Source organism: Lissotriton vulgaris, chromosome 5 (assembly GCF_964263255.1).
Source record: "Lissotriton vulgaris chromosome 5, aLisVul1.2, whole genome shotgun sequence".
Taxonomy (NCBI): domain Eukaryota; kingdom Metazoa; phylum Chordata; class Amphibia; order Caudata; family Salamandridae; genus Lissotriton; species Lissotriton vulgaris.
This window is the reverse complement of record NC_141693.1, coordinates 794,645,302-794,717,390: the sequence shown is the minus strand read 5'-3', so window position 1 is coordinate 794,717,390 and position 72,089 is coordinate 794,645,302.

Below are 72,089 nucleotides of genomic sequence, written 5' to 3'. Positions count from 1 at the left end.
GAAAACTAGACACCCTGGGGAGTCCAGCAAGGTTTGGCTTGCGTGGGTCCCCCAACATTTCTCTATAGAAAATTCCCTGAAAACCTCAAATTTAGCTGAAAAAAATCACCTTTTTCTCAAATTTCTGTGTGGGAAAGTTCTGGAATCTGTGTGGATCCACAAATTTCCTCCCACCCCACGTTCCCCTAGGTCTCCCGATAAAAATGGTACCTCACTCACCTGGGTGGATCAAGGACCCACAACAGGTAAGGGGCCGAAACCTATTGAGGCGATATCAAAATTACCTATAAGAAACCAACCTAGTTTTGCAAGGGGGGTCCCATGAGTCTTTGGCCCGGGGCTCGGCGGCCATCTATGGAAACCTACTAAACCCACACATTTCTGGAAACTAGACACCCGGGGAAGTCCAACAAAGTATGGCTTGCATGGGCCCGCAACATTCTCCTACCCGGAATCCCCTGCAAATCTCAAATTTTGCTGAATAAATCACTTTTTGCTCAAATTTCTGTGTGGAAAAGTTCTGTAATCTGTGTGGATCCACAAATATACTCCCACCGAGCGTTCCATCAGGTCTCCCGATAAAAATGGTACCTCACTCGCGTGGGTGGGTCAAGGACCGGTGACAGGCAAGGGCCCAAAACCTATTGAGGCGACATCAAAATTACCTATCACAAACCAACCTGGTTTTGCAAGGGGGGTCCCATGAGTTTTTTGCCCTTGGCTCGGTGGCCATCTAGGGAACCTACCAAATCCACACATTTCTGTACAGTAGACACACGGGGGAAACCAGTGAGGTATGGCTTCCATGGGTCCCCCAACATTCTCCTACCCAGAAACCGCTGCAAGCCTCACATTTTGCTGAAAAATCACTTTTTTTCTCAAATTTCTGTGTGAGAAAGTTCTGGAATCAGTGTAGATCCACAAATTTCCTCCCACCGGGCTTTTCCTCAGGTCTCCGGATAAAAATGGCACCTCACCTGTTTGGTTAGGCAGAGTGGCTGCAACAGGAAATGTCCCAAATCTTATTGTGGAGACTTCAAAATTACCTATAACAAAACTACCTGGTTTTGGGGGTGGGGGGGTCACCTGAGATATTGGCCCCCGGCTCAGCAGTCAGCTTGGGAGAGTACCAAACCTAAACAATTCTGAAAACTAGATACCCGGGGGAGTCCAATGACATATGGCTTGTGTGGATCCCCCAACGTTTTCCTACCCAGAATGCCATGCAGACATCCACTTTAGCTTAAAAACCCCACATTTTCTACATATTTGCGTTTGGAATCACCGTGCCGGCGCAAATGTCCTACCCCACAGCGTTTCCCTGAGTCTACCGAGTAAAATGGTACCTAGGCTAGGCACTTTGCAAAAAAAGGCAATTTTTCACTGTGAAATTGTGGTGTGTCCACGTTGCGTATGCGCTGTTTCCTGTTGTGGGCACTAGGCTTACCAACACAAGTGCGGTACCATTTTTCCAGAACTTTCCACCACGCAAATCTGGGGAAAATTTGTTTTTTTGACAATTTTTAAGGTTTGCAAGGGATTCTGGGTAACAGAACCTGGTGAGAGCCAATCAAGTCACCCCATCCCATGATGTATTTCCATGGGTGTCTAGTTTTCAAAAATGTGTAGGTTTTCTAGGTTTTCCTAGGTGCTGGCAGATCTAGGGTCAAAAAGAACAGCTAGGCGCTTTCCAATAAAATGTTCATTTTTCACAGTGAAAATGTGGTGTGTCCACGTTGCATTTTGCGCAGTTCCTGTCACGGGCACTAGGCCTACCCACACAAGTGAGGTACAATTTTTCTCAGAAGACTTTGGGGAACGGGAGTTGGGTGGAAATTTGTGGATCCACGCAGATTTTTGAACTTTCCACCACAGAAATTTGAGGAAAACGTGTTATGTTGACAATATTTTAGGTTTATAAGGAATTCTGGGAACAGAACCTGGTGAAATCCATTCAAGTCACCCATCCTGGACTCCCATGGGTGTCTAGGTTTGAAGAATATATAGGTTCACTAGGTTTTCCTTGGTGCCGGTAGAGCTGGGGTTCCAAACCTACAGCTAGGAACTTTGCAAAAAAAGGGTCATTTTTCACTGTAAAATTGTGGTGTGTCCATGTTGCGTTTTGCACCGTTTCCTGTCGCGGGAACTAAGCCTACCCCCACAAGTGAGTTACCATTTTTCTCTGAAGACTTTAGTGAACGCTGGGTGGGTGAAAATTTGTGGATGCACACAGGTTCCAGAACTTTCCATCACAGAAATGTGAGGAAAATATGTTTTTTTGGACCATTTTTTAGGTTTGCAAGGGATTCTGGGTACCAGAATCTGGTGGAAACCAGAAGGTCACTACATCATGGATTCCCCTGGATGTCTAATTTTAAAAAATGTATGGGTTTGCTAGGTTTCCTTAGGTGCAGGCAGAGCTAGAATTAAAAAACTACAGCTTGGCACTTTGCAAATAAAGGGTAATTTTTTACTATGAAATTGTGCTGTGTCCACATTGTGTTCTGCGCCGTTTCCTGTCATGGGCACTAGGCCTACCCACACAAGTAAAGTACCATTTATCTCACAAGACTTTGGGGAACGCCGGTATGGTGGTATTTTGTGGATCCACGTAGATTCCAGAACTTTCCACCACAGAAATGTGAGGAAAATTTGTTTTTTTTGGCAATTGTTTAGGTTTGCAAGGGATTCTGCGTAACAGAACCTGGTGGGAGCCAGTCAAGTCACCCCATGATGGATTTCCCTCGGTGTCTAGTTTTAAAAAATGTATAGGTTTGCTAGGTTTCCCTAGGTGCTGGCAGATCTAGGGTTCAAAAACTGCAGCTAGGCACTTTGCAAAAAAAGGGTCATTTTTCACAGTGAAAATGTGGTGTGTCTACGTTGCGTTTTGCACAGTTTCCTGTCACAGGCACTAGGCCTACCCACACAAGTGAGGTACCATTTTTTTCGGAAGACTTTGGGAAACGCGAGGTGGGTGGAAATTTGTGGATCCACGCAGATTCCTAAACTTTCCACCACTGAAATTTGAGGAAAATTTGTTTTTTTAGACAATTGTTTAGGTTTGAAAGGGATTCTGCGTAACAGAACCTGGTGTGATCCATTCAAGTCATCCATCCTTGATTCCCATGGGCAGTTAGTTTTGAGAAATATATAGGTTTGCTAGGTTTCCCTAGGTGCTGGCAGATCTAGGGTTCAAAAACTACAGCTAGGCACTTTGCAAAAACAGGGTCATTTTTCACAGTGAAAATGTGGTGTGTCCACGTTGCGTTTTGCGCAGTTTGCTGTCACAGGCACTAGGCCTAACCACACAAGTGAGGTACAATTTTCCTCAGAAGACTTTTGGAAACTTGAGGTGGGTGGAAATTTGTACATCCATGCAGATTCCTGAACTTTCCACCACTGAAATTTGAGGAAAATGTGTCATGTTGACAATTTTTTAGGTTTGTAAGGAATTCTGTCAACAGAACCTGGTGTGATCCATTCAAGTCATCCATCCTTGATTCCCATGGGTGGTTTATTTTTTAAAAATATACAGGTTTTCTAGGTTTCCCTAGGTGCCGGCAGAGCTAGGGTTCAAAAACTACAGCTAAGCACTTTGCAAAAAATATTTCATTTTTCACTGTGAAATTATGGTGTGTCCATGTTGCATTTTGCATCGTTTCCTGTCACAGGAACTAAGCCTACCCCCACAAGTTAGTTACCATTTTTTCTCTGAAGACTTTGGTGAACCCTGGGTCAGTGAAAATTTGTGGATCCACACAGTTTCCAGAACTTGCCACCACAGAAATGTGAGGAAAATGTGCTTTTTGGAAAACATTTTAGGTTTACAAGGATTCTGGGTAACAGAACCTGTCAAGAGCCAGTCACGTCACACCATCCTAGATTCCCCTGGGTGTCTAGTGTTAAAAAATATATAGGTTTGCTAGGTTTCCCTAGGTGCGGGCAGAGCTAGTGTTAAAAAACTACAGCTAGGCACTTTGCAAAAAACGGTCATTTTTCACTGTGAAATTGTGGTGTGTTCACGTTGCATTTTGCGCCATTTCCTGTCACAGGCACTAGGCCTATCCACAGAAGTGAGTTACAGTTTTTCCTGTATGACTTTGAGGAACGCGGGGTGGAGGAATTTTGTGGATCCACGCAGATTCCAGAACTTGCCACCACAGAAATTCAAGGGAAATGTGCTTTTTTTTGTCAATTTTTTAGGTTTGCAAGATATTCTGGGTAACAGAACCTGGTGAGAGCCAGTCAAGTCACCCTATCCTGGATTTTCCTGGGTGTCTAGTTTTCAAAAATGTATAGGTTTGCTAGGTTTCCCTAGGTGCTGCAAGATCTAGGGTTCAAAAACTGCAGCTAGGCACATTTCAAACAAAGGGTCATTTTTCACTGTGAAAATGTGGTGGGTTCACGTTGTGTATTGAGCCATTTTCTGTTGTGGGCACTAGTTATACCCACACAAGTGAGGTACAATTTTTTATCGTGAGGCTTAAGGTAACATTTATTTCTGGAGCAACTGTTATTACCTATTGACTTTCAATGCATTTCTGCCTTCCAAATGAAAGACAATATGTAAAAAATGTCATTTTGAAAAATGACCTATAATTCTCATGCTAGTATGGGTGTTCCCAATTTCGGAAATGTGCAAATATCTGCTATTTCTAAACTCTATATTTTGTTCCCGTTTCAGAAATACATAGGTGTCTTTCATACCGATTTTTCCATGTATACATTTTCCCAGAATAATTACTATGTACCCTGTACATAATAAAAAACCATTGCAAGTTGCTGCTCAGTTTTTGCTCTGGGTTTGTCGGGTTCTTGGTGAACCTACAAGTCCTATATATCTCCACAACCAGAAAGGACTATTGGATAAAACGGCATATTGATTTAAAACATTTGTCATATTTAGAAGAAGTTACAGGTGAAAATGTTGACACAAATGGCTGTTTTTTTCAACTAATTTGAAATTGTTCCTATATTTAACTGTTAGTTAAAATAAAGAAACCCTAAAGGATCTACACAAATGACCCCTTGCTAAATTCAGAATTTTGTCTTTTTTTCTAAAATGTATAGATTTCCAGGATCCATTATTACTTTCATACCAATTTCTTACACTAACTGGAAGGAGGTTGAAAGCACAAAAAATAGCAAAAAAAAGGATATATCCCAGAAAAATGCCAAAACTGTGTAAACATTTTTGGTTTTCTGAATAAAGTCTGACATTCCCTAAAAGCTGGAAAAAATTTGATTTGCAGAGTAAAAACCAAACACTTTCATTTGCCACACTTTTTCCAATTTTTCCCCCCCTAAAAACAATATTTAGCTGTATTTTGGCTAATTTCTGGGTCTTCTAAAGGAAATCCACAAACCCTGGGTACATTTAGACTCCCCGTCATGTCGGAAGAAAAGGATGCAAATTTGGCGTGGATACCTTATGTGCTCAAAAATGTACAGAGGCCTAAGCGCAAACTACCCCAAATAGCCCAAAAAAGGCTTAGCACAGGGGGCGGAAAAGGCCTAGGAGCGAAGGGGTTAAACTCATGTACGTGTGAGGCCTATTGCATTGCAAATGCTTGTTATTATGTGTCAATGGTGCAATACCTTTAATACTTATTCTTACCGCCACCATGTCCGTACCTCCTGGGCTCTGCCTCTTATTCTGCCATTCTCACCTCTGCAATGCCACACATTTCAGCCTCCTACTCTTGCATATGCAGTGCCTGCATGCTTTGGTTCCTTTGCCTTCTCCTGCCGGGGTTACTTACCCTCCCCCTTTCGCATCAGATAAGGTCTCTAAAGTAGAAATGCACCCCTGGGATGAGCCTGGTCCCTCCAATCCCCCTCCACTTGGCCCCATCTAGGTCTTCACATACAGCAGGGGCATTTCAGGCTCTGCTCTCTGACAACAGTGTTACTGAATGGCCATGAAATACAAACATTGGCAAAGTATGAAGTCAGGTTTATTCAAATGAAAACTATAAAATGTGGGCTGAGATTTTGTTTTTTCACAGCACAAGGAAGTGCCTAAGGACATATAAATAGCATAATACATCATTATATATGCATTATGTTTGTAGATTATGATTGGCGTCTGAAATTTTTCGGTAGGATCGTGTGGGAGCTTCTGTTTCTGAAATCGCCGTGGTGTTCTGGCTGAAGACAGAACATACAAAGGTGACTTTTAAATAATGAAAATGTACAATACTGACTGCTCAAAGGTCACAGAATTCATACTGTTTCAGTCTTCAGAAGCACATTCAGTTGGTTGAGCGCCTGTGGCGCAGAAGTGAGTGTAACCTGCTGAATAACATGCCTCAGCTCCAATAAGGCCAGGAGCGTCAGAGATCAATATGTAGCTTACATGTGATCTGTACGAATCCCAGTTGGATTGCTCAGCAGGATAATGCACCTGCTTCAAAGAAGTGTAGGTGAGATGCATTGCACGTTTTCAAATCACATCAAGAAAAGTAAAAGGGGTAATGTGTACTTGGAGCATTTTTGTAAAGCTGGCATTTTCAATTTCCCTGCAAGACAGCTCAACAAGTTAATGTTAATGCTGTAGCGTATTTCTGTTGGTTGGATGTGCTTAGTCCTGGGGTCATTCTTCACGCATACCAGTTTAAGGATTGGGCACATTTTAGAGTTGTTTCTAGGGCTTTTTTCAAACTTTGAAGTGCTATATTTGGGTCCACTTTTTTCAACAGTTTGGAGAAAATATGTGGTATGAAACCCATAGTTTTTAAAATTTTATATAGCGTGAACTGGACCCGAAGGTTTTAGAGCGCTTTACATTATCATCAGTTGCATTACACAAGGACATATTCATTTTTGTTAGGCACAAAGAGATCTGGGGGCATATTTACAAGCCCCTTGCGCCTCTTTTATGCCGCCGTTGCGTCACTTTTGTGACGCAGCGGCGGAGCAAAAGATGCGCCATGGTGTGGGGTATTTACAAGTGATGCATCTGGGAGATGCGTCACGTTGTAAAGCCCGGCGCCATAAGGAGGCGTTCCGGCGCAGGGGGGGGCGTTCCTGTGCAGGAACGCCCCTAAAAGTGGCTGAGTGAAATCTACAAGATTTCACTCAGTCACTTTTAGGCCAATGCTGCACCAAAACCCTGCGCCTGCTTGAAGCAGGCGTAAGGCTTCACGCAGCATTGGACAGATAGGGCACCCCCGAGCCTTGCTGGAACTGCGTTGCACTTGCGACGCAACTCCAGCAATGTGCCGCCTTTACGGCACAGATGCGTCAAGCATCTCTGCCGTTTTTGCCCCATGGTGCGCCGCATTGTAAATCCGGCGCACCATGGGTGGCGGAGCTGCGGCGCACAATGACTGGCGTATCCCTGGGGATGCGCCAGTTATTGTAAATCTGCCCCTGTGATTTGTCCAGAATTACAGTATGTTGAGCATCATTGCCTAGACTCAAACCCAGTTCCCCAGATTTGAGGTCCACTGCCATAGCCATTAGACCACATCCTCTCATAGTCTGAATCATTTCTTTCCAAAAAGTTTAATGCGGAGGGAGCCCTTTGTGCTTGCTTGCATTTTATACTTGGGTATAACATTTCTAACTGACCACTTTGAAAATCCACCATCCAACACTTTATGAAGTAGAAAAGGGCCCTTGTTTATTAATGGTTATTCATTACAACAATCTTTTCTCCTCTCCTAATTTTATGCTTTTTGGTGATTGAGGCCCTTTGCGATTTTAAGCCACTTGCCCACTTTAAATTTAAATTAATATTAGGAGGTGATTTCAATGCAAACATTGGCTCCGGTTTCACCCAGCAAAATCCCTTCTCAACAAAAAATGATTGAATCTTTCTAAAATTGAATTTCAAGCCAAGTCAAGTCAAAGATACTTTATTGGACAAATCATTGCCATAAAAGTGAACATATAGGAGGAAACGTTTCATCGACAAAAATACATTACTTTACAAATGACAATTAAAATTTGAGGTGTTATCAACCAAAAAATAAAGTTAAAATTATTGGATAGAGCAGAGGGTTTCATATAGAGTGCATGGTGCCAAATTCATATTACTATATACAATAAGGAGACAAGTTAAAATTCCTGGCTGGAGCAGATGATAACATATAAAATATCGAATACTAACTGATAGAGTACAAAATTTGATGATCACTTTATCATAAACAATTGGACAAATATTAATATTTACGAAGTTAATTTTTGTACTCGCAGTATAGTAGACACTGCAATTTAAAATTACTAAATAGAACAGGGGGTATCCAGTGACGTGCAAAAGCTGTAGTATAAAGTGCAACATGCTAAATTTACAGTTTAAATACCAGTAAACATTCAAATATTCATGTTAACATAAAAAGAATGATCTGATAGTAATTGTTAAAATGACAGCTTTTTTACACATCTGAAGGCTCCTGATAAAAAACTTGCAACCCTAAAACAGACCATAGGCAAAGACAGCATTTGGAGATATAGCAAAGCTGCCTTAACTTGGAAAAATGAGAGTCTTTGAGGAGGGGGAAGTATACATCTTTTACGCAGCTAAACATAAAAATCACAGAAAAAGATAAAATGTAAGGTATCTTGTTCTGAAAAATCTTCACAAGGACAAGGTTTGTGAGTACCCTGTTTCGCAAAACCTTGTGAGACAGCTAAAAACCAAGGGATCAAATGTAATTGAAATCTTGTTAACAGAAAACTATGAAAAACATTATTTACAATAAGTAAATACGGTTGAACTTGATTGTACAAAGGTAATGTGATATATCTTCTAACCGTTGGTTTTATTAGCTCCTTTTCCTCCCTATGGCCCTGTTGCTTCTCCAAAAACTGTGATTTAATGGCTCTATTTTTAGATTTGCTCATTAGTTTCGGCCTGTTATAGAAATTAGGGCAACCTAGACATTTAGTCAGGTCCATTATATACTTCAACCATGGGATATTCAAGGCTCTATCCAAAGCTATACAATCCATGATTACCAATTGGTTTAATTTTGACAATTATTAAGGTTTGCAAGGGATTCTGGGTAACAGACCAGGTGAGAGCCAGTCAAGTCACCCCATCCCATGATAAATTTCTCTGGCTGTCTAGATTTCAAAAATGTGTAGGTTTTCTAGGTTTCCCTAGGTGCTGGCAGATCTAGGGTTCAAAAACAACAGCTCGGCACCTTGCATTTGTGGATCCACACAGATTCCTGGATTTCCATAGGTGTCTAGTTTTCAAAAATGTATAGGTTTGCTAGGTTTTCCTAGAAGCCTGCAGAGCTAGGGTTAAAGAACTACAGCTAGGCACTTTGCAAAAAAAGGGCAATTTTTCTCATTGAAATTGTGGTGTGTCCATGTTGCATTTTGAGCCGTTTCATGTTGCGGGCACTAGACCTACCCACACAAGTGAGGTGCCATTTTTCTCAGAAGATGTTGGGAAACGCGGGGTGGGTGGAATTTTGTAGATCCATGCAGATTCCAGAACTTTACACCACAGAAATGTGAGAAAAATGTGTTTTTTTAGACAATTGTTTAGGTTTGCAAGGGATTCTGCGTAACAGAACCTGGTGGAGAGCCAGTCAAGTCACCCCATCCCATGATGAATTTCCCTGGCTGTCTAGTTTTCAAAAATGTGTAGGTTTTCTAGGTTTCCCTAGGTGCGGGCAGATCTAGGGTTCAAAAACAACAGTTAGGCACTTTGCAATAAAATGGTCATTTTTCACAGTGAAAATGTGGTGTGTCCACGTTGCATTTTGCGCAGTTTCTTGTCACGGGCATTAGGCCTACCCACACAAGTGAGGTGCAATTATTCTCGGAAGACTTTGGGGAACGCGAGTTGGGTGGAAATTTGTGGATCCACGCAGATTCCTGAACTTTGCACCACAGAAATTTGAGGAAAAAATGTTATGTTGACAATATTTTAGGTTTGTAAAGAATTCTGGGAACAGAACCTAGTGAAATCCATTCAAGTCACCCATCCTGGATTCCCATTGGTGTCTAGTTTTGAAAAATGTATAGGTTTACTAGGTTTCCCTAGGTGCCGGCAGAGCTAGGGTTCCAAACTTACAGCTATGCACTTTGCAAAAAAAAGGGTAATTTTTCACTGTGAAATTGTGGTGTGTCCATGTTGCATTTTCATTTCGAGGGAACTAAGCCTACCCCCACAAGTGAGTTACTATTTTTCTCTGAAGACTTTGGTGAATGCAGGGTGGGTGAACATTTGTGGATCCAAACAGTTTCCAGAACTTTCCACCACAGAAATGTAAGGAAAATATGTTTTTTTTGACAATTTTTTAGGTTTACAAGGGATTCTAGGTACCAGAACCTGGTGGAAACCAGAAAGTCACTGCATCATGGATTCCCCTGGATGTCTACTTTTAAAGATTTTATGGGTTTGGTAGGTTTCCCTAGGTGTTGGCAGAGCTAGAATTAAAAAAAACTACAGCTTGGCACTTCTATGCAAATAAAGGGTAATTTTTCACTGTGAAATTGTGCTGTGTCCACATTGCGTTCTGAGCCGTTTCCTGTCGCATGCACTAGGCCTACACACACAAGTTAGGTACCATTTTTCTCACAAGACATTGGGGAACGCTAGGAGGGTGGAATTTTGTGGATCGTTGCAGATTCCTGAACTTTCCACCACAGAAATGTGAGGAAAATGTGTTTTTTTAGACAATTGTTTAGGTTTGCAAGGAATTCTGCGTAACAGAACCTGGTGAGAGCCAGTCAAGTGACCCCATGACGGATTCCCCTGGGTGTGTAGTTTTCAAAAAAGTATAGGTTTGCTAGGTTTCAATAGGTGCTGGCAGATCTAGGGTTTAAAAACTACAGCTAGGCACTTTGCAAAAAAGGTCATTATTCACAGTGAAAATGTGGTGTGTCCACATTGCGTTTTGCACAGTTTCCTGTCACAGGCACTAGGCCTACCCACACAATTGAGGTACCATTTTTCTCGGAAGACTTTGGGAAACGCGAGGTGGGTGGAAATTTGTGGATCCACGCAGATTCCTGAATTTTCCACCACAGAAATTTGAGGAAAATGTGTTTTTTAGACATTTGTTTAGGTTTGCAAGGGATTCTGGGTAACAGAACCTGGTGTGATCCATTCAAGTCATCCATCCTTGATTCCTATGGGTGGTTAGTTTTGAAAAATATATAGGTTTGCTAGGTTTCCCTAGGTGCTGGCAGATCTAGGGTTCAAAAACTACAGCTAGGCACTTTGCAAAAAAAGGGTAATTTTTCACATTAAAAATGTGGTGTGTCCGAGTTGCGTTTTGCACAGTTTCCTGTCACAGGCACTAGGCCTACCCACACAAGTGAGGTACCATTTTTCTCAGAAGACTTTGGGAAACGCGAGGTGGGTGGAAGTTTGTAGATCCACACAGATTCCTGAACTTTCCACCACAGAAATTTGAGGAAAATGTGTTATGTTGACAATGTTTTAGGTTTGTAAGGAATTCTGGGAACAGAACCTGGTGTGATCCATTCAAGTCATCCATCCTTGATTCCCATGAGTGTTTATTATTTTTGAAAAATATATAGGTTTGCTAGGTTTCCCTAGGTGCCGGCAGAGCTAGGGTTCAAAAGCGACAGCTAGGCACTTTGCAAAAAAATTGTCATTTTTCACTGTGAAATTGTGGTGTGTCCATGTTGTGTTTTGTACCATTTCCTGTTGCGGGAACTAAGCCTACCACCACAAGTGAGTTACCATTTTTCTCTGATGACTTTGGTGAACGCTGGGTGAGTGGAAATTTGGGGATCCACAGTTTCCAGAACTTGCCACCACAGAAATGTGAGGAAAATGTGTTTTTTTACAGCTTTTTAGGTTTGCAAGGGATTCCGGGTAACAGAACCTGGTGAGAGCCAATCACGTCACACCATCCTAGATTTCCCTGGGTGTCTAGGTTTTAACAATGTATAGGTTTCCTAGGTTTCCCTAGGTGCTGGCAGATCTAGGGTTCAAAAACTACAGCGCAGTTTCCTGTCACAGGCACTAGGCCTACCCACAGATTCCTGAACTTTCCACCACAGAAGGTTGAGGAAAATGTGTTATGTTGACAATTTTTCAGGTTTGTAAGGAATTCGCGGAACAGAACCTGGTGTGATCCATTTAAGTCATCCATCCTTGATTCCGATGGGTGGTTAGTTTTGAAAAATATTTAGGTTTTGTAGGTTTCCCTAGGTGCCGGCAAAGCTAGGGTTCAAAAGCTACAGCTAGGCACTTTGCAAAAAAAATGTCATTTTTCACTGTGAAATTGTGTTGTGTCCATGCTGCATTTTGCGCCGTTTCCTGTCGCAGGAACTAAGCCTACCTATACAAGTGAGGTACCATTTTGCTCGGAAAAGTTTGGTGAACGCTGGGTGAGTGGAAATTTGTGTATCCACACAGTTTCCAGAACTTGCCACCACAGAAATATGAGGAAAATGTGTTTTTTTGGACAACTATTTAGGTTTGCAAGGGATTTTGGGTAACAGAACCTGGTGAGAATCAGTCACGTCACACCATCCTAGAGTCCCCTGGGTGTCTAGTGTTAAAAAATATATAGGTTTGCTAGGTTTCCCAAGGTGCGGGCAGAGCTAGGGTTAAAAAACTATAGCCAGGCACTTTGCAAAAAAAGGGTCATTTTTCACTGTGAAATTGTGGTGTGTTCATGTTGCACTTTGTGCCATTTCATGTTGCAGGCCCAAAGCCTATCCACAGAAGTGAGGTACAGTTTTTCCTGTATGACTTTGAGGAACGCGGGGTGGAGGAATTTAGTGGATCCATGCAGATTCCAGAACTTGCCACCACAGAAATTCGAGGAAATGTTGTTTTTTGGTCAATTATTTAGGTTTGCAAGAGATTCTGGGTAACAGAACCTGGTGAGAGCCAGTCAAGTCACCCTATCCTGGATTTCCCTGGGTGTCTAGTTTAAAAAAATATATAGGTTTATTAGGTTTCCCTAGGTGCCGGCAGATCTAGGGTTAAGAAACTACAGCTGCAGATCTAGGGTTAAGAAACTACAGCTAGGCACTTTTCAAACAAAGGGTAATTTTTCATTGTGAAAATGTGGGGGCTTCACGTTCTGTATTGAGCCATTTCCTGTTGTGGGCACTAGTCCTACCCACACAAGCGAGGTACAATTTTTATCAGGAGGCTTAGGGTAACACATATTTGTGGAGCAACTGTTATTACCTAATGACTTTCAATGCATTTCTCCCTTCCAAATGAAAGACAATGTGTAAAAAAAAAGTCAGTTTGAAAAATGACCTATAATTCTCATGCTAGTATGGGTGTTCCCAATTTTGGAAATATGCAAATATTTACTGTTTCTAAACTCTATATTTTGTTCCCATTTCATAAATACATAGGTGTCTTTCAAACCGATTTATCCATGTATACATTTTCCCAGAATAATTGCTATATGCCCGGTACATAATAAAAAACCATAGTAAGTTGCTTCTCAGTTTTTGGCTCTGGGTTCGTCGGGTTCTTGGTGAATCTACAAGTCCTATATATCTCCGCAACCTACCCCAAATAGCCCAAAAAAGGCTTAGCATAGGGGGTGGAAAGGCCTAGGAGCGAAGGGGTTAAACTCACGTACATGTGAGACCCATTGCGTTGCAAATGCTTGTTATTATGTGTCAATGGTGCAATACCTTTAATACTTATTCTTACCGCCACCATGTCTGTACTTTCATCTTTCAAGGCCTTACCCCTTTTTATACCTTCTGGGCTCTGCCTGTTATTCTGCCATTCTCACCTCTGCAACGCCACACATTTCAGCCTCCTACTCTTGCATATGCAGTGCCTGCAAGCTTTGGTTCCTTTGCCTCCTCCTGCCGGAGTTACTTACCCTCCCCCTTTCGCATCAGATAAGGACTCTAAAGTAGAAATGCACCCCTGGGATGAGCCTGGTCCCTCCAATCCCCCTCCACTTGGCCCCATCTAGGTCTTCACATACAGCAGGGGCATTTCAGGCTCTGCTCTCTGACAACAGTGTTACTGAATGGCCATGAAATACAAACATTGGCAAAGTATGAAGTCAGGGTTATTCAAATGAAAACTATAAAATGTGGGCTGAGATTCTGTTTTTTCACAGCACAGGGAAGTGCCTAAGGACATATAAATAGCATAACACATCATTATATATGCATTCTGTTTGTAGATTATGATTGGCGTCTGAACTTTTTCGATAGGATCGTGTGGGAGCTTCTGTTTCTGAAATCGCCGTGGTGTTCTGGCTGAAGACAGAACATACAAAGGTGACTTTTAAATAATGAAAAGGTACAATACTGACTGCTCAAAGGTCACAGAATTCATACTGTTTCAGTCTTCAGAAGCACATTCAGTTGGTTGAGCGCCTGTGGCGCAGAAGTGAGTGTAGCCTGCTGAATAACATGCCTCAGCTCCAATGAGGCCCGGAGCGTCAGAGATCAATATGTAGCTTACATGTGATCTGCACGAATCCCAGTAGGATTGCTCAGCAGGATAATGCACCTGCTTCAAAGAAGTGTAGGTGAGATGCATTGCACGTTTTCAAATCACATCAAGAAAAGTAAATGGGGTATTGTGTACTTGGCACATTTTTGTAAAGCTGGCATTTTGAATTTCCCTGCAAGATAGCTCAACTAGTTAATGTTAATGCTGTAGCGTATTTCTGTTGGTTGGATGTGCTTAGTCCTGGGGTCATTCTGCAAGCATACCAGTTTGAGGATTGGGCACATTTTAGAGTTGTTTCTAGGGCTTTTTTCACACTTTGAAGTGCTATATTTGGGTCCCCTTTTTTCAACAGTTTGGAGAAAATATGTGGTATGAAACCCATAGTTTTTTAAATTTTATATAGCGTGAACTGGACCCGAAGGTTTTAGAGCACTTTACATTATCACCAGTTGCGTTACACAAGGACATATTCATTTTTGTTAGGCACAAAGAGATCTGGGGGCATATTTACAAGCCCCTTGCGCCTCTTTTATGCCGCCGTTGCGTCACTTTTGTGACGCAGCGGCGGAGCAAAAGATGTGCCATGGTGTGGGGTATTTACAAGTGATGCATCTGGGAGATGCGTCACGTTGTAAAGCCCGGCGCCATAAGGAGGCGTTCCGGCGCTGTGGGGGGGCGTTCCTGTGCAGGAACGCCCCTAAAAGTGGCTGAGAGAAATCTACAAGATTTCACTCAGTCACTTTTAGGCCAATGCTGCACCAAAACCCTGCGCCTCCTTGAAGCAGGCGTAAGGCTTGACCCAGCATTGGACAGATAGGGCACCCCCGAGCCTTGCTGGAACTGCGTTGCACTTGCGACACAACTCCAGCAATGCGCCGCCTTTACGGCACAGATGTGTCAAGCATCTCTGCCGTTTTTGCCCCATGGTGCGCCGCATTGTAAATCCGGCGCACCATGGCTGGCGGAGCTGCGGCGCACAATAACTGGCGTATCCCTGGGGATGCGCCAGTTATTGTAAATCTGCCCCTGTGATTTGTCCAGAATAACAGTATGTTGAGCATCATTGCCAAGACTCAAACCCAGTTCCCCAGATTTGAGGTCCACTGCCTTAGCCATTAGACCACATCCTCTCATAGTCTGAATCATTTCTTTCCAAAAAGTTTAATGCGGAGGGAGCCCTTTGTGCTTGCTTGCATTTTATACTTGGGTATAACATTTCTAACTGACCACTTTGAAAATCCACCATCCAACACTTTATGAAGTAGAAAAGGGCCCCTGTTTATTAATGGTTATTCATTACAACAATCTTTTCTCCTCTCCTAATTTTATGCTTTTTGGTGATTGAGGCCCTTTGCGATTTTAAGCCACTTGCCCACTTTAAATTTAAATTAATATTAGGAGGTGATTTCAATGCAAACATTGGCTCCGGTTTCACCCAGCAAAATCCCTTCTCAACAAAAAATGATTGAATCTTTCTAAAATTTAATTTCAAGTCAAGTCAAGTCAAAGATACTTTATTGGACAAATCATTGCCATAAAAGTGAACATATAGGAGAAAACGTTTCATCGACAAAAATACATTACTTTACAAATGACAATTAAAATTTGAGGTGTTATCAACCAAAAAATAAAGTTAAAATTATTGGATAGAGCAGAGGGTTTCATATAGAGTGCATGGTGCCAAATTCATATTACTATATACAATAAGGAGACAAGTTAGAATTCCTGGCTGGAGCAGATGATAACATATAAAATATCGAATACTAACTGATAGAGTACAAAATTTGATGATCACTTTATCATAAACAATTGGACAAATATTAATATTTACGAAGTTAATTTTTGTACTCGCAGTATAGTAGACACTGCAATTTAAAATTACTAAATAGAACAGGGGGTATCCAGTGACGTGCAAAAGCTGTAGTATAAAGTGCAACATGCTAAATTTACAGTTTAAATAACAGTAAACATTCAAATATTCATGTTAACATAAAAAAGGATGATCTGATAGTAATTGTTAAAATGACAGCTTTTTTCCACATCTGAAGGCTCCTGATAAAAAACTTGCAACCCCAAAACAGACCATAGGCAAAGATAGCATTTGGAGATATAGCAAAGCTGCCTTAACATGGAAAAATGAGAGTCTTTGAGGAGGGGGAAGTATACATCTTTTACGCAGCTAAACATAAAAATCACAGAAAAAGATAAAATGTAAGGTATCTTGTTCTGAAAATTTTTCACAAGGACAAGGTTTGTGAGTACCCTGTTTCGCAAAACCTTGTGAGACAGCTAAAAACCAAGGGATCAAATGTAATTGAAATCTTGTTAACAGAAAACTATTAAAAACATTATTTACAATAAGTAAATACGGTTGAACTTGATTGTACAAAGGTAATGTGATATATCTTCTAACCGTTGGTTTTATTAGCTCCTTTTCCTCCCTATGGCCCTGTTGCTTCTCCAAAAACTGTGATTTAATGGCTCTATTTTTAGATTTGCTCATTAGTTTCGGCCTGTTATAGAAATTAGGGCAACCTAGACATTTAGTCAGGTCCATTATATACTTCAACCATGGGATATTCAAGGCTCTATCCAAAGCTATACAATCCATGATTACCAATTGGTTTAATTTTGACAATTATTAAGGTTTGCAAAGGATTCTGGGTAACAGACCTGGTGAGAGCCAGTCAAGTCACCCCATCCCATGATAAATTTCTCTGGCTGTCTAGATTTAAAAAATGTGTAGGTTTTCTAGGTTTCCCTAGGTGCTGGCATATCTAGGGTTCAAAAACAACAGCTCGGCACTTTGCATTTGTGGATCCACGCAGATTCCTGGATTTCCATAGGTGTCTAGTTTTCAAAAATGTATAGGTTTGCTAGGTTTTCCTAGAAGCCTGCAGAGCTAGGGTTAAAAAACTACAGCTAGGCACTTTGCAAAAAAAGGGTAATTTTTCTCATTGAAATTGTGGTGTGTCCATGTTGCATTTTGAGCCGTTTCATGTTGCGGGCACTAGACCTACCCACACAAGTGAGGTGCCATTTTTCTCAGAAGATGTTGGGAAACGTGGGGTGGGTGGAATTTTGTAGATCCATGCAGATTCCAGAACTTTACACCACAGAAATGTGAGAAAAATGTGTTTTTTTAGACAATTGTTTAGGTTTGCAAGGGATTCTGCGTAACAGAACCTGGTGGAGAGCCAGTCAAGTCACCCCATCCCATGATGAATTTCCCTGGCTGTCTAGTTTTCAAAAATGTGTAGGTTTTCTAGGTTTCCCTAGGTGCGGGCAGATCTAGGGTTCAAAAACAACAGTTAGGCACTTTGCAATAAAATGGTCATTTTTCACAGTGAAAATGTGGTGTGTCCACGTTGCATTTTGCGCAGTTTCTTGTCACGGGCATTAGGCCTACCCACACAAGTGAGGTGCAATTATTCTCGGAAGACTTTGGGGAACGCGAGTTGGGTGGAAATTTGTGGATCCACGCAGATTCCTGAACTTTGCACCACAGAAATTTGAGGAAAAAATGTTATGTTGACAATATTTTAGGTTTGTAAAGAATTCTGGGAACAGAACCTAGTGAAATCCATTCAAGTCACCCATCCTGGATTCCCATGGGTGTCTAGTTTTGAAAAATGTATAGGTTTACTAGGTTTCCCTAGGTGCCGGCAGAGCTAGGGTTCCAAACTTACAGGTATGCACTTTGCAAAAAAAAGGGTAATTTTTCACTGTGAAATTGTGGTGTGTCCATGTTGCGTTTTGCACCGTTTCATGTCGAGGGAACTAAGCCTACCCCCACAAGTGAGTTACTATTTTTCTCTGAAGATTTTGGTGAACGCAGGGTGGGTGAACATTTGTGGATCCAAACAGTTTCCAGAACTTTCCACCACAGAAATGTAAGGAAAATATGTTTTTTTTGACAATTTTTTAGGTTTGCAAGGGATTCTGGGTACCAGAACCTGGTGGAAACCAGAAAGTCACTGCATCATGGATTCCCCTGGATGTCTACTTTTAAAGATTTTATGGGTTTGGTAGGTTTCCCTAGGTGTTGGCAGAGCTAGAATTAAAAAAACTACAGCTTGGCACTTCTATGCAAATAAAGGGTAATTTTTCACTGTGAAATTGTGCTGTGTCCACATTGCGTTCTGAGCCGTTTCCTGTCGCATGCACTAGGCCTACACACACAAGTTAGGTACCATTTTTCTCACAAGACATTGGGGAACGCTAGGAGGGTGGAATTTTGTGGATCGTTGCAGATTCCTGAACTTTCCACCACAGAAATGTGAGGAAAATTTGTTTTTTTAGACAATTGTTTAGGTTTGCAAGGAATTCTGCGTAACAGAACCTGGTGAGAGCCAGTCAAGTGACCCCATGATGGATTCCCCTGGGTGTGTAGTTTTCAAAAAAGTATAGGTTTGCTAGGTTTCAATAGGTGCTGGCAGATCTAGGGTTTAAAAACTACAGCTAGGCACTTTGCAAAAAAGGTCATTATTCACAGTGAAAATGTGGTGTGTCCACGTTGCGTTTTGCACAGTTTCCTGTCACAGGCACTAGGCCTACCCACACAAGTGAGGTACCATTTTTCTCGGAAGACTTTGGGAAACGCGAGGTGGGTGGAAATTTGTGGATCCACGTAGATTCCTGAACTTTCCACCACAGAAATTTGAGGAAAATTTGTTTTTTAGACATTTGTTTAGGTTTGCAAGGGATTCTGGGTAACAGAACCTGGTGTGATCCATTCAAGTCATCCATCCTTGATTCCTATGGGTGGTTAGTTTTGAAAAATATATAGGTTTGCTAGGTTTCCCTAGGTGCTGGCAGATCTAAGGTTCAAAAACTACAGCTAGGCACTTTGCAAAAAAGGGTAATTTTTCACATTAAAAATGTGGTGTGTCCGAGTTGCGTTTTGCACAGTTTCCTGTCACAAGCACTAGGCCTACCCACACAAGTGAGGTACCATTTTTCTCAGAAGACTTTGGGAAACGCGAGGTCGGTGGAAGTTTGTAGATCCACGCAGATTCCTGAACTTTCCACCACAGAAATTTGAGGAAAATGTGTTATGTTGACAATGTTTTAGGTTTGCAAGGAATTCTGGGAACAGAACCTGGTGTGATCCATTCAAGTCATCCATCCTTGATTCCCATGGGTGTTTATTATTTTTGAAAAATATATAGGTTTGCTAGGTTTCCCTAGGTGCCAGCAGAGCTAGGGTTCAAAAGCGACAGCTAGGCACTTTGCAAAAAAATTGTCATTTTTCACTGTGAAATTGTGGTGTGTCCATGTTGTGTTTTGTACCATTTCCTAAACAATTACTAAAGAGTTAGAACATCTGGCCCAAAACAATTTAGCTTGTATTTCTCGAGAATCTCAAACCTTGATGAAAGCTTGGTCCTTTCTCCCGCTTACCATCTATGGGAGAACCAGCTTGATAAAAATGAGTATCCTCCCGAAATTTACTTTTATTTTTAATTCCATCCCGTTATCTTTTGACACTAAACAGCTTGTAAAATGTCAGCAAAATATCAATTCATTTGTTTGGGGGTATAAATCCAGCAGATTATCCTGGAAAAAACTGAGAAGGAGAAGAGAAAAAGGAGGGCTCGCACTGCCAGACCTAGAATATTACTCCTGGGCATTCCATCTGACCCACTCTAGGATGTTGCTTAAGATTCCTTGGGAAAATGCAAATGGGCTTATGTATAAGGCTATGCTAATAGGTTCGGACCTTCCTGTGAACGGATTCCTCTTCAAGTTCGGGCACCAGAAGTTCTTCAAAAAAATTAGATTAAAAACATTATCAGGCACTGCAAAAGAATGGTTTCGAATAAAATCTAAGATTGGGATAGGTTACCTATCCAAACATGCCCCGATTTGGGATTTACCGGGATTAACATCACAAGAAGCCAACACAGTTAAAAGAGTTTTGTTAGATGCGGATATCACACAGTGGGGCGATATACTGGTGGAAAGATCAATCATAAGCTGGGATATTTTCAATCTTAAGGTAACATCACCACTCTCTTGGTTAGTATATTTGCAATTAAGTAGCTGGCTTCGGGCTCAAACTAAGAAGAAAGCAATGATGGGCGAGGAGAGCTTGTTAGAAAACACCCTAGTTGAAAGACCTCCTGGGAAAAAGGAAGTAGCACTTTTTTACTGGCATATCATAGAGGATGGAGAGAGAGACCTCAACCTACCGGAAAAACTCTGGGGTGCGGAGGGGGAATCACATATGGAGGACACATGGGAGGAATCTTTTCTCCTTCTCTATAAAATTATCAAGCCTGCATGGTTGCGGCGCAACCACTTTTATACACTTTATAGAGCATATTATTCTCCTAAACGCTTGTCAAAATTTCAACCAGGGAAGTGCTGTTCCAAATGCTCTCTTCCAGCTGCCTCGGACCTCCACATGTTTTGGGAATGCCCGAACATTGCTACTTTCTGGAACGAAGTTAGAGCAACACTTGAATCTATTCTTGGCTTATCTATCCGGTGCTCATGGCTTTTGATCATTTTTGGAACCAACGATAACATCAAGGGACTAGAGAGAGAATTTCTGTTTTACGCCATTTTAATGGCAAGAAGGGAGATCTGCAAAAATTGGATAAGCATAAACCCCCCAACACATGCAGAGTGGCTGTCCTCATTATATGTAATATCAAAGCAGGACTTATCCAGAACATGTAGCCCCCGATTGTTGAGATTTTGGGATTTTTTGGTCAATTGGAAAAGGGACAGTTAGCCAACCCCGGGGTTTTTTTTTTTTTTTTTGGTTTCTTTTTTTTTTTTTTTCTTTCCCCGGGTCCGATGATTAGGCCTAAAATCTCCTTGTCAAAAGGGAGGCACAGTACAGATATTGGACAACTGGTCAAACTGGCCTGAAGGGAGAAGGTTCGTCCAAGCTCTGCGGGCGACATCGGGGCGGACTTTCGGTGTACTGGGAGTTCATTGTTGGGCTTCGCGGTGCTGAGTAGAGAGCTGCCCCGATGGCTATGCGGTTAGGAGCACAATTGGACCGATCCAAGGGCTAATGAGGACAAAAAAAAAAAAAAAAAAGCGACAGCTAGGCACTTTGCAAAAAAATTGTCATTTTTCACTGTGAAATTGTGGTGTGTCCATGTTGTGTTTTGTACCATTTCCTGTCGCGGGAACTAAGCCTACCACCACAAGTGAGTTACCATTTTTCTCTGATGACTTTGGTGAACGCTGGGTGAGTGGAAATTTGGGGATCCACAGTTTCCAGAACTTGCCACTACAGAAATGTGAGGAAAATGTGTTTTTTTTTACAGCTTTTTAGGTTTGCAAGGGATTCCGGGTAACAGAACCTGGTGAGAGCCAATCATGTCACACCATCCTAGATTTCCCTGGGTGTCTAGGTTTTAACAATGTATAGGTTTCCTAGGTTTCCCTAGGTGCTGGCAGATCTAGGGTTCAAAAACTACAGCAAGGCACTTTGCAAAAAAGGTCATTTTTCACAGTGAAAATGTGGTGTGTCCACGTTGCGTTTTGCGCAGTTTCCTGTCACGGGCGCTAGGCCTACCCACACAAGTGAGGTACCATTTTTCTCGGAAGACTTTGGGAAATGCGATGTGGGTGGAAATGTGTGGATCCACGCAGGTTCCTGCATTTTCCACCACAGAAATTTGAGGAAAATGTGTTTTTTTAGACAATTGTTTAGGTTTGCAAGGGAATATGCGTAACAGAACCTGGAGAGAGCAAGTCAAGTCAACTCATGATGGATTCCCCTGGGTGTCTAGTTTTCAAAAAAGTAAGGGTTTGCTAGGTTTCCCTTGGTGCTGGCAGATCTAGGGTTCAATATCTACACTTTGCAAAAAAAGGGTAATTTTTCACAGTGAAAATGTGGTGTGTTCACGTTGCGTTTTGCGCAGTGTCCTGTCACGGGCGCTAGGCCTACCCACACAAGTGAGGTACCATTTTTCTCTGAAGACTTTGGAAATGCGAGGTGGGTGGATATTTGTAGTTCCACGCAGATTCCTGAACTTTCCACCACAGAAGGTTGAGGAAAATGTGTTATGTTGACAATTTTTCAGGTTTGTAAGGAATTCGCGGAACAGAACCTGGTGTGATCCATTCAAGTCATCCATCCTTGATTCCGATGGGTGGTTAGTTTTGAAAAATATTTAGGTTTTCTAGGTTTCCCTAGGTGCCGGCAAAGCTAGGGTTCAAAAGCTACAGCTAGGCACTTTGCAAAAAAAATGTCATTTTTCACTGTGAAATTGTGTTGTGTCCATGCTGCATTTTGCGCCGTTTCCTGTCGCAGGAACTAAGCCTACCTATACAAGTGAGGTACCATTTTGCTCGGAAAACTTTGGTGAACGCTGGGTGAGTGGAAATGTGTGTATCCACACAGTTTCCAGAACTTGCCACCACAGAAATATGAGGAAAATGTGTTTTTTTGGACAACTATTTAGGTTTGCAAGGGATTTTGGGTAACAGAACCTGGTGAGAATCAGTCACGTCACACCATCCTAGAGTCCCCTGGGTGTCTAGTGTTAAAAAATATATAGGTTTGCTAGGTTTCCCAAGGTACGGGCAGAGCTAGGGTTAAAAAACTATAGCCAGGCACTTTGCAAAAAAAGGGTCATTTTTCACTGTGAAATTGTGGTGTGTTCATGTTGCACTTCGTGCCATTTCATGTTGCAGGCCCAAAGCCTATCCACAGAAGTGAGGTACAGTTTTTCCTGTATGACTTTGAGGAACGGGGTGGAGGAATTTAGTGGATCCATGCAGATTCCAGAACTTGCCACCACAGAAATTCGAGGAAATGTTGTTTTTGGGTCAATTATTTAGGTTTGCAAGAGATTCTGGGTAACAGAACCTGGTGAGAGCCAGTCAAGTCACCCTATCCTGGATTTCCCTGGGTGTCTAGTTTAAAAAAATGTATAGATTTATTAGGTTTCCCTAGGTGCCTTCAGATCTAGGGTTAAGAAACTACAGCGGCAGATCTAGGGTTAAGAAACTAAAGCTAGGCACTTTTAAAACACAGGGTAATTTTTCATTGTGAAAATGTGGGGGCTTCACGTTCTGTATTGAGCACTAGTCCTACCCACACAAGCGAGGTACAATTTTTATCAGGAGGCTTAGGGTAACATATATTTGTGGAGCAACTGTTATTACCTAATGACTTTCAATGCATTTCTCCCTTCCAAATGAAAGACAATGTGTAAAAAATAAGTCATTTTGAAAAATGACCTATAATTCTCATGCTAGTATGGGTGTTCCCAATTTTGGAAATATGCAAATATTTACTGTTTCTAAACTCTATATTTTGTTCCCATTTCATAAATACATAGGTGTCTTTCAAACCGATTTATCCATGTATACATTTTCCCAGAATAATTGCTATATGCCCGGTACATAATAAAAAACCATTGTAAGTTGCTTCTCAGTTTTTGGCTCTGGGTTCGTCGGGTTCTTGGTGAATCTACAAGTCCTATATATCTCCGCAACCAGAAAGGTCCAGTGGATAAAACGGCATATTGATTTCAAACATTTTTCATATTTAGAAGAAGTTACAGGTGAAAATGTTGACACAAATGGCTGTTGTTTTCAACTAATTTAAAATTGTTCCTTTATTTAACTGTTAGTTAAAATAAAGAAACCTTAAAGGATCTGCACAAATGACCCCTTGCTAAATGCAGAATTTTGTCTACCTTTCTAAAATTTATTGATTTCTAGGATTCATTATTGCTTTCATACTCATTTCTACCACTAACTAGAAGGAGGTTGAAAGCACAAAAAATAGCAAAAAAGGATATGTCACTGAAAAATGCCAAAAATGTGTAAACAATTTTGGTTTTCTGACAAAAGTCTGTCATTACCTAAAAGCTGGGAAAATTGTGATTTGCAGAGAAAAAAACAAACACTTTCATTTGCATCACTTTTTCCAATTTCTGGGTCTTCTCAAGGGAAATCCACAAATCCTGGATACCTTTAGACTCCCCATCATGTCGGAAGAAAAGGATGCAAATTTGGCATGGATACCTTATGTGCTCAAAAATTACAGAGGCCTAAGCGCAAACTGCCCCAAATAGCCCAAAAAGGCTTAGCACAGGGGCGGGAAAGGCCTAGGAGCGAAGGGGTTAAACTCACGTACATGTGAGACCTATTGCATTGCAAATGCTTGTTATTAGATGTCAATGGTGCAATACCTTTAATACTTATTCTTACCGCCACCATGTCTGTACCTCCTGGGCTCTGCCTCTTATTCTGCCATTCTCACCTCTGCAATGCCACGCATTTCAGCCTCCTATTCTTGCATATACAGTGCCTGCATGCTTTGGTTCCTTTGCCTTCTCCTGCCGGGGTTACTTACCCTCCCCCTTTCGCATCAGATTAGGTCTCTAAAGTAGAAATGCACCCCTGGGATGAGCCTGGTCCCTCCAATCCCCCTCCACTTGGCCCCATCTAGCTCTTCACATACAGCAGGGGCATTTCAGGCTCTGCTCCCTGACAACAGTGTTACTGAATGGCCATGAAATACAAACATTGGCAAAGTATGAAGTCAGGGTTATTCAAATGAAAACTATAAAGTGTGGGCTGAGATTTTGTTTTTTCACAGCACAAGGTAGTGCCTAAGGACATATAAATAGCATAATACATCATTATATATACATTCTATTTGTAGATTATGTTTGGCGTCTGAAATTTTTCGATAGGATCGTGTGGGAGCTTCTGTTTCTGAAATCACTGTGGTGTTCTGGCTGAAGACAGAACATACAAAGGTGACTTTTAAATATTGAAAATGTACAATACTGACTGCTCAAAGGTCACAGAATTCATACTGTTTCAGTCTTCAGAAGCACATTCAGTTGGTTGAGCGCCTGTCGCGCAGAAGTGAGTGTAACCTGCTGAATAACATGCCTCAGTTCCAATAAGGCCAGGAGCGTCAGAGATCAATATGTAACGTACATGTGATCTGTACGAATCCCAGTAGGATTGCTCAGCAGGATAATGCAACTGCTTCAAAGAAGTGTAGGTGAGATGCATTGCACGTTTTCAAATCACATCAAGAATTGTAAATGGGGTAATGTGTACTTGGCGCATTTTTGTAAAGCTGGCATTTTGAATTTCCCTGTAAGATAGCTCAACAAGTTAATGTTAATGCTGTAGCGTATTTCTGTTGGTTGGATGTGCTTACTCCTGGGGTCATTCTGCAAGCAGACCAGTTTGAGGATTGGGCACATTTTAGAGTTGTTTCTAGGGCTTTGTTCACTCTTTGAAGTGCTATATTTGGGTCCCCTTTTTTCAACAGTTTGGAGAAAATATGTAGTATGAAACCCATTGGTTTTTTAATTTTATATAGCGCGAACTGGACCCGAAGGTTTCAGAGCACTTTACATTAGCACCAGTTGCGTTACACAAGGACATATTCATTTTTGTTAGGCACAAAGAGATTAAGTGATAGGTCCAGAATAACAGTATGTTGAGCATCATTGCCAAGACTCAAACCCAGTTCCCCAGATGTGAGGTCCACTGCCTTAGCCATTAGACCACATCCTCTCATTGTCTGAATCATTTCTTTCCAAAAAGTTTCATGCGGAGGGAGCCCTTTGTGCTTGCTTGCATTTTATACTTGGGTATAACATTTCTAACTGACCACTTTGAAAATCCACCATCCAACACTTTATGAAGTAGAAAAGGGCCCCTGTTTATTAATGGTTATTCATTACAACAATCTTTTCTCCTCTCCTAATTTTATGCTTTTTGGTGATTGAGGCCCTTTGCGATTTTAAGCCACTTGCCCACTTTAAGTTTAAATTAATATTAGGAGGTGATTTCAATGCAAACATTGGCTCCGGTTTCATCCAGCAAAATCCCTTCTCAACAAAAAATGATTGCTTCTTTCTAAAATTGAATTTCAAGTCAAGTCAAGTCAAAGATACTTTATTGGACAAATCATTGCCATAAAAGTGAACATGTAGGAGGAAACGTTTCATCGACAAAAATACATTACTTTACAAATGACAATTAAAATTTGAGGTGTTATAAACCGAAAAATAAAGTTAAAATTATTGGATAGAGCAGAGGGTTTCATATAAATTGCATGGTGCCAAATTTATATTACTATATACAATAAGGAGACAAGTTAAAATTCCTGGCTTGAGCAGATGATAACATATAAAATGTTGAATACTAACTGATAGAGTACAAAATTCGATGATCACATTATCATAAACAATTGGACAAATATTAATATTTACGAAGTTAATTTTTGTACTCACAGTATAGTAGACACTGCAATTTAAAATTACTAAATAGAACAGGGGGTATCCAGTGACGTGCAAAAAGCTGTAGTATAAAGTGCAACATGCTAAAATTACAGTTTAAATAACAGTAAACATTCAAATATTCATGTTTACATAAAAAAGGATGATTTGATAGTAATTGTTAAAATGACAGCTTTTTTCCACATCTGAAGGCTCCTGATAAAAAACTTTCAACCCCAAAACAGACCATAAGCAAAGATAGCATTTAGAGATATAGCAAAGCTGCCTTAACTTGGAAAAAATGACAGTCTTTGAGGAGGGGGAAGTATAAATCTTTTACGCAGCTGAACATAAAAATCACTGAAAAAGATAAAATGTAAGGTATCTTGTTCTGAAAAATCGTCACAAGGACAAGGTTTGTGAGTACCTTGTTTCGCAAAACCTTGTGAGACAGCTAAAAACCAAGGGATCAAATGTAATTGAAATCTTGTTAACAAAAAACTATGAAAAACATTATTTACAATAAGTAAATATGGTTGAACTTGATTGTACAAAGGTAATGTGATATATCTTCTAACCGTTGGTTTTATTAGCTCCTTTTCCTCCCTATGGCCCTGTTGCTTCTCCAAAAACTGTGATTTAATGGCTCTAATTTTAGATTTGCTCATAAGTTTCGGCCTGTTATATAAATTAGGGCAACCTAGACATTTAGTCAGGTCCATTATATACCTCAACCATGTGATTTTCAAGGCTCTATCCAAAGCTATACAATCCATGATTACCAATTGGTTTAATTTTGTGCTGGGGCTAGCCAAACTCTGAGCCAACGTGGCAAAGGGGCTATCGCTATCTCATCCTCGATATACCCCACCCCAATCTCTTCATGTAAAATGAATGGTGGGGTGGTGGAAGGTACCGCGAATAGTTTACGTAAAAACTTATCTTCGGCTCTTTGAATCTCTTTACCTTCCTTATAGCCCCAAATATCACAACCATAGGACGCCATGGGGATACACTTTTATTTATACATTTTCAACAGGGTGGGTAAAGGTTTGCTTCCTAGTTTCTTTGCAAAATTAAGGGTAGCCCCCGTTGCTCTAGTCAAGGTATTCTTTTTTGTATAATTTGTGCTCCCCACAACCCATGGTCATCAAAGAGTACCCCCAAATATAGATATAATGGGACTTTTGTTAATTCAACCCAATTGCAATACAATTTGAACTTCGCGGGTTTTCGGTAGCCAATGGAAATTATATTAGGCCTGGGCGTAGCACGCGTAATCGCGAAGACGTTCTCGCACTACGCGAGCTTCGCGTAGCTTCGCAAGTATGCGTAGTTGCTTGTTGGACCCAATCGCGATGCATTTTTCTTGTTCAGGAGCGCGTTGTGCGTGTTCGGGACGCTGTCTGCGTGCTTGGGAGATCGCAGCTCGTGAACTTACCTATGCGGTCGGCTATGGGCGCAGCCATCGTTTTTTCAATTGTCCCGCCCGCTCGCGTTGCCTTACTTCCTGTTCCGGGTCGCGTATAACGTGTTTGCGTTGTGTATGTCATGTTTGGGAACGCTATCTACTTGTTCGCGATGACAAGTGCGTGATCGCGAGAAATATCGCGCAAACTTACTCACGTGGTCGCGACGTGCACGGCCATCTTGTTTTTCACTCTATGCTATGGTTCTGGGCCTAGTTTTTATCAACCTTTAATCTTTGCAATCTTTACTTATTTTCACTGTTTTTGTAATTTTTTTATTTATCATCTCTTTCTCTCTGTCCCTAAGTTTATATTTTGTGATTTATTTCCACTTTCACTGTGTTTTTGTTACATTTCTACTGTTTTATTTTACTTCTTTTTTCAAGCTTCTACTTCTTCCCCCTAACTTTATTTTTTCCTTCTTTTCTTTTCTGCCTCCACCCCAGAACCATGGCCAAGGGCAGCAGTTCTGGCTCCAAGGGCAAGGCGCCTGCGCCCAAGAGCCAGCTGCCTTGCAACAGAATGCGCCCGCAGGGTTGCAGGCCCGACAACTTTTTGGAGTGGCGGAGGTGGCTGCCCTGGTTTTCTTCATCCAGCGCCACCTCGCCTTGACCTTGGCAGCAGACAGCAAGCCAGGCTCCGGGTAACTTACCCAGGAGCATCACCGCCGGTGGGCGAAGGTGCACCGGACAGTGTTTTGCTGCTCGAGGATCCAGCGCACCCACAACCAGCTGGCCCACCGGTGGTCAGACATCCTGGACTGGTAGCAGGACCTGTTGGACCTGCTAGGTGTCAAAGTCGTGGGGCTTGGTGAGTAGCTAGTAATATATAGTAGTATAACTATTGTGTATAATTCTTGGAAGAATAACACGATTACTGGTGCGCTTAGTTACATTGCAGGTCAATTCTGTTTCAAAGTCTTCTGTGATTGTATGACACAGGTGCTGCTCGGCACTTTTCTTACTTGTTTGTAACTTTGCGCTAGCTTGGGCTGTTTAATGATGTTAGAGTTTACTTTAGAGAACCGAAGTTAATTAACGCTATTCCTAGAGTCTTGTCCTTCCATTGTCCTTCAGTGAAATAGTGGTGGATGGATAATAGGTTTACTTAGTATTAGTTCATATTTTTTTTACGGTCTGCGTGACGCCTCCTCTGTCACTGAATGCTTCATAACCCAGTCCTCCATAAAACCTTTTTGTAGTTTGTTTAGTGAGTGGTAGGCTTAGCAATAGTATTGTCAGTCAGTAGCAGAACAACATACGACGCAACCAGCCAACAATTTGGTATAAGCACAAATTTATGCATTTGTCCTCCATCTCATCTATGCATTTTTGCTGGCAAAAATAAAATGCAAATGCAGACTTATTGAACAATTGGCCCGTCTGGAATAGGTGGTGTAGGTCAGGTGGTACTGGTTTCGTATTCTGCAATCAGGATGATTATGGAACATTTGATTAGGGTTCAAATAAGTAGACGGCCCGTGAATCCTACAAGCCAGTAGTTGTTGAGATAGGTCAATTTTATTGCAATTGTTGTTTCCTAAAATGTTTGAGCGTTTTTTTTAATGATTTATTTGTTTCACAGCACTCAATGTTTCTCTCTTTCTTTCTTATTTCTTACATGGTCAGCACCCAAAAGCTTGAAGACGGGGTCCGAGTCAGCGGGACAACCACCAGAGGAGCGCTCCTCTACCGAGGATCCTGCTGCTGGGCCCAGTAAGGCCTACAGTGCTTATATTATTAACAATTATATTTCCCTAACTTTTAACGCATCTTATTTTTTCCAAACTATTAATTACGCTTCCTAATTCAATTTTTAACAAAAGCTTCTTTGATCTTCATTATCTGTTTTCCAAATTTTGGTTATCCCTGCCTTTCAGTTCCTTCAAACTGCCTCTGCTATGACTCTCTGTGCTACTACTATTAGACTGTCTGTAGCCAAGCTTGCCCTGTTGGCCACTCTTTAGTTAAGGTTTTCTTTCGAATAAAGCTGTGATAGAACAATAGCTTTAGCCACTGGGTCCACACATGTCCTTTGCCTTGTCCTCTTTAATCTCTAGGCTTTGACAATTCCCACCAACAAAATGCGCAACCAGATATTTGTCTAGTATTTTTTGTTAGGATAGTAGTACATACTACTACTGTTGTGGGTATTCTGCACAGCCATATACAGAACGATGCACAAGAAAATAGGATGTTGGTAATGGGAGGTTGGACCTTACTTACACCTCAGTCAGAACTCAGAACCCACAAATCCATGACCGACTAGCTATAGTGTCTCATTAGTCATTATGTCCTGAACCCCCACACGAAGATACCCAATGATTTTATTACACAACCCAGAACATAACACCCTTTCGCTCACTCACTCGTGTAAGTCCGCAACACCACACAAAATATACCACAGTGTCTATGTGAATGTTCAAAAGGTTTATTTATTTCAAATAATAACAAGCTTTGTAAGTTGTTCCATGGAATTGCATCCAGCTCCAACATGCAAAATTAAGAAGATTGAAACACTAAACATTTGTACAACTAGTACATGATAGAGATCTGTATGAATTCTGGGAGAACCCTCACCGTTGAACGTATACTGGTTACATGCATCTTTCGTAAGCCCTGCAAATCTCTGGTTCGCAGGAGGGACTATTCTCCCTATTATGAGAAAAATGCGGCACGTTAGACAGTATAATACAATTATGCAAGCTTTTTGCAGTCATGCCAAAAAGTGTAACATCATGGCTAAGCAATAGGGACTAACAGAACTCCACAAAAAAATGGCTTGTTTTTCAACTTCTTCACTTCTATGCAACACTCATGTGGGCTCAAAGGCGTCTTACTCGGCCACAAGCTGCGAGGTAACATGCGCAAAAGAGTAGACATGAATCTAAAATGGTTACATGGCTCAGGCTAACTTTCCAAAGACTAGAGTAGGAGTAGAGATGAGATGACTCTAGGGACCATATAATAATACTACTACTATTGTCTGTCTACTGACTCTACTGTAGTACGCAATTTGGACTAGTGATGATTTATGTTGTACTTTAACTGTTTTTTTAATATTCCTTCCTGGTGAAAATGAGTAAAATAGGGGGAGGTTTACAGGCATATAAAAAGGTGTACTTTTTTTATAGGTGCACTACCAGTACCAACCACCAGTGCCGGCGGGGCCAGCGGCGATTTCAATGCTGTCATTCAGGAGGGGGCAGGAGATGCGGCACCTGCAGGAGTACCAGCGGTGGTAAGTTATATTCATTACATATTGGCATTACTAGCTGGAAGGGGAACACTTCACTCACTGTACTGTGAGACTTATTAGGTAAGTATGAACTTGAAGTTGTACTGAACAATATACAACGGTTGAAGAAGACACCCTTTACGTAGCATTACCAATGCATTAGCAATAGCATTACCAGCGTGAGTTGAGTAAACAAAGGCCTCTTCTATTAGACTCCAACTCAACTGTGAAAGTTATGGAGAAGACTAAAAGTCAGATCAGATGACCTTGGTTGATGTGTTGAACAAAAAGGGAAAAAACTAGGGTGGAAGGTGGAAGTACGAAAGGGATGTAATAAGAATAGCAGCGGAGGATACTTTGGAAGCAGCATGCAGGTGGCTGATAGGAATCAGATGCATGGGTTGTTGAAGGATGGGTGGAAGGTGAAAGAAGATGCCTGCCTGGGTGGGCAACACAATATGGGTGGATAGTGGATAGCCAGAATCATCAGCAGTGTTTGTGTCAAACCCAAAGCCAAGGCAAGGAATGAAGGAGTGGACGCATGGGTGGTTGTTGGTGAAAGTGAAACCAGCTAAGGTTTGTTAAGCAATACATATAACAAAAGAATGATAGACATTTACTTTTAATGGATGGATGCCCCCTGGATGTATTCATCATAGGTGGAGAATGTCACTGGATGCAGACACGTCTTACTTTGAAGAGAATGTAAAAGAAACTGCACCAGAGTTTTAAAGCAGAGGGTCATCATATATTATATCAAAGTAGGATTTCATTTCAGAATACAGTTGATGACTCAGTAGTTTGCAAGCACATCATTTATTATATATATTATCAAGCGCCTTCCTCTGACTCCAAGGACCCCTTCCTACCTATGTTAATGTTTTTTTCGATTGTGTCAGCTCAGCCAGCCTGCAGAGGGTGGCCTATCTGTTGGTTACACAATCAATGAACGAAGTACCTTATGCATCAGCGGTCGGTGGTGGGAGTGCATTTTGGTGTTGATGTGGGGAGTGGGAGGGACAAGGTGGGGGTGGTAAACTATGGATTCTGAATGCAGTGCGCACAACAACATTTGTTTTATTTATTTATATGTTTACTTCCCAGTAATTGTCCGCAATCCATAGTTTGCTCCCCCCACCCTGCACCTCCCCACGTCACCGCCCGCCAGCACTCCCACCTCTGACCTCTACTGGACTGATATGTCATTCCATGTAAGTAATGATCATTGGATCAGAAGTATATTATATTATTATTAATCTGCCTTTTTGTAGTCGCAAGGGCACAGTGAAAGTGAAATTGAGCAATTGCCCTTCATGTAACAGAGAGAGTATGGCCAGTGCCACCTGTAATCGAAAAATATACGAGCTTCCGCACCTGCAGCTTAGTAAATAAAAGTAGCAGGCGTCTGCGTATTGACTCGTATGTTGGTCTTGGATGCAAGCTTAGCTGACTGATCTGGCTTGCCGGCTACAGCCTACAACAAGGTTAAGTAATTTATCTAAACTAGAGATTAAAAAAAGACTGGTGTTCTTCTGTGTACTGGAGTCCATCCATAGTACTAGGGCAAGTATAACGCCGGAAAAAACTCCAACAAATGTTAGATGCCAGGGAAGCAGAAGGATAGATACTTACCACAAATGGTATGTATTGCGCTTGCTAATGCTACTGTGCCACTATGTGTTGAATACATTTCGTGTTACTGTTTTGCTAAGAGTTTTGGTTACAACTCTGTTTCTTTCTTTATAGATCCTCCTTCCCAAAAACCAACACGGAAGGAGTTGTCAGCCAGGGTCCGGCAACGGAAACTGCAGGCTATCTGTGAGGAAGACCGCCGGCTGGTGGCTCAGGCAGAGGAGGAGGCAGCCCCGCCAGCAGGAGTATGGCATCACGGTCAGGCAGCCGCCCACAGCCGCCATTTTTTAACATCTGCTGCTCCCCCCACATGGATGCAAATGTAAGTGCTGTGCATTTCACCAGCAAAAACTTCAAACAGCTGGAGGACCAATTAGAGGAGCCCCTTTGTTAGAACTTTTGTTGGTGGGTGGGAATTGGGTGTTGGGGTTTCTTATTTTTTGGATATTGGTTGGGGTTAGGGAGAGGGTGGGTGAGGTGTGGGATAGTCTATTTTTGTTATGAAAATAAATGTTATTTATTTATACGTACAAATATAATGTTAATGTTTTGTGGGGGGGTTACTGTTTCACAAATTTATGAACGTCACAAGGTTTACTTGCAGATGCAGGGCAGCAGCCAGTGTTAGATTTACATAATATACCAATTTTGTAAAAAGCAAACAGATAGATGTGGTACCCCTCATTGAGTTATATTTGTCCTACTAGTACTACCAGTCGCTCCTCCTAGTCCATTATACCTCCCAGCAACTTATCTTACCTGTGATTGATGAGGATTAAGTTCGGCACAGCAATGGCTGCATGGTTTCCCAAGAGAATGGAGAAGATGCCATGGTTGTGGTGGTAGTTGTAGACACTGGCACTAGCATTTGCAAACAAAAAAAAGAGACAGTCACTTGACTGAGAGAGACTGTGGGAGTAGTAGAAAAGTACAGTACATAAGAAGACTACCAAACAAACAATATTGCAACTGCTAAATTAAAAGAAAACAATGGTGGCGGGGACAGCCTAGTACAAGAAGTTAAGAAGTTAAACTGTAGTTGTGTCTCAGGAGTGACTTAACACAATCCTAATTCGTAAACTTTAATGCTGTAAATCCAATCAATGCCGGCAATTCATTATGATGTATTCGATGGGTCCCTTTGGAAAATGAACTGGTTTGTACATAGACTGAGAATGGGTGGGCAAGCAGAAGTAGATCCTCGCCCTGCCTCGTTGACATATAATTAGTGTTGCTTTCACCACATCTGCCTCAACAAGCGTGTGATCAATTGTTGGTGTAGATTTAATGTAGTCACATCACACCTCAATATAAAATCACACAGCCCGGGGAAAGAGGGTTAGGGTTTGATGAATGGATGGGATGGTGGGTTTGAGAAAAGGTTTGACAAAGAAAAACAGTACGCATGGAGACAACAAAAGCAAAACAATATTTGAAGCCAACGATGATCGACTATCCAATAAATCTTTAATGGGAGAAAAACTAAATGCATGCATGATGAAGATAACTTGATGGTTAATGAGTAGTACTTAACTACTACTACTACACAATTAGACAGTACAGGGAAGTAGTATTATATGAAATTTGCCTTGACTGTATGCCCTCAGAGAAACCCTAATTACCTGCTGTACCAGGCTGAAAGCTAGCAAAGAAAATTAAAAAATAGTTGTAGGGAGTAATTAGCAAACAAAGTCACACAGTCGTAAAATTAATGAAGAGAAAAAAGGAATCAAATTATTAAAAAGACGAATATGATAATAAAGTTACTGTATTATCCAGGTCCAAATGTGTAGTTGTATCTCGTCATTCATCTTGGTCCTCCCTTCCTTGGACACTCGGCACATCATTCTTGGGTGTCACTGGCTGGTTGATGAGGATTGGTAAGGTAAGTGTGAGTTGTTGCTCCAAGTAAAATAGCACTGGGTAAAAGGCCGGCCTGTAAGTGTTGATGGAAAAACAAAAGAGGTATTGAAAGATAAATGAATTTTAAAAAAGCATCAATTGCGGTGTAGTGCAAAAAGACAAGACTTTTGAATGAGCAGACTTTCAGACTGAGGCGGCTTGGATACATTGTGTCTACTCTACTATTTACACAGCATTAATCTATAAGAACAACCGGACAGGAGCCAGGACAGAGCAGGCCCATGGCAACGGGCCATGACCCAAACTCCATTTACCATAATTTTTGACAGAGTCAGACAAAAGACATATACAGCAACCTAGCATTTTCTAAATCAAGTGAATAAATCAATGCACCACTGTCAGTCATCATACCACTATTCGACTCCACCACGGCACAGGCATGTAGCCTAGGTCTGCTGTGGTTCTTGTTGATTGGTTGTGTTTACCTTTTATGCCACTTCCTGAAATGCTGTTATTCCATGAATCATCTCAGATCCAACTGACTGACTTCGTGCAAAGATAGTATGGTCATCATCATCATCATGGTGTGGTACATGTACGTCTTGTCCACCAGACCAACACCAACTCAGTCTGTAGTGAGTGAATCCGATTAAGTAAGTCCAGACTGCACCTGCAGTAGTAGGAGTACAATTGTTTTTTATTAAACAACATGGAAACATTGACTATCACTTGAGTCACTTCTACTTTGTTATTGTATTAACTACTAGTATAGTTCGACTTCAGGCACATTTGCTCAGAGTCAGCAAGCATACAATGCAATGCATGGCATCATTCATTAATCATATACCTGTCTTGCTCATCTCTTTGGCTGTCAGATCAGAGATGCCAAGCCTTCTGAAAGTGATGACGAGTTTACTTTAGTTTTGGATGCCTGATCAAGTTCTGACAGTAAAGAGTTGTGTATGCCTGCAGACAGAGGTGGTAGCCTTAAGACAGTGATGAGTTTCCGATTGAAAACAATACAGAAGATGGCTATAGTCACATACGTTTAACTTGTTATGGAGGGACTGTTAGAGGCTACATTATTGTTCTATTCTCCATATCCATCCAATGTCTGGCAAGATGGAAATGTATTTAGGGTGAGTCAGGAAGATGGAGTAGGACTCTGAGGAGTAGAGTGGACAGTTAAATGCACAGACGTGCAACTCCAATAGATAAATAGAAATAAGAGACAGTGGTGATGGATTTGTTGTGGTTTGATTTGCACCAGATAGACAGATATAGACACAAATTAAGGAAGTGAGAAAGTAACAATTTGAAAGCCTAGTTGTCAGGGAAGTGGAGCTCGTCCTCAAACTCTGGTGGTCCAGACAGAAGAGGTCATGTATCCCACTACTGATGTCTTCAGAGTCGCTCTCCTCTTCTTACTGTGTGTCACCTATTTTATAGTCCGGTGGTATGAAGTGCTGATTCATTTTGATCATGGTTAACCTCTCCACGCATTTGGGCGACAGACTGGTCCTTTTCACAGTTACAATGGCACCAGCAGCACTGAAAACACGCTCAGAAGAGACACTTGCGACAGGGCAAGACAGATACTTTATTGCCAGCCTTCTGAGCACTGGCCATTGGCTTCTTTTCCCATACCAATAAGCCAATGGGCTTTGCTACATGAAGCCCTCTGTTGGGTCATCCAGATAGGCCTTGTCCATCCGCTCAATCTTCAGGGTGCTCCGATTTGCTTGGCCTCTTTTGACTTTGCACCAGCAATGGACCTACCCATCCCATTCTGTAGAAACCAAACAGCTATTTTTTTTGCTCTGTCTGATGAATCAGATCCTGTTGGTGCTGTAGTTGATGTTCTTGGTAGTGTTTATGACTGCCGGGAAGAAAACACACTGTTCTCATGCTCTGAAGAAGAACTTGACTCTGGATGCCCTGTAGTGCTTGCACTGTCTGGGCTGGCACTGACAGGCCACTAATTGAGAGCTATTCATTTTCTAAATCAGTGGCTTCCTCAGCTATTAAAGTTTTGTACTTGGCAACATCCCCTTCTGAAAAAGGAATTACTGCATTACTGTTCAGAAATAATTTGTACCGGGGATCCAAAATTGTGGCAATAATATAATGTTGATGTGACACAATCTTATTTTGAATCCTTGTACTGTCAGATACTTAGGCGGCTAAGGTGTTCGCCAAATAACATGTGTCTATTTTGTCTTCCACACCTTCGTATGTTTCAGACACCTCCTTCAGCTGTTGCTCTAGCATGTACAACAATGGGATAGCTTGGCCCATAGTACAGTACTCCCTGCTGAATGCACGTGTGAAGACCTCAAAAGGAAGTAGCATCTCCGTCAGGCATTTAATGAGGTCCCATTGCCACATCTCAATGGTCATGGCTATCAAAGTAGGATCCCCTAATCTTCTTGTCATGACATGAACAATAAGTGGTATGTACTGTTCAAACAGGTGATCAAGCATGTAATAAGTTGAGTTCCATCGTGTTGCCCCCTCCTGGATGAGTACTTTGACTGGCATTTTATGCTCACGTTGAATGACCCTTAGCTGCTTCCGGGCTTTAAAAGAATGGTTGAAATATGTGCATATTCATATGCAGGTGGTCAGTCAGTTGCTGACTTTGCTTTAATTTTTCAGAAAGTCTTGAACAACAATGTTAATGCAGTGTGCCAAACACGGGACCCTGAAATAGCCACCATCTTTCATGGCCTTAACTGCATTACTGCCATTGTCTGTGGCAACAAAACCAATGTTAGGCCCTCTTGGTCGCAGCCATTCAAAGACCTTGCTGTTAAACTCAGCCAAAATGTTGGCAGCAGTATGAGATTTCTCCATAGCAAACATGACTACATTTGCATGTCTGTGAGTCTCATTAAAAATCTCAACAGTGTCAACACCTGCAGATAGCTTTTCTCTAACACCTGAAAAAGAGATCTAGTGTGCAGTGATGCACATGTAAACAGTGGCTTGGCAACTGGTCCACCTGTCTGTTGTCAGGTGGATACTATGAACAGCACTCTGATGTAAGGCTTTTCCAGGCAATACCAGCACGTCCTGATGTAGTGCTGGAACAGCAACTCTGGCAAAATAGTAGCAGCTGGGAACATTCCATTTTGGGCAGATGGCTGTCACAAATTCCAGAAAACCCACCCCTTCTACAAAGGAAATAGGTAGAAGGTCCAGTGCTAACATTTTAGCTAGCTTAGCATTGTACAAATGTGCTATTGGGTGGTTGCGTTTGTACCTTCCCTCCTGCCTAATAAACATGCTAAAAATGGTGTGCTGCATGGTATTTCTTTCTGTTCAGCTCAATGCAGCTTTTTGCATCGCAGTACTCCTTTGTGTCTCAGGCTGACTCTTACTCTTGTGCTACTGAGATGTTGCTGATGAGGAGGATGTGGGCTGTACCATTGCAGTGCTGGGGACAGGGCTATTTTGTGTACCACTACCAGATAGAATGTCTCCCTCTTCTTCTTCCTGTTCGGCCGTGTGTGAACCTTGTACTAGTTTATCCCCACCAACATCAATGGTTCCAGTTTTTATGCTACGAAGGTGGTCCTCCCACTTGATTGCGTTGTGTTTTTTCAAATGGGTCATTTGGCCTCCGGTACCATAGTTTGTACCAAGCTTACCACGACAAACAGAGGAATGACAAATGGAGCATATAGCAATGTTCTCCTCCTTTACGCTAACCATAAAGAAGTCCCACACTGGGGAGCTTTACTTTTATCTCCTGCTAGAGGTGCCACTTCCAATGCCAGATGAACTGGAGGGTGTGTATTGAATTTGACTATGTGGCTGGGCAGTAGTACCACTACCTACTTCTGCTGAGGTAGTGCTTGTGCTGGATGTAGGACGCTGCTGGCCTTTTGCTAATGTAAATATGGAGGCTGGAGGTCGTGTTGGTGTTACAAAAGGAGAAGATGGACGGAGCATTTGAGCAAATCAAACTCTCACCCCTAGTCAACTGATCTGGGTTTAATCGAACAAAGTGATACGAAAGGGGATGATGGACAGAGCGTTTGAGCAAATCAAACACTCACCCCCAGTCAACTGATCTGGGTTTAGTCGTGTTGGTGTGGCCTGTGTTGGAGGTATGCGTGCTACTTCCCTACTAGTCGCAGCCATTCTCGATAGGGTAAAAATGTTGTTCTCCATGTCCTCGGGCCAAGAGTGATGCTTGTGATGACTGGGTCAGACTCATCATCATCATTATCCTGCTTTTCTACATCGACCTCCATAAGTGTAAGGCTTTCTGGAACCTTCCATTTCCCTAGCTTGGTCTTGGGATGTATCACCCTCTCATGCTCAGGTTGTTGTGGCTCCCAAGTGAGATCTAGATCATCAAAAGGGATGCTTTGCGAAGAACCCGATGGACTAGCCCTCCTTTTCCTTGGTGGGGATTTGGAAGACAATAGATCTCCTGCATGAGTGGCTTCCTCTTCTTCTTGCTCTGCATGAGGCTCAATTTCCTGAACTTCAGGAGGAACAACAACTACTATTGTGAGCGGTGGTTGCAGTTGTTGTATTTGTTCACCACTTATCTGCTGTGATCCCTCATGCGTTGATTGTGTAGTACTATGAGATAGGTCAGGCTCAGCATCACTGCTTTCTTCAATTAGGTTGGCTACCTCTTCCATACTGCTTGGGCCTGGGTTGGTGGGTTGAGCCCACTGATGCGGAGGTTCTGCCCCAAGCTTGCTCCCCTGACACTGCTGCTGCAGGCATACTTTTTGGTTCCCAAAAAAGGTTTTGAGGTCAACACCAGACTTAAGTGTCACTTCCTTCTTCTGTTCTTCCTTCTTCTTCTCAGCAACTTTCTTGGTCTTGGAGGACCTGGTACCTGCTTTCTTCTTCAGATGTCAGCAGCACTCAGTTGCACAAGTTGCAGAGATGTCTAGTCTGGTCACACCACGCGTCAAGTACAACAGAAGGATGTCTGTCTGGCAGTACAACGGGTGATGAATGATTACAGACACCTCCTCCTCAGTATTTTGTGCACCATCAGGCAAAGAAGGCAGAAGAACATCAATCAAAGGTGGAATTTGTTGTGCTTTAATTTCAATTACTAGTAGTGTTAGTACACTCAGTAAGAGTAAAAATTGCAAAGAACTAAAATACAAATGTAGTGGAAGTGGAACTGGTTTATCCTTAATTTGTGCATCATGTTGGATGGATGCAGCATCAGTGACCTGCAGCAGATAGATATGGGGATGGAAACAGTAAGCCAACGGGAACAATGGAAAGACACAAAGGCCTATTTGGTAAAAACAAAACAGCACACTACTACCACCACCATCACGTCCCCCAGCCACATGGTCACTCATCACAGACTCATTGGTAAAGCCCAGAAAACCATGAGCTCAAGCAGACCTAGATCCCTATATGGCCAGACAAAGGAGGATGTCTGTTAAACATTACAGCTTAATGCAAACAAAAAAATCTGCATGGCTAAAAAGGTTGGAAAGTTACACAACAACAACGAATACAACAAAGGTATATATTAACACACATCCAAAAAGTTAACTATACCCCAAACACCACATTTGGGAATTCAATCCAATGCCATCCATGCCCTAAATGATGTTTAAATTCAACAGACAACATAGAAACAGCACATCAAGCACCTCTGATGATTACCTCTGAGACTCTAGGCCTACTGGCAGAATAGGCCACAAGTTTGCAGGCCTATGGCAAAAGCACAGTGGAAGGTCACCCAAAATGGCTGGACTGGCCACCCACAACAATATGAAAAGAAAGAGAATACAGACAATGCACGTCTATGGCAAAAGCACAATGCTTGGCTTCACAAAATGGCCGCCACTCACATGGTAAGCCCACCCTCAAATAACAAAGTACATATAAAGGACAGGAACAGGAAGTTGCGGTCTCTGGGGAAATTCCTTCCTGTTTTAAAAAAAAATGAAAACAGAAAAATGACTCCATGTTCCAAAAACTACAACCAAATGACAACCTGAGGAATTTTTCTAGCAAAATGAACAAAATCATCATTTTCGAGAAGTTTTTCTGCAACTCGAGACATATTGCTCGCGAGATTGCAAATTCGGCATGTTCGGCAGTGCGAACTGTACAAAAAATCCTTATCCCGTGCCCAAGCACGCAGATTGAGCGCGTGAAGAAGACAAAAACTGTAAGGTCGCGTTGTCACACTGTGCAAAGTTACTAAAACTAGGCGAGCTGAATTCCTAGGGTTACCTACTGGCAGAAATAGCCATATTATTTAAAACACACCCAAAACCTGAAATTCCACCCCAAAAACATATTTTGCAAATCAATCCAAAGCCATCTATGCCATACATGATGTTACAAATTAAACAAACACCAAAAAATAGTTGTTTTACTTTCATGCACCCATGATGACTTGAGTAGTACCTATGGGCCTACTGGCAGAGCTTGGAGGCCTATGGCAAAATCACAGTGGCTGGTCACCACAAAATGGCCGCCACCACATGGCCAGGCCACCCACAGAAAGTACATACAATGAACTTAAGCAGGCCTACACTAACTATATGAACTCCTAGGGTTACCTATTGGCTGAAAAGCCAATATTTAATTAACACACACCCAAAAACTGAAATTCCACTCCAAAAAACACAGTTTGCAATTGAATCGGATACCATCAATGATGTTTAAAAACTTGAAATTCAACAGACACCACAGAAACATGGTTGGACCCATGGGTACCTCTGGGCCTACTGGATGAAATTTCAAAGAAATACAACTTGGCCCCTAATGAAAGTACAGGCCTCCCTCAACAATAATTTTTAACAAGGATTGAAAAGCCAAAAGAACTGTAGGTAAAAAAAACCAAATCAAACAAACATGTACACCAATTCTCCAACTGACTTGTAAAATAACATTTCAAATCGAAAAGTCCTCAATAAATCCAATCCAATGATATGATGCTGCAGACATACACAAAAAGTGATCCTTCCAGCTCCAAATCCAAATGAAAGTGAACAGCACATGGACAAAGCACTGGGAGGAGTCTGCTGGACACGAACAGGAAGTTGGAGACTCAGGGGCACTTCCTTCCTCCTGAAAAAAATAGTTTAAAAACTCCTTGCACAAAAGACTACAGCCAAATCACAATCTGAGGGGTTTTTCTGAGCAAAATGATCATTTTTGAGAAGGTTTTATCATGCTCGAGAGATATTCTGTGCCATTTTGAAGTTTCTGCATGTTCGGAAATGCGATCTTACCAACACTGCGCCGGAAGGAAGATCACGCAACCAGGAGAGAAAATCGAGAAGGCAAATGCAGAACCACGGTAAGTCGTTACCGCGCACGCAAGAACGCTATTGAGCGTGCAAGGAAAAAAACAACTACGCTACGCTGTAGATTGCAAAGTAGCCTCAACTTCAAAAACTCCACAAGTGGAGCGTAGTTCACAGCCCAGGGTTACATTATATGTGACTTCTTCAAATTTATTGTTAGCTCTAAAGTGTCCATAAACACTATAAACCATCTAGTAATCTTTGGAGCCCCACAGCTGTTCTTGCAAGTAAAACCGTAGTTTCTTGTCACCAACACTAGGGATGTCTATACAACTAGTTGTTAAAAAATCCCCCAGCTTGTTGACATACAAAGTAAAAAGGAGGGGGCCTAATATACATCCCTGACCTACCCCCCTTTTTATATACAAGGGCTTATCGAGTGACCCTTTTTATTATATCTGACTGCAGCCGTGTTTTTATCATGAATCTTGAATAAAAAAGCCAGTAACTGGGATTCAAGACCCATATCTCTTAGAATTAACCATAGTTTGGACCTATACACATAATAAAACGCTTGTGTCAGATCCATAAAAGCCAAGTGTAGTACTCCTTTTTTGACAATCATATACTTTCCTACGACTAAATGTACCGTAAATGTAAATTAAGGCATTGGTCCAGAGTCCCTTTGCCCACCCTAAAACCATATTGTAGATTGGAAATACCCTTTAAAGGGTCTAACCAAGTCGTCAGGCACTCCAAAATGATTTTGCCCATAATTTTATCAGCAGAATCTAAAAGAGAGATTGGCCTGTAACTTATAGGGTCGTCTTGTGCACCTTTTTGAAAAATAGGGACATTGACTGCCTTTCCCCAGGATGACGGAAGACTTTGTGAACCTGCCACATTAAAAACATGTGCTAAAATTCTCGACCAAACACTAGCGTCAGCCTTGAACAGGTCTGCTGGTACTAAGTATGGGCGGAAAATTTGTTCCGCTCGCGAATTCACAGATTTTGCCGTGACGAATTTTCCTCAGGAAGCACTTACAGGGTTACAGCAGGTGCCCAAGTTGAAGCTAATTTCTTTGTAACCATTTACAAAATGGCTACAAAGAAATTAACTTCAACTTGGGCACCTGCTGTAACCCTGTAAGTGCTTCCTGAGCGGCGCCTCCTGGCCTACTTGCAACTATTCTCTGACCCTGTTCTGACCCTCGAAGCAGGGTCAGAGAATAGTTATAAGTAGACAACGAGGCTCCTGCAGGAAGCACTTACAGATATAGATAAAGCAGGTGCCTGAGTTGAAGGTCAAATTCAGTAACTCCTTAATCAGCCCCCCAAAAAAGGGGTGTTTTGTCGAGGCTGGGCAGGTGTGTGTTCTCCCCATAGCTACAGTCGAAAATTAGTTATGATGCTTGATGGAGGCCTTTGCATCCTTGACTTTCACGAGCTCTATCCCCGTGCAGTTCCTGTGACCACAAGCATCTGTCTCCTCATCTGCTGCTCTGATCGGTGCCTGTCCTTTTATACACAGAAGAGGCATGTGAACTCGCATAGAAGCCCCCCCCCCATTTACCCCCCCACACACACTAGCGGTGTGCACCGTCTTCCCGCCCTTTAGCCACTATGATGGAAGGCTCACTCGCGGGACCCTGGCACCCTTCGGCGTGATGGCAAAATTAATCAGCCCCCCAAAATTGTGCGTTTTGTCGAGGCTGGCCAGTTCCTGTGACCACAAGCTTCTTTCTCCTCATCTGCTGCTCTGATCGGTGCCTGTCCTTTTATACACACAAGAGGCATGTGAACTCGCATAGAAGCCCCCCGTTTGTCCCCCCATACACTAGCGGTGTGCACCGTCTTCCCGCTCTTTAGCCACTATGATGGAAGGCTCACTCGCGGAACCCCGGTACCCTTCGGCGTGATGGCAAAGTTAATCAGCCCCCCAAAATTATGCGTTTTGTCGAGGCTGGCCAGTTCCTGTGACCACAAGCTTCTTTCTCCTCATCTGCTGCTCTGATCGGTGCCTGTCCTTTTATACACACAAGAGGCATGTGAACTCGCATAGAAGCCCACCCGTTTGTCCCCCATACACTAGCGGTGTGCACCCTCTTCCCGCCCTTTAGCCACTATGATGGACAGCTCACTCGAGGGACCCCGGCGCCTTTCAGCGCGATGGCAAAGTTAATCAGCCCCAAAAAAATGTGCACTTTGTCGAGGCTGGGCAGGTGTGTTCTCCCCATATCTACTGTTGAAAATTAGCTATGATGCTTGATGGAGGCCTTTGCATCCTTGACTTTCACGAGCTCTATACCCGTGCAGTTCCTGTGACCACAAGCTTCTTTCTCCTCATCTGCTGCTCTGATCTGTGCCTGTCCTTTTATACACACAAGAGGCATGTGAACTCACATAGAAGCCCCCCATACGCCCCCCACACACATTAGCGGTGGTGCAAAATCGGGAAAAAATCTGCGATTTCGCAGGGAAATCTGCGAATTTGCAGATTTTTTTGCGATTTCGTGTGAATTCATGAACAGCTAATTCGCAAAATTCGCCCATACTTAGCTGGTACCCCACAGGGCCTGGAGCCTTTTCCCCGCTGTAGATAAAATTGCGTTATAAACTTCCTCTACGCTAAAAATAAGCCCTGCACTAATATGCTCAACCTCCACGGGCTCTGTAATTTCTTCTATACTGACATTATTAAAAATATGGCTAAAGTGCAAAACCCTTTGGTCAGCTGGAATTAAACACTCTTTATTTAATTTTTTGGAATCAAAGAGGAAAGGGCTATATACTATTGACCAGAAACTTTCACTATCTTTCAATACGCATGCTTCGCTCAGGGATTCCCACACCTGCTCTTTTAACTGATTCTTTCTGTTATGAATAACCAATTCATAAGCCGTCCTTTTAGCTCTAATTTCTTTTGTATCTCAAGGGATACATTTGATGGCCTGTAAAAGCTTCATGTGAGTTTTAGAAAAAGAGCTATCAAACCATCTTCGGCCTTCGAACAGCTGACCTTGCTCACAACAGTAAGGTCTGTAGAAATTTGATTTGTTAATATTTTGAAGGCTTCTAGAATGGTATATTCATCCGTGGATGAATCGAGGCAGAGTTGAATTTCCAAAGCACAGGTAGTGTACAGGTTTTCAACGATGCTATCTGGGATAATCCTTTCCCATTTTAACTTTCGATTTTGAGCTTTAGTTGTTATCTCTATTTATAATATGGGTACTTATCCCCTCAAATTCAATCACAGAGAGTGAGATTTTAAGTATAAGGGGATTATGGTCACTGTTACATGACCAAGAAACTGTTAAGTCCACAATATTTGAGGCTAGTGATCCAGTAAAAAAATTATAGTCAATGGTACTAGACCTTCCATTCCCTGTATAAGTTGGTACTGGCTCCATACTTTTGTTTTGCCAAGGACATAGTAAATTATGGGTTGAAATGGTATTTTCCAAAAAAGTACCAGCTGGTGCATGTTCAAAATGATTTAACGTAGGGGAAAACTTCCCTTGGTCCAGTTCGATAATACAGTTTAAAGTGCACAAATGAATATTAAAATCCTTTAAAATTATTAAATCATCATGTGAAGAATTACCCTCCTCATAGTTTTCCAGAAACTCCTCTAGGATTAGCAAGTGTTCCAACTCATAATCTCTAGAGAAGGAATTATAGAATTTTTTTTTTTGCCAGTTCGCGATGGTTTTTTACAAGTTCAGGAACTCAAACTTACTCGTGTGGTCGCAATAGTCGCGACCATGTTGTTTCCACGTGTCCAGCCTGTTCGCGACCCTGTGGTTTATCACGGCCACCCTCCGGTTCATCACTTCCACCCTCTGGCTCATCACTGCCACACTCTGGTTCACCACTGCCACACTCTGGTTCATCACTGTCACCCTCTGGTTCACCACTGCCACCCTCTGGTTCACCACTGTCACCCTCTGGTTCACCACTACCACCCTCTGGTTCTTTACTGTCACCCTCTGGTTCACCACTGCCACCCTCTGGTTCATCACTGCCACCCTCGGGTTCACAACAGCACCCTCTGATTCATCACAGCACCCTCTGGTTCACCACTGCCACCCTCTGGTTTACCACTGTCACCCTCTGGTTCATCACTGCCACCCTTTGGTTCACCACTGCCACCCTCTGGTTCATCACTGTCACCCTCTGGTTCATCACTGCCACCCTCTGGTTTGCCACTGTCACCCTCAGCTTCACCACTGCCACCCTCTGGTTCATCACTGCCACCCTCTGGTTCACCATTGTCACATTCTGCTTCATCACTGCCACCCTCTGGTTCATCACAGCACCTTCTGATTCACCACTGCCACCCTCTGGTTCACCACTGTGACCCTCTGGTTCATCACTGTCACCCTCTGGTTCATCACTGTCACCCTCTGGTTCACCAGTGCCACCCTCTGGTTCATCACAGCACCCTCTGGTTCATCACAGCACCCTCTGGTTCACCACTGCCACCCTCTGGTTCAACACTGTCACCCTCTGTTTCATCACTGCCACCCTCTGGTTCATCACTGTCACCCTCTGGTTCATCACAGCCACCCTCTGGTTGACCACTGTCACCCTCTGGTTCACCACTGCCACCCTCTGGTTCATCACTGCCACACTCTGGTTCATCACAGGACCCACTGCTTCACCACTGCACCTTCTGGTTCACCACTGCCACCCTCTGGTTCACCACTGTCACCCTCTGGTTCATCACTGCCACCCTCTGGTTCATCACTGTCACCCTCTGGTTCATCACTGCCACCCTCTGGTTGACCACTGTCACCCTCTGGTTCACCACTGCCACCCTCTGGTTCATCACTGCCACCCTCTGGTTCATCACAGCTCCCTATGGTTCACCACTGCCACCCTCTGGTACATCACAGCACCCTCTGGTTCTTCACAGCACCCTCTGGTTCACCACTACCACTCTCTGGTTCACCATTGTCACATTCTGCTTCATCACTGCCACCCTCTGGTTCATCACAGCACCTTCTGATTCACCACTGCCACCCTCTGGTTCACCACTGTGACCCTCTAGTTCATCACTGTCACCCTCTGGTTCATCACTGTCACCCTCTGGTTCACCAGTGCCACCCTCTGGTTCATCACAGCACCCTCTGGTTCATCACAGCACCCTCTGGTTCACCACTGCCACCCTCTGGTTCAACACTGTCACCCTCTGTTTCATCACTGCCACCCTCTGGTTCATCACTGTCACCCTCTGGTTCATCACAGCCACCCTCTGGTTGACCACTGTCACCCTCTGGTTCACCACTGCCACCCTCTGGTTCATCACTGCCACACTCTGGTTCATCACAGGACCCACTGCTTCACCACTGCACCTTCTGGTTCACCACTGCCCCCCTCTGGTTCACCACTGTCACCCTCTGGTTCATCACTGCCACCCTCTGGTTCATCACTGTCACCCTCTGGTTCATCACTGCCACCCTCTGGTTGACCACTGTCACCCTCTGGTTCACCACTGCCACCCTCTGGTTCATCACTGCCACCCTCTGGTTCATCACAGCTCCCTATGGTTCACCACTGCCACCCTCTGGTACATCACAGCACCCACTGGTTCACCACTGCACCTTCTGGTTCACCACTGCCACCCTCTGGTTCACCACTGTCACCCTCTGGTTCATCACTGCCACCCTCTGGTTCACCACTGCCACCCTCTGGTCCATCACAGCACCCACTGGTTCCCCAATGCACCTTCTGGTTCATCACAGCACCCTCTGGTTCACCATTGCACCTTCTGGTTCATCACAGCACCCTCTGGTTCACCACTGCACCTTCTGGTTCATCACCACACTCTCTGGTTCACCACTGTAGAATATGGGGAGAAAGCACACCTGCCCAGCCTCAACCGAGACAAACTAATTTGGGACTGGTTAATGTGTTACTGAATTTGAGCTTCAAGCCCAGCACCTGCTTTCTTATCTGTAAGTGCTTCCTGTTGCGGTTTAATTTTTGTGACAGGAGCATTGTGCCATACTTGTAACTATTCTCTGACTCTGCTTCGAGGGTCAGAGCAGGGTCAGAGAATAGTTGCAAGTAGGCAACGAACTCTGGAGGCACCGCTCAGGAAGCACTTACAGGGTTACAGTAGGTGCCCAAGTTGAAGTTAATTAATTTATTTGGAACCATTTTGTAAATGGTTACAAAGAAATTAGCTTCAACTTGGGCACCTGCTGTAACCCTGTAAGTGCTTCATGTACTTCAGTTTTGCAAAATCCGGTCCGCTCGTGGATTCGTGAATCTGCAAATTCCGCAAGCAGAACAAATTTTCCACCCAATGTTAGAACTGGCACATATGGGCACACGGCGGGAGGTAAGTTTAATAACTCATTGCAGAGTATTAAGTCATCCAAAGCCTCGGACGATGGAATACCCTCTCTCTGTGGTTTCGCAATCGAATTGGTTGGGCCCTGATGGATCTGCAGCACTACGCTAGGGTTGGAAAGTGAGGGGGCATTAGTAGGTAGTAAGGATGCTATACATCCGCGTCACAGGGAGGATCACTACTCGGCTGTGTTTCTACTGATGATGAAACCACTCCCAATGTAAAACATCCCTTAATTTTGGTGCAGGCAACACATGAAGTCTTAGAAATGGAGGAGGCCAACAATGGCTGTGATTTTGAATTTGTAATAGTAGCATGTTCATAAGTAGTCTCATTGATGCTTCCCTCCACAGTCATTACCTGTTTGAGTACTTATAATATGAGACAAAGTGTCTAATCGGTCTAAGCGTTTCCATAGGGTAGTGAAATGTTTATCAATCAGGCCTTTAATACTAGTTGAAACAATGTTCACAATATTATCTATAACATTTTTGTCCATAGAACCACCCAAAGGGCAAAAGGAATAATAGTCAGTCTGAGTAGCAATTGACCTGCTTGCAATAGTGACAATAAGCGCCTGTCACAAGGTTAACAATAGAGGTAGAAGTAGAAATGGAAGGAGGGCACTTGAGCCATGAACTCATTGATGTACAAGAAGGAATATTGCGTGGCGGTTGTTTCTTTTTAGTGCACACAGGTTTGGCTGACTTCCTTTTCCTTTTAGCGCCCAGGGTAGGAGAAATAATCGTAGAATCCGAAGTGCCTGGTAAATTAATCATGTTATCCTCGCTACCTGAGACACAAGGCAAGTCATTATTAGTGGTGTTGGTGAAGTCGCCTACATGACTCAGAGTAGTAGTTAAACCTTGCAGGGGGCTCATTATATTCATTTGCGAAGTAGAGGTAGAGACAGATGGGTTGAGCATGGGATCCAATGCAACCACCTCCAACAAAGGCCCAACCTGACCCCCATAGATAGGCGCCTCTCCACATGTTCAATTTTATTGGTGACAATGCTTACAGCTCGTTCTAACATACTGTTGTTACTTGTGATGGGACGAGTACAAGAGATCCCACTCTTCTTTTTCATTGTTACTACAGTGTAGAACTTTAACTGTGTAGGACTATCATGATAAAAACCCGGCTCACCTGCCAATGAGGATCCAAATACAGATATCAGGGATCGGCCGTAGGCAGCAGGTGGACAGATTAAAGCAGACAGCTAAGGGGTCACTGATGGCTGTCTTCGTTAGTGCTGACTTACTTTGATCCATCTTTAGCCCAGTTTTCCAAGATAAACGTTGGAGGGGTAGCCCAGCCCGACCTCTTCAGGGCTCTGACAGGCACTGCGTGAGGGCCGCTCTGGTTTTACAGGGTCTTCAGATGCCCTGTGATGACGCCCTCCTCAGGCGCCCAGCAATGCCCGCTGGTAGCTGGAGTTCTTTCAAGCCGTTCCCCTCTGAGGTTCCGTGACAATTCTAAAGTGGTGTTTTCGACTCGCACGAATATGGTCGAGTCTGGTATCTATGAACCGCAAATGACGAGTTTAGTAAGTGTGCGCAGTTTCGCTGTGCTAACTTAAACCGTTCGTTTGTTATATGGGTTTTCATCTGTACCCACGGGTTCCATCTTAGATACGGCATCCATTTTGTCTCTTGCCCTCAAGTAGTCAGCGAACGGACGCTGTCCGCTTCGCGACCCTGGGACTCCCAAGATATTTGCGGAAGACACATGTCTTTTGAAAGTGTCTTTATGACGAGGGGGTTGCTACTGTAAGGCAGGTGGTGCCGCTCGAGGCTCATCTTGCCGCACGGACTTATTGTCTCAGCCATGCATCTCATTAGGCACGTCCCTTTGATGCCTGTATCTCGTGTTTCCCGACACCTCCCCTTTTACACCCTTTCCGATCTCCCCACTGTCTCCGTCTTCCTCTGCACCTGTCTTCGTTCCTGTTTCGATCTACTTGATTGCTGATTGGAATTTGCTAATGGTGGGAAGATGGGTTTTTACAGTTGGGAACCGCCAAACGTTTCCGCAGTTATGTTCCGGACCTTATGTGTTTCAAACCGACCAAAGCGACCCCTCTGGGAGCTAGATGTGGGAACTAAGTTGTAAACCTTTGTGTTCAATGTTAGCCTATGGGTAAAAACTGTATAAAAGGAGCGATCCACAGAACCAATTTGAAGCAGTCTCCCCGAACTACACTCGATGTACTTCCTGTGACTTCTGTGTTCCCTGCAGTAAATAAACCTTGACTCTTTGACGCCGAAGGAAGTGTCCCGTGTCTCTGTGACTTGTACGCCGGAACAGGTTACCCACGAAGGTTTCAGGTGTTGTGCCCTGGCACCGCTGGGTCCAAAAGAACCCAGTCCTTCAGTTGGCGCCCAACGTGGGGCTGCATCAGTGGTACCGGTCCAAGCCCGACGATCGTGAGGAACTTCGTGTGAAATCTCCGAGGGAAGGTGCACCCCGCTTCATCGATCCTGTTGTCGAAATAAGTGGCCCGAAGACTTTTCCCGCGAAGATTCCCGCCTCCTGACGGCTGCGACGGACTGCTGCCCTGACTGTAGACCTGTTTTGGCGCCTGGCGTAGACCTTGGTATAGCGAGACGATTGACGGGCCTTCCTGAGGACGCCATTGATCTTTGAGTTAAGTATTTGTGGGTCGCTCCCAGAATCCTTTGTTGTAGACACTTTAGCGAGTGTCTTTGTTGTAAACACTAGTGTTGTTTTGTTGTATACGCTGTGTGAGTGTTTTTGTCGGTGACACTTTGCTAGCGTACTTTGTTGTTGTATTTGTTTGACGACTGCAGCCGCCAAAAACCGAGGGTTTTGTTCTTTGCTGGGACTTGGTAAATCCCGTAACCCTTGAAGTTTGTGAAACTCGGCTAGTGTGCAAGATGCCTGGTCGCAGTACTTTGTTCAGTTGTTGTAGACCTTGTGGTGCGGATTCCCTGCTGGAGGACTCGTGTCCGATACCTCCAGTTGGAACTCCTACTTATGACTTATATAGCAAACATGGGCTAGGCCCGATTGCTTTTAACGATTATTGGATAAAATATACAAAGAAAGACGGCGATCTTCGTTGGCCACCTCACGGTAGCTTCGAAGCGTCGATCTTAGATAATTTGGAAATAAAGTTGTTCGAACGTAAATCTAGGCCGGCCATGTTTGATGCCTTTCGGTTGTGGCGCAAAGAAGCCCGACAGAAAGAGATCAGACAGAATAAACGTAGTGAGCGAGATAATGTTGCTACCATAGTAAAGAAAGCTGAGCAGTTTCAGCGTGATAAGGAGGTTAAGGATAAGGAAGTGTTTGAGAGGCTACAACGTATGACCATAGATAAATGCTATCCTGCTTTGCCTGCGGAGTCGGATACGAAGGAAGAGGCAGTTGAGGATCCTTTAATGTCCTATCTTATGAAGTCGCCACCTCCGTACGTACAGGGTACCGCAGCTCCTGTGGTCCCTGCCGTACCTGTTCTTCCACCTGTTATTCCTCCACCAGTTCCTCAACCTGCACCCGCTCTTCCGACTGTTCTTGCTCCTGTGTCTGTTTCTATTCCTACTGCTCCTCCGCTTCCACATACTCCCACTCACGCTACTGCTCCTGTGTTGTTAACCCCTGTTGTTGCTAACGTTTCTACTCCTTCTCTTGTTAGTCCTGTGTCTTACTCTTGTCCCTCTACTCGTAATCGTAATTCTCCCATTGCGGCTAGCTTCTTTCAGTCGCTCGGACCTGTTTTTGGGTCCGCTGGTTCTGATGGTCCACCTCAAAGGCGTAGTCAGCTTCCTGGTAATAGGGAACGCGCTGCGCTATACAATATGGCGATGGGTTGGATGGACAATCCGCAGAGAAATCCACCCCGAGTTGTTCTTGAAACATTTAGTCAATTCAACATACCGACTCAGAGATATGTGTTTGACGAAATGTGTAAACTCCTACATGATCAGATAGCGGCCGTAGCGCCTGACGAGGTGCTGACCGCCCTGTCTAATCTTCGGCTTCAGTTCGCAACTGGACTGATAGTCGATACTAATGTCCGACGTGCTATTGAGCAGTTGCTGTCTTTTCGTCTCGCTCCTATTCCTCACGCACTGTTTGTTGAGGATATTGAACGCCAACAAGCAGAGTCTGGCCAATATCCTATGCGTGAAGTTCCGCCGGTTTGGATACCAGCTGATAATACTAATGTTAATGCTCCAGTGGCAGCACATTTTCAGAGAGTGTGGATACATCTCCCATGGAAACGATCGGAAGTGCTTCAGGTGAAACAATCTTTGCCCGATCCTCGTAAAAATCCTGCTGGGTATTATAAGGAATTATCGCAGCTTGTAGATGCTACGATAATGAATCTTGCCGATATCGACATGTTGTTTGGCAACGTCGTACCGCAGCCGGTATGGGCTAAGATCCGTCACCAAGATCACACAAATGAATTAGGTGGTGATTGGGCTGCCATTACAGCGGCAGATGTTGGACAAGTGGCTGCTGCTAAACCCGATCAGTTGATTGAACTTCTTCCCCAGCGAATCATTACGTTAATGAAAACGCTTATGCCAGCTATGAGGGTAAATTGGGACAAGTTGTCAGCCTGTAAGCAGAAGAAAGATGAGAGTGTATCAGACTTCTTTACGAGGTTTGAGGAAGCATTTGTCGATCATAGTGGACAGGATATGGGTACTGAGGGTGGACAGAGGTTGTTTGTGGACAAATTTGTATCGAACTTATTGCCCGATTTGTGCAATAAATTGAAGAATTCAGAAAGTGCATGGGCCGTTTCTACCTCAGCTCAGATACTGGCTACGGCACAATATTATGAAAATAGAGAGAAAGAAGAAAATGACCGAGCTGATAAAAAGACAAAAGAGCTGAAAACTAAAGTGTTGTTACAACAAGCATATCCGCCGCGTTCTAATCAGAATGCGTCTCAGCAGAATAGATCACAGTCGCAATCGAATCGATCGCAGTCGCGTAACGATTCCTCTTTTCAAAGATCTTCGTTGGGATACAATCAATGTGCTTATTGTAGACAGGAGGGACACATTAAATTCAATTGTCCCGCTTTGAACGAACGTATTAGTGGTAATTTGTCTAGAGGAGGCCGTGGTGGTTCACAGCAGGCATCACGTGGTAGAGGTCGTGGTGCTCCAAATGATCGCTCTGACAATTCATCAAATTCTAATAATTGTTTCGATCAACGTGGATCATCGCAAGGACGATCTGCGCAGTACAATGTAGACGATTATTACGTCGATCAGGGAACTGACGACAGTAATTACTAGGACAGCCAAAGACAAAAGGAGGGAGTGGTATCAGTTCCGGTTGATCAGAGAGGGCCTTACGTCGCAGTTGCTACATCGGGCGTCGTTGAGCCTTTTCTGTTGGACACTGGTGCAGCGAAAAGTTCTATCATGCATTCGAAACTCCCTGGCGCACCTTTGTCTGGCTTGACAAATGTTTCCGTTGGATTCTCTGGCGCCCCCGTTAGCAATCCAGTTTCGCGCCCTTTGCCCCTTAAAATTGGGCCTTGTGAGTTCGAAGCTCCGTTGATTTTAACCACTGGTTGTGGCGAAAATCTTTTGGGTCTGGATTTGCTTAAACGTCTGTATGCAACATTGTATTGTTCTCCTGCGGGTGTAAAGCTTACGTTAGGAGAGAGAGTAGTCTCTCCCATGTATTTGTCTCTCGATAAGCTTCCACCGGAATTGGATTCTCTTCCTGCGTCTTTGTGGGCGACGGGTCCAAATGATGTGGGCCTACTTGATATCTCCCCTTATGTTGTTCAGTTGAGATCGAATGTGCGATTGCCACGTATTCCCCAATACCGTATCTCCCTTGATGGTGAACGAGCTTTGTTGGCGATCATCTATGATTTGATCGAGAAAGATGTTATTGAGGAGACTCGGGGAAACGTGTGCAATAGCCCTGTACTGCCCATTCTTAAACGTACTGATCCTACCAAACCACCTGTTTATCGTTTTGTTATCGATTTACGGGAGGTAAATAAAATTGTGGTTCCTCAATTCCCTGTTGTGCCTGACATCACGGCGCTACTGACTCTGATTCCAGCTACTGCATCATGGTTTTCGGTGATTGATTTGAAAAATGCCTTTTTCAGCATCCCGATCGCCGAGGAGAGCAGGGACCTTTTCGGTTTCTCTCTTGGTGGACGTAGCTTCCGGTTTAAACGCGCTCCTCAAGGCTACTGTGAAAGTCCATCGATTTACAGTCAAGCTTTGAAGGGTCAACTGGATGCGTTTCGGTTGCCGGTTGGTGCGGCTTTAATCCAATATGTCGACGACTTATTGGTGGCTGCTGATACTCAGGACATTTGCAGAATTGCTACGGTGTCGTTGCTGCAACATCTCTGTGAGTTAAATCACAAGGTGTCACCTTCTAAACTCCAATATTGTTGTCAAGAAGTAACTTATCTAGGTCACTTATTGTCAAAGGAGGGAAGGAGATTGACCCCAGAGAGAATTGCAGCGATTGCGCGAATGGCTGTGCCAAACACCCAAAGAGATGTGCGTGCCTTTCTAGGTATCACGTCGTACTGCAGGCAGTGGATTCCTAATTTTTCATTGCTAGCGAAACCATTGGTGGCTCTTACGTGCAAGGATGTTCCAACTCCTTTACCATGGACGGATGAATGTCAGAAAAGTTTTTCTGAATTACGTGATTCATTGTGTTCGGCTCCTGTGTTAGGTACCCCTGATTACAGCAAGCCGTTCACGTTATATGTTCACGAGAGAGAAGGTTGTGCGTTGAGTGTCTTAACGCAACCTTTTGGTGGTAAGCAACGTCCATGTGCATATTTTTCCTCGACCTTAGACCCAGTAGCTAGAGCATTGCCGAGTTGTTTGAGAGCAACTGCGGCAGCTGCGGTTTCCATCCGACAATCAGCAGGACTGGTCATGGATAATATGCTTACGGTGATGGTTCCGCATGCAGTCGACACTCTTTTGAATCGAACGAAAACTCAGCACTTGACGAGTGCGAGGTTGTCTGGGTACGAATTGACGCTCTTGGCAAGCCACATTCAGATAAAACGTTGTAATGTCCTAAACCCGGCAACTTTGTTACCAATTAGTGCAGAGTCAGATGAAGTAGCAGAACATGACTGTTACTTGCGTACAGAAGAGGAAACAAAGGGTCGAGTGGACCTTAAAAACACCCCATTGGAAAACCCGGACGGCACTTTGTATGTGGATGGGTCATGTTTTAAGTTGCCGAATGGCGATGTGACTACTGCTTATGCTGTTGTAACGTTGAATACTGTTGTTGAGACTGCGAGATTGAATCAGAATTCTGCCCAAGCTGCAGAGCTGATTGCTCTTACTAGAGCATGTGTGTTAGCAAAAGGTAAACGTGTGAATGTGTACACCGATAGCCAGTATGCTTTCGGTGTAGCGCATAGCTTTGGACGATTGTGGCGAGAGCGTGGTTTCTTCACGTCACACGGCACGAAAATACAGCATGGCCAGCTTGTGAATGATCTTTTGGATGCATTGACTTTGCCTGCTCAAGTTGCGATTGTTAAGTGTAGTGCGCATCGTAAAGTGACGGATGATGTTGGTCGTGGTAATTCGTTTGCAGATGAGATTGCTAAGGAGACTGCCCGGAACCTTAGCACTCGAATGTATGTGACGAGTTCGGTTAGGTGGCCTACAGAATCGAGTATGTGTGAGAACACTAAAGAGAGCGTGAAAGCAATTCAGAATGAGGCCACCGATACGGAAAAGATGAAGTGGAAAGAAAGTACGGGAAGGTTGGATGCGAATGGTTGCTGGATTGATTTGTCGGATCAGAAAAGATGGATGTTGCCTGATGCGTATGTACTGGCCGTTGTGACAATGGCACATGGGTTAGCACATATTAGCACGAAAGGTATTTGCAAGTTGTTGGATGATGTGTGGAAGAATGATGGTATTACGAAGTGTGCTGAACGTCTGGTGAAGAATTGTATGGTGTGTTTAATGTACAATCCTGGCAAAGGAACCCCAACTCCCCCTGGCAGTTTTGCTCCTCCTTCGTATCCCTTTGAGGTGATCCAATTGGACTTCATCCATATGGAGCGATGCAATAACCTGAAATATGTTTTGGTTGTGGTTTGCGCGTTCTCCCGATGGATCGAGGCCTATCCCCTCAAAGACAATACTGCTTTGTCTACTGCGAAAATCCTACTGAAGGAATATTTTCCTCGGTATGGAATGCCTAGAGTCGTGTGGTCAGATAATGGAAGTGAGTTCGTTGGAAGTGTGATGAAGAGTGTGTGTAAGGGCCTTGGAATTAATCAGAAATTCCATAGCGCCAATCATCCCCAGTCGGCTGGATTGGTTGAGGGGTATAATGGCACCCTTAAGCTAAAGTTAGCGAAGATTCAGGCTACGACTGGTCTTTCGTGGCCTGACGCTTTGCCTCTAGCATTACTGTCAACTAGGGCGACTGTACACTCTCGAATAGGGCTTAGCCCCTATGAGATAGTGTTCGGCCGTCCTGCGAATGTGTGGGGGGTTCCTAGGCCAGGTATATTCGTTGATCTTGAGTATCCGATGTTGATTGACTACTTACATGACTTGACTGCTAAACTGAGGTTAATTCATCAACAGGTTTACGACGCCTTGCCGACGCAGACGGAGGGTCCAGGCCACCAGCTCCAGCCCGGTGATTGGGTAGTTACCCGTAACTTCTCGCGCAAGAAGAATCTGGACCCCCGTTTTGTTGGACCTTACCAGGTGCTCCTGGCCACGAGGACTGCCGTTCGTCTTGAGGGACGGAAGAATTGGGTACATGCTACCCATTGTAAGCGAGTCCCTATTCCTTTGCCGGCAGGCCCGTGGGTAAGGAAAGGCATTGCGTCAACAGAAGCAGAGACATTGCCGGCGTTTGTACCTTTTAGCGACGCACAGCTTGTTGGAGAACCCTCAGCGCAGCAGAAAGCCATTGTTGGAACATTGTCAGTAAAAGACTCAAGACCAAATCAACAAATTGATCAGCAGGACGCTGTCTCTTCAACGGATCCTTTGTTTGATGAGCAGACACGTCCCGGGAAACATCGATATTCTTTGCGTTCTCGCATTAAGGACTAATAAAAATTCCTTGTTTTGTTGAAATTGATAACTGCAATATCCTCGTTTCCCATGATCAACTTTGAACATTCGTATCGTTGAAACTTGTTTTGTACATATATCAAGCTTCTTCCTTGTATCTTTTTCCTTCCACAGCAGAGAATTATTGTGCTAAATAAATACATATTGTGTATTGAGGGCCGTAGGGCCGCGCGCGTACTTCCTTCTGGACAGTAGGTCTTGACGTTAGGTTAAAGGCCGTCGGTTCCTAGGAACTCCTGGGGATTGACTATTGCTGCACAGAACGAAGTGCGTCAAGAAACGTTGCGGACGGTCATAGGGAAATGTCATTTTCGAAGCTGAACGATTTGGAAGGAGCTCAGGCGTACAGAGTCAAACTGCAGGAACTCAGTCGTACTAAATGTGTTGTATTCCAATTGTTTGTATTGTTTTTAACTGCTTCTGCATTCTTGGCGGGTGGGGTGTATTACACTATGTCTCACTTCTTACTTGCTACCCCTACTCCTACTCCTTACCCTAACCTTACTTTTACTACTACTACTGCTTCTCCCCATTCCTTTCATATTTTACCGGAACACGAACAGGCTAGACGTGTGGAATTCCGCAACAATTCCTTTATCCAGCTCCTCCACCAGCATCAGTTAGTGGTTAACACTACTAATTGTTGGGTGTGTGGGTTGATGCCACATACTACGGATAAGGGAATTCCATATCTGGTGTTACCGTATAGTTCCCAAGGGTCAGCTCGAGCATTCCAAACAATGCTTCGAAGCGCACTGGGTTTCCACCCCACTCCAGAACAACGTTCCCCCAACTCTGGTCCTACTTCGTATCAGTGGGTGCTGTCGATGGCAATAGAGGATATGGAAGATGAGATCCATGATGCTTTTCTCATCCCTAAAGAAGAGGTACAAGCCTATAGGGTCCTGAGTAGAGGGGAATATAGTATGTTCATCAATGAAAAGCAGCTTAAAAGCTCGCCTCCAATATGGGTCGTACCCCACACTGGTAATCTTTGTCTCGTGGGTCGTGGTTCGCAAGCCTCACTTGGAGTAAGTGCTTGCACTGAAAGTTACCTTCTGCCAATGTCCCCGACCCCTGTGTTTCTGGCTGCCAAGGGTACGTACTTCATCTGTCATGATCGTGCATACACATGGTTGCCCGTAGACTTCATGGGCTCATGTTTTGTTGCAAATTTGTTGCCTCCGACGTTCACTGTAGATGCCGATTACCATAAGACTAGAGTTGTACGAGGCGTAATTAGCGAAGAGGATACTGCCGGTCAAGAGGCAGGAGACTTTTTCAAGGGTTTCCTCCCGTTTTGGGGACCTATGGTTAATAGTAGGAACCTGAGACATTTGACTCGAGTGGTAGAATCGACAGCTAATGTTACTGCCAGTGCCCTTGGTAATATCACCACAGAACTTCAGGCGGAGAGACTTATGACGTTGCAAAACCGTATGGTTTTGGATGTCGTTTTGGCAGATCGCGGTGGGGTATGTAAAGTGATCCATTCGAGCTGTTGCATTTTCATTCCAGATAATGCTCCTACTGTCTATCAAGCCATCTCGAAGTTGCATAAGATCTCCGAATCCATACACGTGGATGTAGGGGATTGGACGCTACTTGGTTGGTTTTGGGGCCTGATGTCGACTTGGGGTTGGAAGATTCTGATGATCATCGGAGTTGTGGTAGTGTTCCTGTTCACATGTTGCCTTTGTGTGCAGTGTGGTCCTGCCTTATGTGGCCTCTGTGCTACAACGTGTATGAGACAACCACCTGTTACCAAGGGGACTCGGTTGGACAGAGCTATGCTACAACGACATCTTGATGGTCTGATGAATATCGAATATGATTCCGACTAGTGCTTGCCTACATGAGGGCAAAAGGAGCGTCTGAGGTTCCGTGACAATTCTAAAGTGGTGTTTTCGACTCGCACGAATATGGTCGAGTCTGGTATCTATGAACCGCAAATGACGAGTTTAGTAAGTGTGCGCAGTTTCGCTGTGCTAACTTAAACCGTTCGTTTGTTATATGGGTTTTCATCTGTACCCACGGGTTCCATCTTAGATACGGCATCCATTTTGTCTCTTGCCCTCAAGTAGTCAGCGAACGGACGCTGTCCGCTTCGCGACCCTGGGACTCCCAAGATATTTGCGGAAGACACATGTCTTTTGAAAGTGTCTTTATGACGAGGGGGTTGCTACTGTAAGGCAGGTGGTGCCGCTCGAGGCTCATCTTGCCGCACGGACTTATTGTCTCAGCCATGCATCTCATTAGGCACGTCCCTTTGATGCCTGTATCTCGTGTTTCCCGACACCTCCCCTTTTACACCCTTTCCGATCTCCCCACTGTCTCCGTCTTCCTCTGCACCTGTCTTCGTTCCTGTTTCGATCTACTTGATTGCTGATTGGAATTTGCTAATGGTGGGAAGATGGGTTTTTACAGTTGGGAACCGCCAAACGTTTCCGCAGTTATGTTCCGGACCTTATGTGTTTCAAACCGACCAAAGCGACCCCTCTGGGAGCTAGATGTGGGAACTAAGTTGTAAACCTTTGTGTTCAATGTTAGCCTATGGGTAAAAACTGTATAAAAGGAGCGATCCACAGAACCAATTTGAAGCAGTCTCCCCGAACTACACTCGATGTACTTCCTGTGACTTCTGTGTTCCCTGCAGTAAATAAACCTTGACTCTTTGACGCCGAAGGAAGTGTCCCGTGTCTCTGTGACTTGTACGCCGGAACAGGTTACCCACGAAGGTTTCAGGTGTTGTGCCCTGGCACCGCTGGGTCCAAAAGAACCCAGTCCTTCACCTCACGGCTGGTCACAGTGACGAAGTTGCGTGGAGGCTGAGCTGTTCCCCTCATGGCTGTATGGCTGTGCAAGGTAAGGTGGATCAATGAATACAGCCGTTCACCTCACGGCGTTACTGGATGTAGCCTAGCACGTCCCGCGCTGCGTGAGGGCAGTGCTGGTTTTACAGGGTGTTCAGATGCCTTGTGATGACGCCCTCCTCAGGCACCCAGCAATGCCCACTGGTAGCTGGAGTTCTTTCAAGCCGTTCCCCTCACGGCTGGTCATGGGGCCGAAGTAGCGTGGAGGCTGAGCCGTTCCCCTTATGGCTGTGTGGCTGTGCAAGGTAAGGTGGATGAATGAATACAGCCGTTCCCCTCACGGCAATATTGGATGTAGACTAGCGCATCCCCGATGCGTGAGAGTAGAGCCGGTTTGACAGGGTCTTCAGACGCCCTGTGATGACGCCCTCCTCAGGCACCCAGCAATGCCTGCTGGGAGCTGGAGTTTTTTCAAACCAGTTCCCTCATGGCTGGTCATGGCGACCAAGTAGCGTGGAGCTTGAGCCGTTCCCCTCACGGCTGTTTGGCTGTGCAAGGTAAGGTGAATGAATTAATACAGCTGTTCCCCTCATGGCGTTACTGGATGTAGCCTAGTGCGTCCCGTGCTGCGTGAGGGCCGCACTGGTTTACAGGGTCTTCAGACGCCCTGTGATGACGCCCTCCTCAGGCGCCCAGCAATGCCCGCTGAGAGCTGGAGTTCTTTCAAGCCGTTCCCTTCATGGCTGGTCATGGCAACAAAGTAGTGTGGAGGCTGAGCCGTTCCTCTCACGGCTGTGTGGCTGTGCAAGGTAAGGTGGATGAATGAATACAGCCGTTCTTCTTACAGCATTACTGGATGTAGCCCAGAAATTGTGATGTGGCTCTGTTTGATTATTTATTTTGAGTGGGACCTAATTGCAGCGCTGAGAGTCAGGGCTGAGATTTCTACATGATATAGTAGACAATTAAATACTACATATATTTAAAAACTTTCTTGTGAAATATTATTGTCAGTTTATTTTGAATATTTATTTTAAATGTTGGCAGAAATAGAAAAAATGCTACTGCTTTAATAAATTACTTTTGAATTAAAATGACATTAATAGAAATATATGAAATGAAATCAAAATGATTATACTGGAGTTTAAATTAAAAAAGAAATCCCACATGAAGATTTTTTTTTCTTAATGGGCATCAGTCATCCCCACAGGGAGAAATAATGAATGAGTTGTCTGTTGCATTTAATTTGGTGAACCTCATGAGTTTAGAGAGCTGGCTTGCCAAAAATAGTGCGTCTACTTTCAAGGGTTTTGGTATCGGATCCCATATTGATTATATTTATGTGTCTGCTGGTTTGTTTTCTTCTCTTAACTTTTTCTCAGTGTCCTGGAATGTATCCAGCGACCATTAGTCACTTGTTGCCAGTTCCCACTGGGAATCTGGGCAGACTGAATCTTATCATCACTTTAAAACTCAGGTTAAGACAACTAATCAGGGGTGCAAACTGAAGTGATGCAAAATTATCCCTACGAAGTGGAGGAGAGGGTGGCTGACCAAGCCCTGTTGGTCCCCAACTTGGCTGTAGAGAACCATTTTTCTGCTTTATACCAGAGGGATTATTCATCTTCTCCCTCTTTCCTGCTAGTACAGGGTGCTCATTTGACCTTGCAATGAGAGGTCAGATATGAAATTGTGAATCTGCCAGTGGGTAAGGCTCCTGGGGGGAATGGGGTTCCACGAGACCTATTTAGGTCCGTGAGGATCGATGGGCCGCTCTTCTGACTCTATATATTAATACTGCCATCAGTTGTTCCCTCCTATAGTTATGCCATCAGTCCATTACTATACCTGTGTTCAAGAAGGGGAATAGGAATGTCCCTTCCTGTTATGATCCCATTTCCTTAATTGAGTTGGAATTAAAGATCATAGGAAGGGTCATGCAGAAATGATTAAGTCAGTTTGTTGAGGAATAGAGTATTCTGTCTGATATTCAATACAGGTGTTGTTCTGGGAGGAGCACCGTGGAGCAGAACCTTAATCTTCATCTCCTAATTAATAAATTTGTTCAGTTGGAAAAAGGTTCCCTTCAACTAGCCTTCATGGACCATAGCTCTGCATTTGATTTGGTTAACAGAGAGAAGCTCTGGGCAAAGATAGGGTCCATGGGGGTGGATGTGATTTTGGTTAGCTTTTGCAGGGATCTTCACTGTGGGCTGATTGCGTCAGTTCATTATGACAGTAATGGTAAATGCACTAAGCACTTTGCCCTTAGAAAGGGTGTCCAGCAAGGTCCCATTGTGGCCCCCTTACTTTTTATGATGTATGTTAACGGATTAGATAAATCACTTCTTGTGCCAAGTATAGAAGTGCCAAGAGTCGGGTGCAAATTGCTCCCGGCTATTTGATATGCTGATGATGCTGTTCTAATTTCCCACACAGCTAGAAGTCTGCAGCAGCTTTTAGATCTTTTTGTTCATTTGATGAGCAGACTGGATTCACTTACTAATTTACATAAGTCACATGGGCCGAAAAATACAAAAAGTGTTCAAGGTCATATAATAGGCAAGATTGATAATTTTACATACCTAGGTATCATAATAGATTCAAGACACAGTTGGCAACTCCTAATAAAAAAGAATACCGGAAATCTTAAGAGAGCGTATGATGGAGTTATGTTATGTTGTGTTAACACTACTTATATAGCGCACTGTCACCCCATGGGTACCTGGCACAGTATTATTTGGTTACTGCTACAACACATAACCCTAAGCGAGTAATGCTTGCTAGGTTAGGACAGGCGACCTGTTTTTCTCCTTAGGAAAGAGCCATGTCTTAAGTCTCTTTCTGAACTGTAAAAGATCTTCAGTCTGTTTCAGAGTTACCAGAAGCAAATTCTAGAGCTGGGCAACTTCCGTACTAAAATCACTTCCTCCAAATCTCACTGTTTTAGTCCTGGATCTGCTTGCCAAGTTGGCCAATGAAGATCATAGGTTTCTCATTGGGACATGCCATTTAAATTTGTTTTGTCGCGGGACCAGCTTGGCCCCATGTAGTGCTTTAAGCACAATACAGAGTAAATGTAAAAAATTTAAAAGAGTGATTTAAATTGTATCCTCTGCATCAGAGGGAGCCAATGAAGCTCCCTTGATGACATGGAAGCTGATGACCTGCACGGTCTATTCAAGGCTAGCTTGGCAGCCATCGTTTGGACTCTTTGGAATCTCTTAATTAGGAAGTTGGGGTCCCTAATAGTAGAGCATTACAATAGTATAATCGGCTTAGGATGACACTTCTTACCACTAGGGCTCTGTCTGATACAGGTATCATAGGAAGAATCTTTCATAATGCTCTAAGGAGAAAATAGCAAGTTCCCATTTTGTTCACTTGGTCTTCAAAGCTGAGTTTGTTATCAAAGACTACACCTAGATTGTGGCCTGTCTCTGTTGGTATTGGGGGCTTGTCTGCACAGATTGGCCAAATAGCGGCCGGAAAATGGGTGGGGATTTTCTTTGCCATGCAGCATAGGATCTTGGTTTTGTCACATTTAAACTGCAGGGGTTTTATTAGCTCCTTTTCCTCCCTATGGCCCTGTTGCTTCTCCAAAAACTGTGATTTAATGGCTCTAATTTTAGATTTGCTCATCAGTTTCGGCCTGTTATATAAATTAGGGCAACCTAGATATTTAGTCAGGTCCATTATATACTTCAACCATGGGATATTCAAGGCTCTATCCAAAGCTATACAATCCATGATTACCAATTGGTTTAATTTTGTGCTGGGGCTAGCCAAACTCTGAGCCAACGTGGCAAAGGGGCTATCGCTATCTCATCCTCGATATACCCCACCCCAATCTCTTCATGTAAAATGAATGGTGGGGTGGTGGAAGGTACCGCGAATAGTTTACGTAAAAACTTATCTTCGGCTCTTTGAATCTCTTTACCTTCCTTATAGCCCCAAATATCACAACCATAGGACGCCATGGGGATACACTTTTATTTATACATTTTCAACAGGGTGGGTAAAGGTTTGCTTCCTAGTTTCTTTGCAAAATTAAGGGTAGCCCCGGTTGCTCTGGTCAAGGTATTCTTTTTTGTATAATTTGTGCTCCCCACAACCCATGGTCATCAAAGAGTACCCCCAAATATAGATATAATGGGACTTTTGTTAATTCAACCCAATTGCAATACAATTTGAACTAAGTGCGTGATCGCGAGAAATATCGCGCAAACTTACTCACGTGGTCGCGACGTGCAAGGCCATCTTGTTTTCCACTCTATGCTATGGTTCTGGGCCTAGTTTTGATCAACCTTTAATCTTTGCAATCTTTACTTATTTTCACTGTTTTTGTCATTTTTTTATTTATCATCTCTTTCTCTCTGTCCCTAAGTTTATATTTTGTGATTTATTTCCACTTTCACTGTGTTTTTGTTACATTTCTACTGTTTTATTTTACTTCTTTTTTCAAGCTTCTACTTCTTCCCCCTAACTTTATTTTTTCCTTCTTTTCTTTTCTGCCTCCACCCCAGAACCATGGCCAAGGGCAGCAGTTCTGGCTCCAAGGGCAAGGCGCCTGCGTCCAAGAGCCAGCTGCCTTGCAACAGAATGCGCCCGCAGGGTTGCAGGCCCGACAACTTTTTGGAGTGGCGGAGGTGGCTGCCCCCGTTTTCTTCATCCAGCGCCACCTCGCCTTGACCTTGGCAGCAGGCAGCAAGCCAGGCTCCGGGTAACTTACCCAGGAGCATCACCGCCGGTGGGCGAAGGTGCACCGGACAGTGTTTCGCTGCTCGGGGATCCAGCGCACCCACAACCAGCTGGCCCACCGGTGGTCAGACATCCTGGACTGGTAGCAGGACCTGTTGGACCTGCTAGGTGTCAAAGTCGTGGGGCTTGGTGAGTAGCTAGTAATATACAGTAGTATAACTATTGTGTATAATTCTTGGAAGAATAACACAATTACTGGTGCGCTTAGTTACATTGCAGGTCAATTCCGTTTCAAAGTCTTCTGTGATTGTATGACACAGGTGCTGCTCGGCACTTTTCTTACTTGTTTGTAACTTTGCGCTAGCTTGGGCTGTTTAATGATGTTAGAGTTTACTTTAGAGAACCGAAGTTAATTAACGCCATTCCTAGAGTCTAGTCCTTCCATTGTCCTTCAGTGAAATAGTGGTGGATGGATAATAGGTTTACTTAGTATTAGTTCATATTTTTTTTACAGTCTGCGTGACGCCTCCTCTGTCACTGAATGCTTCTTAACCCAGTCCTCCATAAAACCTTTTTGTAGTTTGTTTAGTGAGTGGTAGGCTTAGCAATAGTATTGTCAGTCAGTAGCAGAACAACATACGACGCAACCAGCCAACAATTTGGTATAAGCACAAATTTATGCATGTGTCCTCCATCTCATCTATGCATTTTTGCTGGCAAAAATAAAATGCAAATGCAGACTTATTGAACAATTGGCCCGTCTGGAATAGGTGGTGTAGGTCAGGTGGTACTGGTTTTGTATTCTGCAATCAGGATGATTATGGAACATTTGATTAGTGTTCAAATAAGTAGACGGCCCGTGAATCCTACAAGCCAGTAGTTGTTTAGATAGGTCAATTTAATTGCAATTGTTGTTTCCTAAAATGTTTGAGCGTTTTTTTTAATGATTTATTTGTTTCACAGCACTCAATGTTTCTCTCTTTCTTTCTTATTTCTTACATGATCAGCACCCAAAAGCTTGAAGACGGGGTCCGAGTCAGCGGGACAACCACCAGAGGAGCGCTCCTCTACCGAGGATCCTGCTGCTGGGCCCAGTAAGGCCTACAGTGCTTATATTATTAACAATTATATTTCCCTAACTTTTAACACATCTTATTTTTTCCAAACTATTAATTACGCTTCCTAATTCAATTTTTAACAAAAGCTTCTTTGATCTTCATTATCTGTTTTCCAAATTTTGGTTATCCCTGCCTTTCAGTTCCTTCAAACTGCCTCTGCTATGACTCTCTGTGCTACCACTATTAGACTGTCTGTAGGCAAGCTTGCCCTGTTGGCCACTCTTTAGTTAAGGTTTTCTTTCGAATAAAGCTGTGATAGAACAATAGCTATAGCCACTGGGTCCACTCATGTCCTTTGCCTTGTCCTCTTTAATCTCTAGGCTTTGACAATTCCCACCAACAAAATGCGCAACCAGATGTTTGTCTAGTAATTTTTGTTAGGATAGTAGTACATACTACTACTGTTGTGGGTATTCTGCACAGCCATATACAGAACGATGCACAAGAAAATAGGATGTTGGTAATGGGAGGTTGGACCTTACTTACACCTCAGTCAGAACTCAGAACCCACGAATCCATGACCGACTAGCTATAGTGTCTCATTAGTCATTATGTCCTGAACCCCCACACGAAGATACCCAATGATTTTATTACACAACCCAGAACATAACACCCTTTCGCTCACTCACTCGTGTAAGTCCGCAACACCACACAAAATATACCACAGTGTCTATGTGAATGTTCAAAAGGTTTATTTATTTCAAATAATAACAAGCTTTGTAAGTTGTTCCATGGAATTACATCCAGCTCCAACATGCAAAATTAAGAAGATTGAAACACTAAACATTTGTACAACTAGTACATGATAGAGATCTGTATGAATTCTGGGAGAACCCTCACCGTTGAACGTATACTGGTTACATGCATCTTTCGTAAGCTCTGCAAATCTCTGGTTCGCAGGAGGGACTATTCTCCCTATTATGAGAAAAATGGGGCACGTTAGACAGTATAATACAATTATGCAAGCTTTTTGCAGTCATGCCAAAAAGTGTAACATCATGGCTAAGCAATAGGGACTAACAGAACTCCACAAAAAAATGGCTTGTTTTTCAACTTCTTCACTTCTATGCAACACTCATGTGGCCTCAAAGGCGTCTTACTCGGCAACAAGCCGCAAGGTAACATGCGCAAAAGAGTAGACATGAATCTAAAATGGTTACATGGCTCAGGCTAACTTTCCAAAGACTAGAGTAGGAGTAGAGATGAGATGACTCTAGGGACCATATAATAATACTACTAATGTCTGTCTACTGACTCTACTGTAGTACGCAATTTGGACTAGTGATGATTTATGTTGTACTTTAACTGTTTTTTTAATATTCCTTCCTGGTGAAAATGAGTAAAATAGGGGGAGGTTTACAGGCATCTAAAAAGGTTTACTTTTTTTATAAGTGCACTACCAGTACCAACCACCAGTGCCGGCGGGGCCAGCGGCGATTTCAATGCTGTCATTCAGGAGGGGGCAGGAGATGCGGCACCTGCAGGAGTACCAGTGGGGTAGGAAACAGCAGCGGTGGTAAGTTATATTCATTACATATTGGCATTACTAGCTGGAAGGGGAACACTTCACTCACTGTACTGTGAGACTTATTAGGTAAGTATGAACTTGAAGTTGTACTGAACAATATACAACGGTTGAAGAAGACACCCTTTACGTAGCATTACCAATGCATTAGCAATAGCATTACCAGCGTGAGTTGAGTAAACAAAGGCCTCTTCTATTAGACTCCAACTCAACTGTGAAAGTTATGGAGAAGACTAAAAGTCAGATCAGATGACCTTGGTGGATGTGTTGAACTAAAAGGGAAAAAACTAGGGTGGAAGGTGGAAGTACGAAAGGGATGTAATAAGAATAGCAGAGGAGGATACTTTGGAAGCAGCATGCAGGTGGCTGATAGGAATCAGATGCATGGGTTGTTGAAGGATGGGTGGAAGGTGAAAGAAGATGCCTGCCTGGGTGGGCAACACAATATGGGTGGATAGTGGATAGCCAGAATCATCAGCAGTGTTTGTGTCAAACCCAAAGCCAAGGCAAGGAATGAAGGAGTGGACGCATGGGTGGTTGTTGGTGAAAGTGAAACCAGCTAAGGTTTGTTAAGCGATACATATAACAAAAGAATGATAGACATTTACTTTTAATGGATGGATGCCCCTTGGATGTATTCATCATAGGTGGAGACTGTCACTGGATGCAGACACGTCTTACTTTGAAGAGAATGTAAAAGAAACTGCACCAGAGTTTTAAAGCAGAGGGTCATCATATATTATATAAAAGTAGGATTTCATTTCAGAATACAGTTGATGACTCAGTAGTTTGCAAGCACATCATTTATTATATATATTATCAAGCGCCTTCCTCTGACTTCAAGGACCACTTCCTACCTATGTTAATTTTTTTTTGATTGTGTCAGCTCAGCCAGCCTGCAGAGGGTGGCCTATCTGTTGGTTACACAATCAATGAACAAAGTACCTTATGCATCAGCGGTCGGGGGTGGGAGTGCATTTTGGTGGTGATGTGGGGAGTGGGAGGGGCAAGGTGGGGGTGGTAAACTATGGATTCTGAATGCAGTGCGCACAACAACATTTGCTTTATTTATTTATATGTTTACTTCCCAGTAATTGTCCGCAATCCATAGTTTGCTCCCCCCACCCTGCCCCTCCCCACGTCACCGCCCGCCAGCACTCCCACCTCTGACCTCTACTGGACTGATATGTCATTCCATGTAAGTAATGATCATTGGATCAGAAGTATATTATATTATTATTAATCTGCCTTTTTGTAGTCGCAAGGGCACAGTGAAAGTGAAATTGAGCAATTGCCCTTCATGTAACAGAGAGAGTATGGCCAGTGCCACCTGTAATCGAAAAATATATACGAGCTTCCGCACCTGCAGCTTAGTAAATAAAAGTAGCAGGCGTCTGCGTATTGACTCGTATGTTGGTCTTGGATGCAAGCTTAGCTGACTGATCTGGCTTGCCGGCTACAGCCTACAACAAGGTTAAGTAATTTATCTAAACTAGAGATAAGAAAAAGACTGGTGTTCTTCTATGTACTGGAGTCCATCCATAGTACTAGGGCAAGTATAATGCCAGAAAAAACTCCAACAAATGTTAGAGGCCAGGGAAGCAGGAGGATAGATACTTACCACAAATGGTATGTATTGCGCTTGCTAATGCTACTATGCCACTATGTGTTGAATACATTTCGTGTTACTGTTTTGCTAAGAGTTTTGGTTACAACTCTGTTTTTTTCTTTATAGATCCTCCTTCCCAAAAACCAACACGGAAGGAGTTGTCAGCCAGGGTCCGGCAATGGAAACTGCAGGCTATCTGTGAGGAAGACCGCCGGCTGGTGGCTCAGGCAGAGGAGGAGGCAGCAGCAGCTGCCTCTTCCAAAGCACCGGGCCCCAGCCAGGCCCCGCCTGCAGGAGTACGGCACCACGGTCAGGCAGCCGCCCATGGCCGCCATTTTTTAACATCTGCTGCTCCCCCCACATGGATGCAAATGTAAGTGCTGTGCATTTCACCAGCAAAAACTTCAAACAGCTGGAGGACCAATTAGAGGAGCCCCTTTGTTAGAACTTTTGTTGGTGGGTGGGAATTCGGTGTTGGGGTTTCTTATTTTTTGGATATTGGTTGGGGTTAGGGAGAGGGTGGGTGAGGTGTGGGATAGTCTATTTTTGTTATGAAAATAAATGTTATTTATTTATACGTACAAATATAATGTTAATGTTTTGTGGGGGGGTTACTGTTACACAAATTTATGAACGTCACAAGGTTTACTTGCAGATGCAGGGCAGCAGCCAGTGTTAGATTTACATAATATACCAATTTTGTAAAAAGCAAACAGATAGATGTGGTACCCCTCACTGAGGTATATTTGTCCTACTAGTACTACCAGTCGCTCCTCCTAGTCAATTATACCTCCCAGCAACTTATCTTGCCTGTGATTGATGAGGATTAAGTTCGGCACAGCAATGGCTGCATGGTTTCCCAAGAGAATGGAGAAGATGCCATGGTTGTGGTGGTAGTTGTAGACACTGGCACTAGCATTTGCAAACAAAAAAAAGAGACAGTCACTTGACTGAGAGAGACTGTGGGAGTAGTAGAAAAGTACAGTACATAAGAAGACTACCAAACAAACAATATTGCAACTGCTAAATTAAAAGAAAACAATGGTGGCGGGGACAGCCTAGTACAAGAAGTTAAGAAGTTAAACTGTAGTTGTGTCTCAGGAGTGACTTAACACAATCCTAATTCGTAAACTTTAATGCTGTAAATCCAATCAATGCCGGCAATTCATTATGATGTATTCGATGGGTCCCTTTGGAAAATTAACTGGTTTGTACATAGACTGAGAATGGGTGGGCAAGCAGAAGTAGATCCTCGCCCTGCCTCGTTGACATATAATTAGTGTTGCTTTCACCACATCTGCCTCAACAAGCGTGTGATCAATTGTTGGTGTAGATTTAATGTAGTCACATCACACCTCAATATAAAATCACACAGCCCGGGGAAAGAGGGTTAGGGTTTGATGAATGGATGGGAAGGGGGGTTTGAGGAAAGATTTGACAAAGAAAAACAGTACGCATGGAGACAACAACAGCAAAACAATATTTGAAGCCAACGATGATCGACTATCCAATAAATCTTTAATGGGAGAAAAACTAAATGCATGCATGATGAAGATAACTTGATGGTTAATGAGTAGTACTTAACTACTACTACTACACAATTAGACAGTACAGGGAAGTAGTATTATATGAAATTTGCCTTGACTGTATGCCCTCAGAGAAACCCTAATTACCTGCTGTACCGGGCTGAAAGCTAGCAAAGAAAATTCAAAAATAGTTGTAGGGAGCAATTAGCAAACAAAGTCACACAGTCGTAAAATTAATGAAGAGAAAAAAGGAATCAAATTATTAAAAAGACGAATATGATAATAAAGTTACTGTATTATCCAGGTCCAAATGTGTAGTTGTATCTCGTCATTCATCTTGGTCCTCCCTTCCTTGGACACTCTGCACATCATTCTTGGGTGTCACTGGCTGGCTGATGAGGATTGGTAAGGTAAGTGTGAGTTGTTGCTCCAAGTAAAATAGCACTGGGTAAAAGGCCGGCCTGTAAGTGTTGATGGAAAAACAAAAGAGGTATTGAAAGATAAATGAATTTTAAAAAAGCATCAATTGCGGTGTAGTGTAAAAAGACAAGACTTTTGAATGAGAAGACATTCAGACTGAGGCGGCTTGGATACATTGTGTCTACTCTACTATTTACACAGCATTAATCTATACGAACAACAGGACAGGAGCCAGGACAGAGCAGGCCCACGGCAACGGGCCATGACCCAAACTCCATTTACCATAATTTTTGACAGAGTCAGTGTGGAAAATCAGTAGTCCCTACCTCATCGAAAGTGCGGAATAGACAGGGGTTCCCCACCCCCACGCCGGAACGAACAGCATCCCTTGGTCATCGGACTTCCTCTCTTCGCCCACAGGATCCGCTAACCCACGAAGACCCGGAAAAAGACAAACCGGATACCGGGAGTGAATACCCGGCAGGCGACCCGGAACCCGACCCATCCGGAAGCGGAAGCGCGTCCCCTTCAGTCCGCCAGGAACATAGAAAAGACGGAAGAACAGACGAAACCTCGTTCAGCCCAGCGGACTCGTGGCAGGAGACAGCGAACGGCGCGGAACCCCCGACGGAGAGCGGAAGGAAGGAGGAGATCGGAGAGAAGGCGGAAAGCGGAGAGGAGAACGAGGAAGAGGACCTGTGGTCGGAGGACTGGTGGCGACCTCCGGAGGTGGCTGGAGAGCGGCCGCAACTCGGATGAGAGTTGCGGCGGGGCACGTGAGTACACTCTATCCTTTCTCCGTGTCCCTGTGTATAT